Source organism: Jatropha curcas, chromosome 9 (assembly GCF_041381405.1).
Source record: "Jatropha curcas cultivar XTBG-Jc1 chromosome 9, XTBG_Jcur_1.0, whole genome shotgun sequence".
In the NCBI taxonomy this organism is placed as follows: Eukaryota; Viridiplantae; Streptophyta; class Magnoliopsida; order Malpighiales; family Euphorbiaceae; genus Jatropha; species Jatropha curcas.
The window spans coordinates 23,484,646-23,554,410 of NC_143159.1; the positions used below are offsets into that span (position 1 = coordinate 23,484,646).

Consider the following 69,765-nt stretch of genomic DNA (forward strand, 5'->3'; position numbering starts at 1 on the left):
ATTTATCTTTACTTGGTGTGGACCTATATTGCCTTTTATAATCTTTTTTAGGTTGAGGTGTTCTAGAACACTGTCCATCGCACCTTTGAGAAGATGTTATACTATAATCAAATTGTTTACAAAATGATCCTAGTTTTTGTTTAGTTTTATGCATTTCATATTTTAATGTTCTTTGAAGTTTTAAATCTTGACAGATTTGCAAACCTTCCTTTTGGATTATACTAATTAACTGTCCATATGTTAATTTACTATAAGGTATAGGTTGACCATATTGTTGCTTTATATAATTTCTAACTTTTTCACCCAAAAAATAAGGTAATCCAACCAAGAACTTTTCTTTCCAAAAGCTTTGATTAGAATCTTCCCTTAACATTAATCGAGTGAGAAAAGTGGTTTTATAATTTTGAAAATCACTTAATTTTTTACATTTAAGATTACTTAATAATTCTGCATTTTTATCTTTTAAGTGAGACGGATCTCCTATAAAATGTAAGGAAATAGTGAGAATTAAAGATGACACAGCATCCTGAATTACTTCACCATTCTCATCATATATAGGTTCACCTTCATCATTTACTTGAATTGAATTTAAGATTTCTAAATGTTGTTGGTCAGTTAGGTGATAATCCCACTAACCTTTTAATTGTCCTGTAAAGCCAGCTATAATTATTTCTGCGATAGCTCGATCTGAAATAATCGATTGAGTTTTATATGCATTAGCAGCCATAGTCATCTGCTGCAAAATACTCAATATATTATACTCAGGAAGTCCATCTATATTCCATTCATATATAGTTGTTGCATTATATTTGAATTGAGATATAGTATTAGGTTTATCAATGATTCCTAAGTCTGGTGCCTTATTTACTATTTCTCTATGGGTTATAGGATTTACTTGGAATTTTTTAACATCTTTTGAGTCAGGTTCACTAAGCTCAGAATTAGTGTTTTCTTCTATAGTATTTATATTTGTTGATGCTTAAGGAGTATCAGGAGCTACATGTTGAGTAGTCTCAGAACGAACCTCAAGTTGACTCAATTGATTTTTTAATTTGTTTACAAATTCAGTTTTACTTGTTTGAGAAATTTGAAAAGGTTTAAAAATATGAGATTTAATTTTCTCTTTACCTTTTACAGTTTCATTTACTGGTTTATCTGCTAACAAGGTTTCAATTCTTTTTAGCTGTGTATTTAAACAAATTAAACCAGCATTACTAAAATTATTTTGTTCAATTAACTTTTTATTTGCATCATTTTCTTGAGCAATTTTATACGGTGCACATACAACTTCATTATCTTGGTATTTTAATTTACTAATTATTTTAGGAGGAAAATCGCTTTTTATGGTTTGTTCATTTACTATCCATTCTGGCCTTTTATCTCGAACAGTTATTGGATTTAAACTTTTATCAGATTGTTTTTCTTTAACTAATTTAAACCAGTCAAAGAATTTAGTTTCAGTTTGGTTATTTAATTTATAATCTAAATATTCATATTTTAATTCGCCAAAAGTATATGTTTTTAATATCTTTTTCATTTTTATTAAATTTTTTGTTTTAGATATTTCTTTTATTAAACTCTTTTCAACATCTTCTTTAGTCAGAACATTTAATTCTCTGTTTATATCACTAACATTTTCAGTTATAGCTGAAGCTGTTGGTGATTCTGAAGATGTATTTACTAAATTAGATTGTTGGTTTAAGTAATTATCAACACGATTATAAACTGCTTGTGGAATAGAATTACTATAATCAACACCTTTCATTTTAAGAGATTGATTTGGTATATCTGAAGTAGAATACCTAGGTTTTACTAATGTTTGAATAATTGGTTTAGGCTTAGTATCTTTATATTTAGCATAAATAACAGAAGGTATAGATGAAGTAGGTTTATCATTTTCATCTGTAGTAACAGAAGAAGATGACCCTGTATACCTCATACTTTGACTTCTATTAAATTTTAGTGTCACTTTACCATCTTCAAATTGTTCAATTTTTTGTAAATTTATGTTGGGTTTTATTTTTTCTATTACTGGAGGAGGAACAACTCCTTCTAAAATCCATTCGTCTGGAAGTGTTATATCTTTCCATTGAATAGTTTTAGGAATTACTGTATTTGTTTTAGTCAAATCAGTTTGGAGAAATCTGGTTTCCCCAATTTTAGGTTGTAATTTATATTTAGTACCAAAAGCTGAATTCATGGCTTTATAATGAATTTTATAGATTAAAGCTACAGGAATCGATTCTTGTTTCATTTTATAGTTATGGGTTTTAATTTCCAAAACTATACTTTCTAAAATATTTAAATCATTTAGGGAAACTGTCATATTTGGGTATATTTCGAACGAAATAGGCCCTTCACTGAGACTAGTTTCAACATATCCTAATAAAGAATCTTGAAAATTTAAGAATCTAGCATCTCTTACAACTGCAAGAATACAAGTGTTTAATCCTTCTCTAGTTAAAGGTTTTATTCCTACTTGAATTAATCCTATATGAATATATTTATATTTTTTATTTTTATGATGTTGTAAAGTTTTAGAAGAAAGAAGAGTTATACGTTCAAAAGGTTTACTCAATTGAAAATCTCTTTCTTCTGTTTTAATTACATAATCAGTTTTAAATAAATTGAATTTAGAAACTTTATAAATTTGTTCTTTATCAACTTTAGGAATTTCCCATTCATCAATTGCTTTACTAAAATCTTGTAAAATTAATTCATTCCTGTTTATGACCCTTTTAATTTCTGAAGATTCAGAATCATCCGATTTAATACTACTATTAGATCTATGTAAGTTATTAGGTATATATATATATAACCTTTGTATTGAATAAATGAACTTAGTTATTTTACATTTATACATAGTTCCCCTTATTATAGAAATAACCTTAGTTAGTTATAAGTGTAAAATGAACATTACATTAGTGGCATGTTTTAAGGCTAGATCAGACTAATGCAATTACATATAATTTACCCTTGATAAACACATTGTTAATTAGGTAAAAAAAATGCGAAATAATCGAGATTGGATGTACTGGAGGTTCGAGGTCAATGGGATATTAAGACAAGAGTTCCTGCATGGATTGGAGGCGTTTATACAGTTTGCAGTTGGTAATCCCAGTTTTATGGATGGGAATAAGTTGAGGTGTCCATGTAATCACAAGAAGTGTCGAAATCGAGCCTTCTTAGACATCGATACAGTGAAACTTCATTTGTGCAAAAATGGGTTCGTGGAAAATTATTACGAATGGATACATCATGGTGAAGCTCGAGTTGCCAGTGGGTCAGGCCACTCCATTCCGGTAAGTTTAGAAGTTCAGCCTTATCAATTTCTGTATGGTAATCAATGCAATGATATGGTAATCGATGCGAGTAGAGTACAATGTGATTGGGATAATATGGAGGAATCGCCAAATGTAGTAGCACAACAATTGTTTGACATGCTAAGTGCAGCTAACAGTGAACTGTGGCCTGGATGCATGAATCATTCAGTTCTGTCTGTTGTTGCACGATTACTACACATGAAAGTAGAGCACCATTTTTCAGAAAGGCGTTACGATGATTTTGTTCAGTTAGCAAAAGAAATGTTGCCTGAAGGCCATTCAATGGTTTATAATTTTTATCGGACAAAAAAATTAGTTCGGGGATTGGGACTACCGGTAGAAAAGATTGATTGCTGTCGTAATAATTGTATGATATTCTGGGGTGTTGACTCGGAATTCAGAGAATGCAAGTTTTGTAATCTTCCAAGATATCAACGGCGCGGTCAAGGGACTAGTAGAGTACAAAAGGAGAAGGCTTTCAAGAAGATGTATTATTTCCCTCTTGTTCCTCGCCTTCAAAGGTTATATGCATCAAAGGCGACAGCTGAACACATGACATGGCATGCTTTGCATGAATATGAGGATGGTATAATGACTCATCCGTCAGACTCTGAAGCGTGGAAACATTTTGATAACATTCATCCTCTGTTTGCTGCTGAAATGAGAAACGTGAGATTGGGGCTTTGTACTGATGGGTTTCAGTCGTTTGGCCAATCAGGACAACAATATTCATCATGGCCTATCATTGTGACACCATATAATCTACCACCGACAATGTGTATGAAAGATGAATATATGTTTTTGTGTGTTATTATTCCTGGGCCTACTAATCCAAAACATAAAATTGATGTGTTTCTGCAGCCTTTGATGGCCGAACTTAATTATTTATGGGAATATGGGGTTGAAACATTCGATATTTCGACCAATCAGAATTTCATAACGCGAGCTGCTTTGCTTTGGACCATCAGTGATTTTTCAGCTTTTGGAATGTTATCTGGGTGGAGTACGACTGGCAAATTGGCTTGTCCTCACTGCATGGAAAACACTAATGCATTTACACTAAAGAATGGAGGTAAACAATGTTGGTTTGATTGTCATCGCAAATTCTTACCGGAATCTCACCCTTGGAGGAGAAATCGACAATGCTTTAGAAAGAACACGACTATTGTTGAACCCCCTCCACCTGTGAAGTCTGGAGCACAAATATTATAAGAAATTGAAGATCTGGGGCTTATGAAAGTTACAGAGGTAGGTGCAGATGAGGTAAATACAAGAATTGGCAGGAATAGCGGGTGGAAAAAGCGAAGCATCTTCTGGGATTTGCCATACTGGAGTTCACTTCTTATCCGTCATAACCTTGATGTCATGCACATAGAAAAAAATGTGTTTGAAAATCTGTTCAACACTGTCATGAACATTGAAGGGAAAACCAAGGATAACGCAAAAGCGAGAGCAGACATGAAGGAAATTTTTCGTCGACCAGAACTCGAGCAATCTGTACTTACTGGTAAGTTTCCGAAGGCATGTTATTGTTTAGATAAACCCCAAAGGCAATTATTGTGTGAATGGTTACGATCATTAAGGTTTCCAGATGGCTACTGTTCAAATATGGGTAGATGTGTGGACATGAGGAAGTACAGACTGTTTGGCATGAAAAGCCATGACTGCCATGTTTTCATGCAAAGATTGATCCCTGTGGCATTCCGGGAATTATTACCCGGAAAAATTTGGGAAGCAATGACAGAATTGAGTCTCTTTTTCAAGGAATTGACGATGACTGTTATCCGATGCGATGATATGGACCAATTAGCGCGAGAAATCCTAGTAGTGATTTGCAAGTTGGAGTGAATTTTTCCACCCGGCTTCTTTGATTCTATGGAACATCTGCCGGTTCATTTGCCCTATGAATGTCGTTTAGCAGGACCGGTACAATATCGATGGATGTATCCATTTGAGAGGTGATTCACTAACATCTCATTCTAATGATTACATCATTTTTTTGAACTTATACTTACATATTGGCATTGTACAATCACAGACACCTACAGAAAATTAAAAAGAATGTGCGCAATAAGGCAAAGGTCGAGGGATCCATTTGCAATGCATATTTGGTGGAAGAAGCTTCCACATTCTGTTCACACTACTTTGACCAACATATTTTCACCAAGCATCGGAGAGTGCCACGTAACGATGACGGAGGAGATCGCGTTCAATCTGAGTTTGAAGGAAATCTAAAAATTTTCACCTACCCTGGGCGTACGATTGGTAAATCAAAAAAAAGACAATTGACTGATGCAGAGATACAAGTGGCTCAAACCTATATTTTATTGAATTGCGAAGAGATCACACCATATGTACAGTAAGTATAAATAATGTAAACATTCTAAACTTGACGTGGGCCGTTGTTAAATCATACTTATGCTAATATGGTTCGTTGATAAATAGGAAATATATCAATCTTCTGCGGCTTCAAAATCTCAATTTGACTGATACTGCAGTTGATGCAAAGCTGGACACGGAATTTGCAGAATGGTTCAAATATTATGTAAGTTACTTTCAATGTACACAACACGGAATATACATTTATTAAATCTGACTCATGTCATTACTATTTCCCATAGGCTCGAAGCTCGGAAAGCGATATTCGTAATAGATTTATTACGGATCTGGCAAAGGGGCCATTACCGGTTGCTAATGCCTACTTTGGCTACTTTGTAAACGGTTACAAGTTTCACACTGAGGGTTATGGGAGAAGCAGAAAGACAATGAACAGCGGTGTGTGCATAAAGGGATCAAACTACAGTGACGTGTCAAATGATTTTTATGGGAAATTGGTTGAGGTTTTGGAGTTAGAATATCCAAGCCTACCAATGAAGTGCACAATCTTATTCAAATGTGAATGGTTTGATCCTACGCCAATCATTGGCACGAAGGTTCATCCTAAGTATAATCTGGTTGATATTAATCAAAGAAGAAGATATACAAAGTATGAACCTTTTGTTTTGGCAATGCAAGCTGCACAAGTGTACTATGTCCCATATCCATCGTTTAAATGAGATAGATGCGATTGGATGGCAGTGTGTAAAATCAAGGCTAGATCAGTTGTTCATGCACTTGAAACGAAACAATCTTCTTCACTCGCAGTATCGGAGGCATTTCCAGAAGTTAGGGTTGAAACGCAACTGATGCAAGTTGTTGAAGATTTAACAGATAGATTAGATGATGAAAGCCGATCTTATGTTTAAATAGGACCATCAGATGATGAAGAGGAAGAAGATCAATAGATCATGGGTACCTCAGAAGATGAATATGAAGAAGAGGAAGCTGATGAAGACGAGGAGGAAGCAGATGATATTCAAGACACTTAAAACTTAGAGCAATTTTACTGTTACAAATTGATAAATGTATATGTAATTAATATTATTAATGAAGAATTTCAATGGTATTCACTTTGTTTACTCATATTTACCACATGTTCTACAATTCATATAATTGTATAAATTCATTTTATCTAGGTTCTGATATCTGCAGTACAGATGGCTAGAGGCAGACCGTTTGATTCTGACGCGTCCGGCAGTGGTTCGCGTGGAGGTCATGGCCCTGGACGCAGTGCCCGTGGACGAGGAGGGTCGATCCCTCGTCCTTCGTCAGGTACGTCTAGGGCTTCGTCATCTGCTCAGCGACCAATACTGCCGCCATCACATCCTTCTTCAGGTACGTCTGGGGCTTCATCCTCTGCTCAGCGTCCAGTACTGCCGCCATCACAGCCTTCTGCTCCTTCCTCTTCTGGACCAGTACAGACTCCACCAGCTGCACAGTCACCTACTGTGCAAGGTAATCATAAATGTCATAACTGTCATTTTAATTATATATTAATTATCTAAAAATTTATAACAAATTGTCATTTCTTTTGCAGCTTCATCAGATCCACGTATCACCCTCAGTTTGGTAGCGGGACAGTAAGTACTTATTCAAATTTTCTGCAGGCATATTTTGTAATTATATTTTGTAATTATATTTTGTACTTATTCATAACTATGATGCTTTCGTGTAATTATATTTCACTTCTGTTTTTTTTTCAGCATATATCCATCTTCTCGAGCAGCGAGGCAAATTTTGAAGATAATCAAGCTACAGCTGCATAAAGAAGGATACACATGGATGCCGTACCACAAGAGGCGAGAGACTTTTATTGGGAGGAGTTCTAGGTACTCTTTGGTTTAAGTTATATCATCATTCAATGTTTACAATTCAAGATACATCCTTAGTGTTTAAACGCTATATTTCATTTTTTTTGCAGAAACATTTCATATGGGACGAGGCCATTACGGCTATGCTGAAAGTAGCCTGGGAGAAGATATGTGCCGATCGATACGCTGACTTCACCTATAGGATGAGAAGAAGCGGTAAGAATCAGCAGTGCGTGTCTCAGGAGATATGGGAGAGCTGGCAAAAGGCTTGGGAGGATCCTGCATTCAAGAGAAAGCGGGAGATATTTGCACAAAACAGGCACTGTGAGACTGGCGGTGATGGAGCAGGACCTTCGCGACACACAGGCGGATCTATATCTGCTATAGAGACAGCTCGATTATTAGTAAGTGAACTAGTCCCTTTACAAGAAACTGATGTTTAATGAAAGGACACTATATATATTAATATATCATGCATAAAAATTCATTACAGGCTAAAGAATTAGGTCGTGAGCCCACACCGATGGAGGTGTTTACATACACTCACACGAAGGACCACGATCGTAATACCTTTGTCGACAGATGTGCGCTGAGCGTCAATGTAAGTAACAATGAATAATATTTACATTTACCCTCTAATCATTGCGAAGATGTACAAAGTTGAATATAATAAAGCTTGCAATTGCATTGATTAATTAATTTTTTGTTTTCAGGAGAATTATACTACAGCTCGGGAGCATATTGTTACTTCTCAGACTGATGAATCCGAAGCTGAGTCAAGAATTGACGAGGTAGCGCTTTATCTCGAGGCTGTAGGGGGCGAGAAGAAGAGGACGGTATACGGCATCGGTTCTCAGGCATCACAGTTTTACACTGGCTCAGCAGCTCACGCTTCTACAGCCAGCGCAGCACGACAGCCGGAGCACACTGACTCGCAGTATGATGATGATATACGGGCTCAACTTGCTGATCAGCAGAGACAGATTGCAGAGCTTAGAGCGCATGTGATGCAGCTGTCCGGTGAGCCCGGTGCTGGTACTTCTTCCTCTGATCCTGCGCCTGCTACAGACCGACATGTTTCGACGTCTCAGCAGCAGCCACTTCCGGCTCCTGATCCCGATGCTGCAGACGATACCTTGGTCACCCCTCTTGGCGCTACATCACATCCAGCAGGTACTCCTCCCGGCGATCCGACATCGGATCCTGCAGATGAGCAGCAGCATAGATTTGATTTTGGACCTTTTTAGTTTTTTATTTGTATTTTGATATTTTAATTTGTTCAGTACAATAAAAATTACATTTTTACATTGTTCTTGAATTGCGTGTGTGATATATATGTATATATGTAAATTTTCACAGGTGCGGAAAAATTTTGGTTTTATAATAATATTTAATTTTTTTTTATTTTTTTTTTAATTTTGCGACCGATTTGATACCGAAAATTACAATTTTAAATTAACATTTTGCGACCGATTAAAAAATTTGCGACCGTTTTTCCTGCGACCAAATTAGCGACTGAATTTCAAATTAAATCATGACCAAAAATTGCGACCGATTATTCGATTTTGCGACCGATATTTGCGACCAATGGAATAATCGGTCGCAAATATTTTTTGCGACCAGGTGTTTTGCGATCGACGTATGTCGGTAGCAGATAGGTCGCAAAGGACAATTTGCGACCGATATTAGCCATTTTGCGACCGATTTGTCGGTCGCAAAATGGCGTTTTTTTTTGTAGTGGTCGGCGTTGGAACGAAGAAGGAGAAGAAAAGAAAAAGAAAAAGAAAGGAAAAAAAATCTGGGCTTCTAGACCATTCCAGTTCGATTCGAACCGGTTTGATCTTATTTGATAATTTGGCTCGATTTTTGCTTGATTCTCGAATTTTTCACTGGTTCTCAAGTTATTCGTGTGGTTTTCGAAAAATCAATTTGATTTTCGGGTCTGGTTCGATTTATTTGATTATTTTAATTAGGTTCCGTAACATTTTCTCCATTAACTCAATAAAAATATAAATATATAAATAGTAATGATATTTGATTTTTTGGGTAATATATATATATATATATATATATATATATATATATATATATATTCATAATAAATTGATTGCTGGAGTTTCATATTATTTCTCAAAAATTTTAACTATTCTCAAAGCAAAAATTCCGACATTATATTTGGGCTTGGGCCCAACTCGCAAAATTTTGAGCTCAAATTACAATTATTTGGTGTTTACAGCCCATATAGTCGAAAATCGAGATTTTTGATTTAATAAAAAAATTGAAAAGTTTCGAAAATAAAAATTCAGGGTATTTCAATCTCCCCCCTTAAGACAATTCGTCCTCGAATTGAAATCTAACAGGGGGTAATAAGAACAGAGATATAGATGATTCTAAAGTCATAAGAGATACTCAGATACTCCAAATACTAAAAAAAAAAAAAAATCGTCTCAAGAGCGAATAAGATAGACCGAGTAAGGGAATAAATAGGGTGTTCTGCTTGTACTTCTACCGCCAATCATTCTACTTCGTGCCACCTAGCTGAAACTTACAAGAACCTTATGTTTATTACCCAAATCTTCAATTACTAGCTTCAGACAGCTACTGAAATTTTTAGAAAATCTTTCTTTGAATTAAGACTTACGATAAAACCGAGTTTATCAAGAAAGTACAAAATATATATTTCTCAAGATTACATGATTTCATTTGAAAATTTTAAATTTAATTAGGCTTTTCTTCATAAAAACCAAACATGTATTTTACAAAAAAGCAAAACAATTAAAATTTGATTTATTTATCCTACATACTCTCTTATTAATTATTTCGTCCACTTGGTTTCTTTTGTACCACTAATCATCATTACTCATGATTTATCTAATCACCAACAGTTTAACCTAACCTTTATTGCTTGCCTTAAATATTCACCTTTTACCTCATTGTCATCAATACTAATAAAATTCCTTAAGTCCTAAAGTAATGTTAGTTTACCATCCAAATATCATATCAAATCGATCTCGTTAACTCCTTAGAGTCTAATTTACATATACTATTAACTTCTTTACTCTTTTGTCCATATCCTCTTGGTTTACAATTTCAAATCATAGTGCTAACATTTTAACCAGTCTTATTTAACTAAGTGTTAGGTACCATATGCGGAACGATTAACTTAAAATTAGCATCTATCTATTACTAACTTATATCAAGTTCAGATTCAACTCACCTGTCTCACCTATCTTTAACTTCATATTTGAATTTAGAATTTTTTTTTAACCAATCTTTTCCTTATCTAAGTCTAGTAAGATATTTATAAATTCCTTCAATTTTATCTTACCACTTACTCCTAATATATATATTACAATTTGTCACCTATTATGTCTTACCCTTAAATTATCCAAGTTCATTTCTATTGTTATCTTTCTTACTTATACGTTAAACAATCTCATACTCCAAATTTAGTAGCAACTCAACTTCTGTACCCAAAATTGCCTACTCGACCTTTCCAACATTCGTGTTTCTATCTTGACTGCAAACTACCTACTTACCTTTATCATTGTTATCATCATCATTACCACCCTTTTATCTTATTCCACCGGCTCTATGATATAAATAGACAATTTTCAAAAATAATAATTTTTTTTATTATTTATCACGACATAATTTAATTTAAAATCAAAATGGGGTGTCAAATTTAAATATCAAGTAAATAAAAGATAAAAATATAATAATAAAAAGGTTTATATTTTTGAATAAACTCTAAAGAAATTCAGTAGCTGTGTTGAAAACTAGGCACAAATTTATATTTACCTCAAAGTTATTATTTATGTTCATGAATCTACCATACCAATAAAATCCTATTTATTCTCTACACTATCCTACTCACTGACAGGAATAGAGTTCACATGAAAAGTAGTGTACTGGGTGATCAGGCCAATCCACTACCACCAGGTATTACTCTATTCCCTAGCTTAAGGGTTGATACCAACTCTAGCCCTTATAGGTACTGCGATGGATTTATCTTATTGTCTACTGCTTTCACTTCAAACCTTGAATTACTTCTTCTATAGTCTATGGACCATTGGTTTACACAACAGGTATGGATTTTCCCTTCATAGGGTTCAGTGCGTCCACCCTCCCTAAGAAGGAAATTCCCAAGCTTCTTTCCTTATGTTGGTTACGGCCGATCCCAACATAAAGAAATTTCCTATACTCCGCAGTTGTGTCCTAGAACCCTAACCTAAGCTCTGATACCAACTTTGTCACGACCCGTTTCCATGGGCCGGACCGACACTAGGGCCCAGGTAAGCTTAAGGCCCCCGAGGCCCGTAGTAAGCCTAAATTACTAAAATCTATTATCTCAATATATATTTCAAACATTCAGCCTATATTAATATGAAAAATACACCTCAAAATTTTATTATATCTCGGCCCAATTTATCATCTTCAATATTTCACAGTTCGAGCCCCATTTACAATACAACACATTTTTAATATGGGCTAACAGAATTACTTCATCTATATTACTACACGACTAGATGTATGTAAATTCTACAACTGCGGAGTCACTAACTGTTTGTTATACATAGCTTCTTATACATATAATTACATAGCAAAACAATTATGGAACTAGGAAAACTTCTTAATAACCTTGCGGCAAAGAAACATAGCTTAATCGAAAATGTGTGGGAAGGTGGCCGGAGGCATGCTGGAAGCGAGAAGAGAGCGTAGTCCAGTCGGTCCTTGGCTGGGCGCGCCGGAAAATCGAGGAGGAGCGCAGGTAATGCGACTGTACCTATTGCGAGTCGCGATCACAGCTCTTGGGTTTGCTGCGCCAACTGGAACGGAGGGAGAGAGGGAAGGAGATGTCACCGTTGAGACAGCCTGGCATCGTCGGAGAGCCGAAGAGGAGATTGTGACGCAGTCCCGATCGAGGCAAGATCGCAGCTCTTCCTGCGACTGTTGCTCTCACTGAAATGGAACGGAGAGAGGGAAGGAGACGCCGGAGCTGCTGCGGCGAGGAGGCGCGGCACGAGTCTCTGGTCGTCAGAAAAAAACGAGAGGAGGAGAGGGGGAGGGTGAGGTCGGCGTTGGAACGAAGAAGGAGAAGAAAAGAAAAAGAAAAGAAAGGAAAAAAAATCTGGGCTTCTAGACCATTTCGATTCGATTCGAACCGGTTTGATCTTATTTGATAATTTGGCTCGATTTTTGCTTGATTCTCGGATTTTTCACTGGTTCTCAAGTTTTTCGTGTGGTTTTCGAAAAATCAATTTGATTTTCGGGTCCGGTTCGATTTATTTGATTATTTTAATTAGGTTTCGTAATATTTTCTCCATTAACTCAATAAAAATATAAATATATAAATAGTAATGATATTTGATTTTTTGGGTAATTAATATATATATATATATATATATTCATAATAAATTGATTACTGGAGTCTCATTTTATTTCTCAAAAATTTTAACTATTTTCAAAGCAAAAATTCCAACATTATATTTGGGCTTGGGCCCAACTCGCAAAATTTTGAGCTCAAATTACAATTATTTGGTGTTTATAGCTCATATAGTCGAAAATCGAGATTTTTGATTTAATAAAAAAATTGGAAAGTTTCGAAAATAAAAATTCAGGGTATTTCACTTTCGCTCGGCATTTAGTCGATAATTTCATTTACTGATAGATTTTCAATCGGTATATCTATCAGTATTATTTATCGATAATTCTGTCGGCTTTCTATCGGAGTTTAGTCCCATCAAATATCTTCTATTTTCCGATCCGAAATGAAGAAGAAAGGAGTGAAAAAAATAGAAGTTGCTAACTCAAAATCAAATTATGAAAGATTTCATTGCAACTAATATATTAATGTAATAATAAGTAATACAAAGATTTTCGAAGAAAAGAGTTCTTTACTATTTAATATCCATATATTCTTTACTATTTATTATCCATATAATTTAGCCTGTAAATTATCTTCTTTTCATAATTTCATAAAAAGAGGCCTATTCACTTATTATTCTTTTTTTTTTTTTAGGAAATTAGAAAAAAAAATAAGTATTTTTTCACTAGTATTTTTATTTGAATTTGACCAATTCTAAATATTAGTGTAATAGTTACAATGCCTACTTATCTTTTAACATTTTCATTACCCATTTGTAAAATTTAACAACTAAATTCAAAAATCTAAAAAGGCAAAATATATATCATTAATAAAATTAAATCTTTAGCATATGTCTTCTCACCTTGAATTTCAGTTCCATACAAAGACAAGTATAACAATTAAGCAAATAAACTATAAAAAAATTAATAACAAGATATAGTATTTACCTTGAAATTAACTAATATTTTCTTTTATAAATACCCATTCTTTTCTTCATTTTAGATAGCTCCATTGGAAGACAATCAAATATAATTATTTTCACAAAATACTTTCATTAGAAGAAATAAACCAACCCACCCTTATTTGGTAATTTAGCTGGATCAAAACTTACCTAGAATTTTGGACTGTGTAATAGCAATTTTGGATTATGTGTAATAACAATAATACTAAGAATAAATAGTAATTGAAATTAAAATTTAAACTTTGACTATTATGAAAACTACAAAAAAAAAATAATTGAGACGAACCTTGTAATGTGATTTTAAGGAGCATAAATAGTATAGAAACCTTTTCGTTTTGTTGCATTTTAGTTTCTTATGTAGTAAACAAACCCAATTAACAATTTTTATAATAATTCAATATTTATTTCATATAAAAAAAGACTTGCAAGATACACTCTTTTATTTAATAACTAGTCTTTTTTATGACTTTCCTTGCACATTGACTATGCTCTTTATATGCTTGTACTCTTTTAATTGTTTTTATCTATATAGTACTAAAACATAAGTTTCTACTTAGATTATAATAAATACAAAATTATTTAATTTATATTAGACTTTGTCGTACAAGTTGCTTATAATAGTACTTCCTATATACTTAATTCTATTTTTTTGTATAATGAAGTGGTTTCAAAATAAATTCAATCCGATTTCGAGGCCTAATCCTTCAGTCCCTAATTCATAAATGCAGATTCTTAAAACTTTAATAATTAAGTGCCAAAAAGAAAATCAAGTCATACTCAATCTCTGACCTCCTGCCCCCAAATCAATATATATATACAACTATAATGAAAAATAATAATAAATTATTTTTTACTGTTAAATAAAAAAAATAAATGAGAAGATGATCTAAATTGATAACGGTAATTACTTTGGATATAGTAACAGTATTACTTATTCAGTGCATTAGAGAAATGAATATATGAACATACAAACAAATTCTTGAAACCTCAAAAGGTGACCCACAACATAAATATATAATTCTAGTTTTTTTTTTAAGTTTCAAAAATCTTATTTTCTTACAAATCAAACAGATTTAGAATATAATAGAAACAATTTCAAGAAAATTAAAAATATTTAATCATCAAGATGTCATCTATTTATTGCAAGAGATATATAATACTCTTACCAAATTAAAGTGATAGTAGTTACAAATTAATTCAGTAACGAAAAAAAATAAAAATAAAAAATTTATTAATAATATAATTCTTTTCAAAAATCAACATATAATAAGAAATAAATTATATTAGAAAAATTACCAATTTAAATTTAAAAATCAACCCCATTTTTAAATGGAAAGGTCGCAATTTAATGAAATTTGATGTTATGGACCAAAAAAAAAAAAAAAAAAAAAGGACTATAACCAAGTCAATAAATGAAAATTACAAAAAAAAATCATGTTAGGATCGAATTTTTTTTCTCTATTTTTATGAGTTGCAAATTTAAAATAAATTATTTATTAATAATTAATAAAAAAAGATTACATTAAAGGAATGTTCTATCCTCTCTAAATAAATCATCAATGTTCCCTACAACCATATAGAAGAACAACCATATAGAAGAAGAAGAGTATACTTTTTCTTTTTTTATCTCTCTCTTTAATAAAATATTATGTATATTCTATTTGAAAATTTATTTTAAAAAAAATATATCCAATCAAAACATACAAACATATACAAAAAAAATATTAATAAAAATAATATATTTTTTCTTTTTTATCTCGCTCCTAAATAAAGATATTTTAAATTATAATCAAAATAGAATCAAATATTTAATAATAAAATATTAAATATTCAAATGTCTCATTATAATGTATACTTATTAAAAAATAAATTTTAAAAAATAAACCTAAAATTTTAAAATTCTAATTATCTATATGTATTTATTTAAAAAATTATTTTTATAAATTATATCCAATCAAATAATAAAATGTAATTTTTTAATTAGCTTTGACTAAGATTATTTTAGGATATTCTAAATTCCAAACTAAAAAAGATAAAACTTAAAATTTTGAAATTATAATTATATATATATATATATATATATATATATATATATATATATATATATATTTATTTATTTATTTATTTTAAAAAATAATATTTATAAACTATATCCAATCAAATAATAAATGTAATTTTTTAATTTTTTGTGACTAAGGTTTCATGATATTTGAAACTTCATCAAGGGTGCTATTAATTGTTTTCCACATTTATATATAGTATAAATAACGAATGTATTGATTTGCATTGCATACTTTCTTTTTTTAATACAAAAAAACCAAAAGAAAAAAAGAAAACTCAGCCTTCATGAGGCCAAAGAGCACCAATAAGAACAACATTCAACCATTCTCGAAACTTAAAAGAGGGAAACTCTATTATCCTTATATGGTAAAAAATATAATTTTTTATTTTATCCAATAGAATTTAAGTTTAAATAAGAAATTATATAACAAATCAAAATAAAATTACTTTTATTTTTTCAAATAAATAAAATTAAACTCAAATAAATAAAATATAACAACTTCAAAATTTTTTATGAAGAATCTTTTATTTCTTGTATACAAGTTTCAAAATGTATAGGTCAACTTGGAACACTTATTAAATTAATTCAATATATTTTTTATTTTAGGTTTTTTCAATAATTAATATTATACAAGAATGAGACTGTATAAAAAGTTTTAATTAATATAATATCTCTTTACTTATGGTAAGTGTTCTTGAATAAATCCAAATTATGAAAAAAAAGATAATAAATTAGGTTACAAATATTTCTTTAGTCTTTAAAATTTTTCCTTTTTTAGTTTTAATGGAAAATGAAAGTAAAAAATCACAATCTAGAAAATTTTGTTAATATCACCTCACTTTATTTCTTTATGAGTTACAAAGACTGGTATTAAACGAAAATTGTGAATTTCTGTAATGAAAGTAAAAAATTGATGATTTTTGATAATTTTGTGAATACGTCATCACTTTATTTCCTTGTGAGGTATAAAGCTAGTGCATGTATTAACACGAAAATTATGAATTTCTATAATGGAAGTAAAAAATTACAATTTTAGAAAATTTTGTGAATATTTCCTCATTTACTTCCTTGTGAGATACAAGGATTAGTGCATGCATTAATACTGAATTTCTGTAATAAAACTAAAATATCATAATTTTTGAAAATTTTTTAAATATTTCCTCACTTTATTTCTTTGTGTAAGTACAATTACTGGTGGATTTCTGTAATGAATGCATATTAAATAAAGATATAATAATTAGATTATAGATTCTTTTTATCACTGGTGGATTTTTGAGATTTTGTGCCTTAAATTTTTCTATTACTTTTTTTGGCTTTTAATTTTTGTCACTAACGAAAATAAAAGAGTTACAAAAATATATAATGAATTGGATTAAAAATATTTTTTATTGGTGCCTGTGGATATTTGGATTTGTGCATTAAATGTTTATTTTCTTTTTTTTTTTTAAATTTTGGTGAGAAATGAAAACAAAGAATCACGATTTCAAAAGTTATATATATATAGTTTTTTAATTTATTTCTTTAAATATGCATGAGTCAGATATCATGGATTAGAACGAGAAATTTATAAAAATTTATTAGTATCTTTTTTTTTTTTTCTTGAATAATTAATATTTATATAAGAAAAACTATAAAAAAATTCAATTAGTATAATTTCTCTTCAATTATGGCAAATATGACTGCATAAATTCAAATTATACAGCAAAAAGTTTTATGGGAAATCTCTTAAATTATTTCTGTTTCAGCAATGGTCAAAAGTCATGTATGTACGTGGGACATATGTCAAAGTAATAAACATCTTTTTCTTCTTTTAGATTTTATCAATAATTAATATTTATAAAAGAATAAAAATATAAAAAAGAGAATTAACCTCAGTTAACATAATTTCACTTCACTTATGGTAAGTGTTCTAGCATAGATTCAAATTTTACAGAGCAATAAATAATTCTCTTCTAAAATAGTTATCTTTTGTTCAAAACCATCAAAAATTGTAATTGAACTTATTTTCTTATCTTTCAATTTCTCTCTCACCCTCCCTCACTCTCAATTCTCTTTGTTCTTGAATATGGATTTTCTTTGTTATGAAATGGGTGAAGCAGAAAAGGCAGTGTTGGACATGCAAATCTTTGTGCCGTCTTCATCATCAAATCGAGAACAAGATTATGGTTTATACATAAACCGTAGTCATCTTCTATCTGCCACATATATGGCTGAAATTCGAGGGGTAATTAATTATTTTTTTTTATTTTGTAGATCATGTTGATTTATTGATATAATCTAACCCTTGATCAGTAAAATGCAGTTTTGATTTATCTTTATTTCTAGTTTCATTTTTGGACAATTATTTTTACACGATTTGATGAATTAATTATATTTTATTACTCAAAAAAAATCCTCATCAATATTTTTTATCTTAATTTTAATTACATTTTTCTTAGTAACTCACTTCGATCAGTAAATCATTGACAAAGCCATCAATTTTAATTTATAGTAGACTCGGTCGTCAGTTTGGATCAAATCAGAATAGATCTAAGAAATCTACTATTGGATTAGAAGAAAGCTGTCCAAATTTTTATCCTTCCCCAAATTCAACCAAATAAACAGATTTAGGTTCTAGTTCAATTGATAATGTGAGCAAGGGAAAATCTAGGACAAATATTTTAGGCGAGCCAAACAAGATTTTTTTAAGCTTTTAGAGAGCTAAATATAATTTTTTTCTATATTTTTAAAGATCAAAATGTTATTTTCACTAGAAATAAATAAAAAAAATCTCGGGGTGGTCTGATTAAGCTCTACCTTGAATGTTAGGATATTTATGGTCTGATTTTTTACAAAAAAAGAAAAAAAAATCTAGCAAATCCTTTGCCAAGATAAAAATTAGTCTGAAATTAACTATATTGAGACCAAACTACAATTTTATAAGTTGATTAAGATCTCGATTTTACATTATACAGGCCTTAGACCCCTGATTTGATCAACTAGCCACCGGTTAGTGACAGATTTGAAACCACAGATGTTGCATAATAATATTGTTGGAATTAAAAAATTTTAATTTCCATTTCAAATATTTTCTTTTTATATATAATAGTTTTATATATATATTTTGAATGATTTACAGGAGCTACTGCCAATTTACAAATTTGTCCAGCAAATGGAAATGGGTCCAAATTTGAGGCCATTAACATCAAATTTCAAGCAGGAAATGTGTTTGGCAAAAGGCAATGGGTACTATATCGATATTGATGATATGGTACATTTTTTTCTTAATTTCCAATTTCTCTATATCTTAATTTAATTTCTTGAATATATTATTGCATATATACACACACATTATTCACATCCATAGATTTTCTTTTTAAGCTTATAATTTGAAGCATAATATAAATTTAGTATATATGCTAAAAAAAAAAAGTTTAAATAATATATACAAATTAAATTATTAACAATTCATGCCAAGCATGCATCAGCAAACAACTAGTGTTTTGATGTTTTATGTACCAAACTTACAAATCTAACATCGAGAGATTGAATTCATTAGTGATGAGTAGGAATTCTTTTAGGTCGTGCAATCAGTCAGTTGGATTGAATGAAATTGGACTCGATTACATTTTTCTAAACTGAAACGAAATTTATGCACAAAATTAAATCAAACCTGTATTGGTTCAATTTGATTGATTTGGTTTGCTTTTTGTGCAAATTTGTCATACTTTCTATAACTAAACTAAAATTTGAAATCCAAAATAACCAAAAGCCATAAATCGCACTAAATTGACCAATTCGAACAATCGAATCAGTTTGATTCGATTTTAATCAATTATGCTCACCCCTAGTTTTTGTCACCCCCAGCCCTTGTAGCTTTAAATTTAAACAAAACATTAATTTAGACTCTCTATTGGAAAGATTAAATCTTGAAAAATTTTGAATCTACATATATCAAATTATTCGACTATTAGATCTTGAATATAAAACATAATTGACGTAATATGATAGAAAATTCTTGGAAACTATAATTGTGAATATAAGATGAAATTATAAACAGCAGTTTATGTATTCCTTTTAGTTGCCTAAAATTCCAACAAAAACATAAAATTTTTCTAACATAGAATATAACATGAGTTTTTGGAATAGACCGAGCATTAGAAGTCCAAACATACTACCTCCTTCCAAGTTGCCCAAGTAAGAAACCTAATGTAACAAACGCCAAGGTTCAAGGTTAGTAAGGAGTATTGAAAGAAGCCCAAATGTTTTCACAGACTCGTTTCCATGGCCAGATCGGCAATAGGGCCCAGGTAAGCTTAAGGCTCCCAAGGCCCGTAGTAAGCCTAAACTACAAAATTCAACTATATCAATATGTATTTCAAATTATTGTCCCATATTGTCATACATAATAATTATATTATGTAGCTTACCAGGGCATAGTGTCGGTCCAGCCCATGGAAACGGGTCGTGACAAAGTTGATATCAAAGCCGGACCCCTCCAGTAGATGTATGGTCCGAGGACGAACCACGCAAAAGCTGGTGGGCCTGTGATATCCCGACTATGGGACACATGAATGAATCAGATCATATATCGAAAAGGGGAAAACTAATCACCAAAGGCGTCTTTTGGTGAAATGGCTTGGAGAGTTGGAAGAACTCCAAGGTTCAGCGTGCTTGCCTAATGGAAATCCTAGGATGGGTGACCGCCTAGGACGTTTCCTATTTCACCTGCAAGACAAAATCTTGCGGATCCTCCCAATCTAGTATGGAATGGATTCGGCTTAATCCAAAGTGGACAATTCCTCTAGTGGTTGGAGTCAGGCGTGGAAAGCCCTTCAAGAGATCTGGTGTTCCCAACTCAAATATGTTTGATTAGGGATCCCTTCTTAAGTTGGTGATAAAGATCAGAGAAGAACCGCCGTTCATTATTAGAAGTAATTTTCAAGATTTGGAAGATGTCTCTGTTTGTTGCAAATCATTTTTGACTTGATTTGAGTCCAAATCACTAGTTTGTTTATCTATTTTTCATTTTTCTTTTCCTTGCCAATTTTATGGCTATTGTTAGGATGTCAACCACCACCCTATATATGTTATATTGGAAGCTTTGTTTCTGATTCAATGATATTATTACTTTTTCTCTCATTTTAAATTTATAATTTTTGAAATCAAACTTGTTTGTCCTAGTAAGACTTATTCATGTGCTAGCCTTTTCTAATCAAGCTAAAGTCATTATGTCATTGTCATTTGCTTAATTGAATAGATTCTCCCAATATTAAGGGCTCTTTCACTACACGATACTTGGTTCAATGGAGATTTGGCACTAATTGCCAAAACCTGTCAATAAATACAATTATTGATAAGGTATCGACATTAAAAAGCTTGTCAATAAAATAAAATAATGAATGGTTTTTTCAATTGTTATACGTGTTGCACTATGAGCTCTCATAATTTGCACAGCCTCATAACATCTCATGAATCGTGGTACAACTCTCATAATCTCCTTATTCTCATGACAACTCAATTGAAAAGTTAGCTCACACTAAGATTTGGTGTGGGCTTTGACAATCATTCTTGATGCAACACATATATCATAATTAGACACGCTGTCTCGGTGTAAGTTCTCATGCCATCAACAACGAGACACGTCTACTATGGAAGGATTCTTGTCATTCTTTACTTTGATGACAACTTAATTGAATAGCTCTCATAATCGTTCTTAATGCAACGTGGATCTATCACAACTAGACACACTATCGCGGTACAAGTTCTCATGCTGTTGACAGCGAGACACGTATACTATGGAATGAGTTCTCGTTATCTCTTTACTATGATGACAACTTAATTGAATAGCTCTCACAATCATTCTTGATTCAAAATAGATCTATCACAACTAGACAAGCTATCATGGTACAAGTTCATGCATCGATAACAAGACACATTTACTGTGGAATAGGTTCTCGTCATCTCTTTACTCTAATGACAACTCAATTGAATTCATTCATACTTGACGCGCACCATCATTTGTAAGCTAATATATATTCTGATAATCTCTTCATACTCACCACAATTCCAGTGAGTCCATTTATAACCTAATTTATACCAAAATTTGGTCTGGACTTCTAAAATTTCATTACTCTTAATTCAATTTGATTAATTCCTTCCATCGACAATGAGACACATTTATTATGGATTAAGTTCTTGTGATCTCTTCATTCTAATGACAACTCAATTGAATCCACTCATATATGACTTATGCAATCATTTATTATGGGATCTTATAATATCAACTAGGCAAATTATCATGGTGCAGATTCTTATAATCTTTTCATGCTCAAAACAACTCCATCGAATCTATCCATAACCTAAATCATATCTAGATTTTATGTGGGCTTTCACGATCTCATTGCTCCTAATGCAATTTGATTAATCAATTCCATCGGCAACAAAACACATCTATTGTGGATTGGGTTCCAGTGATCTTCTTATTTTGACGACAACTTGATTGAATCCATGCATACTTGAATCATGCCATCATTTTTCGTGATCTCTCATAATCTCATCTAGGCAATTTATCAGGGCATAGGTTTTCTTATTCCTTTCATGTTCATTATAAATCAAATTGAATCCATTTATAACTTAACTCATGCCAATATATGGTGTGGGCTTTTATAATCTCACGACTCTATGCAACTCAATTAATTAATGCTATTGATAATAAGACACAGCTTCTTATTATCGGTTGTAATGTCATTACTCTAATTATAACTCGATTGAATCCATTTATACTTGATTCAAGTCATTATTGAATATGAGCTCTTATACTCTCAACCAGGCATATTATCAATGTGCAGATGCTCATAATCTTTTCATGCTCAAAATAACTCCATTAAAGCCATTTATAACCTAAATCATACCAAGATTTGGTATGAGATTTCACAATCTCGTTGCTCTTAATATAATTTAAGTAATTCCATTGACAGTAAAACACCATCGTATGGAATGGATTCTTGTAATCTCTTTATTTTGATGATAACTCAATTGAATCCATTCATACATGACTCATGCAATCATTAATTGTTGGCTCTCAATCTTAACTAAGCATATTATCATGGTGCAGAGTCTTATAATATTTCATACTCAATGCAGCTTAGTTGAATCTATTTACAATCCAACTCATGCCAAGACTTGGTGTGGGTTTTCTAATCTTAACTCAATCTCATAATCTTTTCATGCTTAATTAATTAGTTACGTCGATAACAAGATACAACTATAGTGGTATGGGATTTATAATCTCTTCATTCTAATAACTACTCAATTGAGTTTATTCACATTTGATTTACGTCATCATTTGTTATTGGCTCTTAGTATCTCAATTAGGCATACTATCATGGTGCAGATTCTCATAAACTCTTCATGCTCTTCATAATTCAATGAAATCCATTTATAAACTAACTCATGCTAAGATTTTTATACATCTTAACAATCTCATCATTCTTAATGCAACTCAAATTAATTGATTCCCTTGATAATTAGACATGGCCTTATTATGGTATGAGTTTTTATCATCTCTTTATTCTGATGATAAGTCAATTGAATTCATTCATACTTAACTCGAGCTATCATTTCGTATGGGCTCCCATAATCTCATAATTCTTAATAAAACTCAAATGGATCTATCATAAATAAGCACACCAGCATGGTGTAAATTGTTAGTCTCTTCATGCTCATAACTACTCAATCGAATTCATTTATAACCTAACTCATGCCAGGATTTGGTATGGGCTTTCATAATGTCATCAATCTTAATTTTACTTGATTAATTAATTCCAATATCAACTAAAGTTAGTTGTTATGGTATAGGTTCTCATGATATCTTTGTTATAATGAAAACTAATTATATAGTTCATACTTGATTCATACCATGATTTGTCATAGGCTCTTAAAGTCTAATCATTATTTATGCAACTCAATTGGTACAAATATAACTAAACATGTTATCATGGTGTGAATTCTTATGATCTCTTCATGCTTAAGACTACTCAATTGAATCCATTTACAACCTATCTCATCCCAAGATATAGTGTGGGCTTTAAAATGCTCATCATTTTGGATGTAACTCGATTAATTAGTTCGATTAACAATTAAACACGACTATCATGGGGTGGATTCTCGTAATCTCTTTATCTAAACGACTACTTAATTAGATCAATTTGTACTTGGCTCACGCCATCATTTGGTCTAGGATCTCATAATTCATCATTAATATTACACCTTACTAGTTCCATTTACAACTCGGCTTATGTCATGATTTTGCCATATATGTTTTGTTTCGTTGCAACTCGACTGTAATAAACAATTAGGATTAGACTCATGTTAGAATCACATGGGCTCTCAAAATCTTTTCATGATCACATGCTCATCTTCATGTTAGTTTTTTCTTATGTTGCTATATGGATATTACATTTATTTATTGTTTTAACAATTGTGTTTATATTTATTAATGATTTTTTTTTCCAAAGGAATCTCAAGAAATTGAAAAAATAACAAATGAAGCATCAGACTATGCCATTGAGGCCATGCCAATATCATACAAGCTACCAGAAGATCATGGCAATAGTAGCTTAACGAAAGACCAGGTATTAATTTCCTCCAAAAACATAAAAAATTAATTATTATCAATTGAATGGATTTGCAATTTACTATGCAACAAAATTCTCTTAAGTTCTTAAGAAAATAGCCTCTCTTTTATTGTTTTGATTTCCTTATTCTCTTCTCATGTTTTCTGTGCTTTTAGCCTAGGAAATTAATTAAGAGATTTTGTTTAGATGTGTCTTATTATAATTCTAATCGTATGACACAGAACGCATACGTGAATGGGAAAACGATTATATTCCGTCAGGAGTTTTGATCAATAACATATGATCGGACGAAATAAAATAGAGAAATAGATTCTTAAAGAAGTTTATTGATATGAATAATGATCAAAATAATGAATGAGTTTGTAATACAAAATAACCTATTTATAGGTTTGGGCTTAATCATTAAAAACCTAAAAATAACACAAAGAAAACATAATTAGACAGAACCCTAGTGAGGGCGGCAGCACAGGCGTGCTAGAGGTGGTACGGCCATGCTGAGACTTCTAGAGGGTAACACGGGGCGGGCTTGGCATGACACGGGCGTGCCGAAACTCGAATAGTAACTGGACCCTTCGGCACGGGTGTGCTTGTCACGGCACGGGCATGCTAGGACTTCCAAAGGCTAGCACGGTCAAGCTATCTGTGGCACGGGCATGCCTGAACTTCATGGTCTTGGGCGTATCTCACGTCCTGGACTTCCAGAGTCTGGCACAGGCGTGCTAGAGGTGGCACAGCCGTGCGTCTATTTCCTTGGTTTGCATCGATCCAAGTCTTCCAAATATTGAAGTGCAAGTTGCTCCGCATCATCGTAAAAGAAATATATTTAGAATATGAAAGAAACATAACTAAACATATTGGCCATATAAAATTATTAAGTATTTGAAATTTTGTATTGGAGAAGTTTCTTTAATAATTTTATGCTTAAATAACTTTTATGCTCGTTTGGCCAACATGTAAAATTCATTTATAAATATGAAAATTAATTTGCTTTAGTTTCCTAAAGTACCCTTAACAAATGAAGATTTTAAACCAAACAAACAAATATAAATCAAATTCATTTCGAATGATTGTCCATTAGGAAATAAATGTACTATCTCTATTAAAAATTAATTACCATATCCAATCCCTCAAATAGTTCTTTTGTGACCTAAGAAATTAGGGATACAGTTTTGAATGTTAGTTTTTTATTGTGAAGTTTTACATGTATGTAAATCTACAGGTAGGTGATGGAGTGGAAAATTTGGCTTTGAGAATTGGAACTGTGAGGCAGCCAAATAGGCCTAATTGGGAAAACAATTGGGTGCTTCGACCAAGACAGCGCAAAGATGGAAGGATTGATAAGGTTTTTTGATTTTTTTTACTCCCTTCCTTATAAATTATTTACAATAAAATATATCAATAAAAAATATTATGATAAAACCATTATTAGTTTACAAATATAATAAAATGAACTACATGATTTGATCTAATGAGCTATAATGGTTCCCAGCAATGCATTTTTTGAGTAAATATTATACCGAAGACCATTTGATTGTATTATATTACATTGCTTTTTTATTCATTGGAAGGCTTAATGGCCGAAGTAACACTGTCGGCTACACAATAAGGATAGCCCTCTCTGAATTCACCAAATTGGTTAAAATATTTGTGGTTGAGAGGACTCGAACTCGAGACATCTCATTCCTCACATAAGTGAAAAGACTAACCAGATCACACCTGATTGGCAAATTAAATTCCTTTAGTGTTACAAAAAAATTCATTCAATATAGTCATCATTATATTCTAGTTCATTTACCAAACATATTCTAGTGTAAATGCAATTTAGACAGCTTCTTTCTCTACAGTCATTGATGAACCAGTCATATTTTTCGTTATTAAACAACTTAAAAACTTGCTAGCTTTTTTTTAAAAAAATATTTGCATTATTTTGAAATAATAAATTACGTTTATTTAGATTTATGTTATCATGTTGCTTGCGTGTTTTCTTTTTTTTTTTTTTTTTTTCTTTCTTTCCAAGAAGTTTGCTTTGTGTTATCTCTTTCTTTTCCTATTCAAATCATTCCATTTTTGAAATATTAAAATATTACCCCATAAAATATTAAAATTTTCTATTTTATCTTTTAAAATAGTAATTTTTTTCAATTTTGGCCTCTTAACTCTCGAATTTTTCTTAACCCTCTATAACTTTAATTCATGGCTCCATCACCAGTAATGACTCATGGATACTGATAAAATATTAATTTTTGTCAATTTTTAATTAATTGATGTTTGGTTGCAGTACTATTATCACAAGGAAACGGACATCATGTGCAGATCAATGGTGGAGGTTAATGAATATGAATTGTATGGACTTCTGCCAAAGCATATGAGAAAAGTGAAGAAAGAGATTGCAAGTGAAAATGCATCTGTAAGTTTGATATTGACATGCATTATTATTCAAGATCAAGCTTGCTTAATATGAAATGAATTGCATATTTTCGTCTTTTATATATAAATTATTATTTTGTTGTGTGGTTACAGCAGCTTTTAGAATAATGATTTTTACCATTTTCATCTATTTAATGAATATTTAATCAATCTAATTTTGTTAGTTTGAGCATTCGATACAATAATTTTCCAAGTTAGAGTGCTTAATGTGTACAATTTTATAGGTTGAAATATTCAATGAGTCAAAATAAAATTTGATGGTACCATTAGACATTTTTTCATAAAGTTCAGGTGCCTACTTATGCATTTGGCTCCTTTTCTTTATTAATTACTTACAATGATATAGGATTGCATTCATGATGTCATTTATCAATGGTTTACAACCATATAATTATGATCAAATTTACAGTCTTCAGAAGAGGGAAGAAAGGGCTCGTTGAAGAGAAAACGAATTCATGAAGAGGATGTTGATAATATTGATAATGATGATTACAACGAAGAAAATGCCAATTGGGCTACAGCAGATCACGCTGCCAAAGAAATAATGAAAAGAAGAGTTGAAGAATTTTTTAGAGAATCATACGAACATCTGCACAACTTTTTTAATCGTGCTCCTCAAGAGTCAACAGGTATATTTTACCCACCATAGTAAAATAATATTATATAATGCATATAATTGTATGATTAATCATTATTTTATTTTATTAGAAAGTTTGGTATGACTTTGAAAAGATCAAATCAGACAACAAAGTTGTTAAGGTTAAAAGATTACAATTTCTTATACTCCCTTTGTCCCATTTTATTTGCATGGTTTGACAAAACACGCATATTAAAAATTTAGTAAACAAAAATTATTTTATGCTTTTTTACCCTTAACTCATTAAGCTATTAATAAAAGTAATTCATTTAATAAACAATTATAAAAGCTATTACGGAAAAAATAATTATTTAAATATAAAAATTTAGAAACCTTGCACATATTTTGGGACATCCAAAAAAGAAATAATAAGCAAGCAAAATGGGATGGAGGGAGTATATTTTTCCATCTAAATATTAATTTTATGTTTGGTATAATAACAGAAAAGGGACAGAGAGAAGTACAAGAAGATTGGCAAGAAGAGGGAGATGAAATTATAATAATGATGGAAGAGATAAAAGCAGAAGAAGATGAAGATGGATTGATGACAATATTGGAATACACTGAAAAGGAAGGATATCCACGGGAAAAGAAAAACAAAAGTGCAAAAGGGAAAGAAAAGATGGAAGTAGCAGAAAATCTACTAAAAATAGGAGGTAAAAGCATGTTAATGGAAGCAAATCCCCAAGAAGAGGAAGGTGAAAGTGTGAGAAGAATGGAACATATGAAAGTGGAAGGACATCCACAAGAAAAGAGAGGTACAAACAAACAAGATACACAAACAGAGACGACAATGGCAGAAAATCCACAAGAAGAGGAAAGCAAGATCATTGCCGTTGATGATACTGCAGAGTGTGAATCTACCGTTTCAATGTCAAATAATCTTGACGATGACATTATGCTTATAGATAACATGGTCTACTATAATTTTCACCGTTTTTAATTAACTCTTACTTAGAAATTTTAATTTCAAAGTACAAAGATTAAACTGATATTATTGTGCTTGTTGGCTCCTATTAGGGGTGTAATTCGGACAGTATGGGATGAAATCACCCTCATTCCGATTCCATTCCGAAATATTTTGGAATTTAAAATTTCATTCCATACTATTTTACGAAAATTCGGTTTGAATTCAGTAATTTCAAAATTCTCAACTGTAAACACAAATATAGTCTATTATAATACATTTTAATCTATAAATTAGATTTAACAAAAATAATCAATATAATTATTTAAAATTAGATATAAATATTAAAAAACAAAATTAAATTGCAATAAAAAAAAATTCAAGCTTATTGATGAGAAATGAGGATATACCTTCACTTGATAACTTTCCATTTAATTAGTAATGAAGTAATAGCAAAAACAAAAAACATAAAGTTAGTGCAACCATGAAATAGATATAATAAAATTCAAAAAAAATAAATTAGAAAAAAAAAATAAGAATTAAAAGCAAAAATAGGTCAAGAGAGAAATTCATATAAAAAATTTCAGAAATTTTCCAAAGTTGATCATCAAAAAAAGAAATTTCCTTATCAAGCACAACAACAAAAAAAAAAATTAGATATTGAATCTTGGTTCCCTCTCTTGTTGTACTGCATATTTGTTCTTTATAGTATTATTGAAATATTGGTGAAGGAAAATAGTATGAACGTAGGAGAACAATCTTTGAACTTTTATACATTAGATAATTTTTTTTATTTTATTAATTGAGAAGCCAATTAAACCAATGACCCATATGCCCAGTTCTTTAACCTGGTCAGTACTTAGACCGGGTTTAATAACACTGAGATTTACCCTTTTCGGAATGTTACCTAAATGGATTATAATTAAGTAAAATTATCATGATTTTATATTATATCAATTCAAATTTCGCAATAACAACATCATCAATAGTGAAATTAATTTAGGCTTTTACAAAAAAAAAAAAAAAAAATGTTCAAAGTTTTGTTTAGTGGAAGATCCACTTAATGAATGACTAAGTACATAGAAAGTTCACTTAGTAGATGTGATGAGTGGGAGGTCTTGAATTCGAGTTCTGTAGATCACAAGAGTTTTTACCAATTTGTTAACTCAAGAAAATGACTACCTTCTATTGTGTAGCCCATCGGGTTATTTTAATCCATTGAATCTTCTTATGAATAAAAATAAATAAATTCTAGGCAGGAGATGAGTGGATGCTACAATTGTTAAAAAAAAAAGTTCATAATATCAATTGAAAAAAATTAAAAGAATTAGTCAAAACTATAAAAATATCAAAGTTTAGATTTTTAGTCATTTGGCCTATTTTTAATTTATTAGAATGTTAAATAAGCCAAAATAACACAGGCTACACTCTCCAAAATTTATTAAGTTAGTGAAAAATCTTATGATAAAGTAAGAATATATATATATATGTATGTGTGTATATACTATGGCCTGAATATTGTCAGCATAATCTACTTTCTTTGTCTTGCTTAAGGTTCTGTCTCCCTAGTATTTAAAAAAAATTTAATTTGATTAATTATATTAGTTTTTTATTTAAATTCTATTGGTTAAAAAATAAAATAAAAAATTATCCGTCGTATTTATATCAAGAATTTTATATTGTATATTACCGAGATATATATATATATATATATACTTTAAAAGTTTTATTTAATTCTATTATTAAGACTTCTTATTTTTCACATTTTAAGGAAAGTATTGACTTTAAAAATTGAATTCTAGGACAACACAGTAAAAATACAAAGTTTCTTGAAATTGTTTTATAAAACGTGTAACATAAACAAAAGGGGAAATTTATAGGCTTTAAAGAGCTACCAATTCTAAGATTGAATATTGTAGGTTTCAAATTTTAGATAATGTTAAATGAATCAGCATTAGAAAAGACAAATGGCACATTAGATTGTCTTAGATTTTGCTTTAAAGTTTGATGCCAATCATTTCAAACTAAATCATTAGTTTTTGTCCATGTACTATTCCCTCCGTTCCACTTTAATAACGAATGAGTATTCTATTTTATTTCACTTTAAAATATTTATTTAGAATTTTAAGAGTATAATAATTATTTTTTTTTAATTTTATTCATATTTAGTAAGTATTTTAGAGCAAAATTAATGAAGAGTTTTTAATTTTAAGGACAATTTAGACATTTAACCTTATATTTTAAAAAATCAATGTGTTCCAATCACTTTCTTAATCTTTGTGAAAAGATAAATGTTGCTGTTAGAGTGGAATGGATGGAGTAACTTTTATTAAAATTTTGCAATTTAGAAACAAGATTATTAAATTTTTGACATAATGAAAAGATTATGAAGTTTTATTTCCCTTCTTTTGATAAACCTAATACAGAATTCTAACATCACTGCCCTGCAATGCTAGCTTTACTAGTAGTCTACATTTCAGACTCAACAAAACTAAAATATAGACAAAGTAGATGACTTCCTCGAGTCAGTTCTTTCGTTTAAGCAGCAGCCAAACAAACTCCTGAAACAAAGAAATCAGATGCAGCATCAGATATATGGAGTGATGGAAATTTCACCATTTCTTCATTAATAGATGCACCAAGGCTTGATATGCACAGTGAACATACATAAAATTTCATCAATCTTCTTAAACCAAACCATCATTTAGCCAATTTCTCAGAATTGCAAAAGCCTGCTCTGCATCTTCATCTTCTTCGGGCGAGTTAGGACGATGTGCAAAGCTGTGACCTCTTCCCTCGAAAGTAATTACCTTTGATCCCTGACCAATGCGCTTCTCGAGATCTTTCAAGACATCAACTGAGCAAAGAGGATCGTCGTCCCCTGAAATAAATAGTACTGGCACCTTTACATTGGAAGCTATAGATGGATCAATCCTTGTGCCATAAAAAGAGACCCCAGTGCTGAAACAAGATCCCTGGTCTTCGGATAGCACGTCCACCACTCGGCCTCCTCCATAGCAAAACCCAATTATGCCAAGCTTCTTTGATATTCCTGCAGCTAAAAGTTCATCAGCCTTCCATTTTGCTGCTGTGGCAATATCCTTCACAATCCTGTTGGCTTCTTGTTTCTTAATCCACTGTTCAAACATGGACTTTGGCCTGTCTTTTCCCCATGGGTCTCCGCGAAATAAGTCAGGAACCAGAACACTGCAGTTAAAGGACAAAATTATGCAAGGTTTGACAGTCAACAACTAAAAATTACAAGATCATTAATCTACAACAACTTTAAGATATTTAAAGGAGCACAAATAGATTAGAAAACAAACTTCCAAACTAACTGTAGGTTAGAGAACAAATACTAATCCTTCTGCTAGCATATATGATGTAATTAATTCCAGAATTTTATAACCCTGGATAATCAGACTCTGTATCAATAGGAAACGAAGTTAATTGGAATAAGAAGATCATACACACATAAGAAGAAGCCAAAGGTTGAGAATTTAGTGTTACTTTATTGGACATAAGAACCATTAATGGTGTGTATAATTGTAAACAAAGCAAAATATTATACTTATTGACATTCAAAAATTGGTTTATTCACCAAGCCACAGAAAGTTCAAGACGGGTTGATTAGAAGTTTTATCAACTAGCAAAGTCTTAATATCAAAGTAGTTAGAGTCAGCTATATGAATCCACACTAATGTCAAGAAGAAATAAATCTTTTGATTCAAAATTTCTTGAGTTTAAAAATTTTCAAGAATAAATATGGAATTCTAACTATTAATCGATTATAAATATATATGTGTGTGTCTACTATTTAAATTAATTATCATAAAATCAAATATTATTATTATTATTATTTTACTAAATTGAGGAAATATTCTAGAATCTAATTAAACCAATTAAAATAAATAAATAAATAAAATAAAGTAATAAATCAAACAAGTAAACCTAGAAGCTTCTAATAATTGAACCAAACCTTTGGAAATGAACCAAATCAGAAAAAGCAAATCAAGGAGAGAGAAAGCCAAGAAGACAACTTCCATCTCTCCTCTCCATCGCCAACAGCGCCCTTACGCCCTTTCCTTCCCATTTTCCGGCCAAACGGCCATTGTTTCCGACGAGTAAGGACTCTAAGTTCAAGAGCTCGACAAGGCAATCACTCCTGTGGCTACAGTTTTCATGATAAAGGCCTGGATCAAGGGGAATCGCGAGTAATGGGATTTGGTATTGTAGTGGCTCGTCTTTTAGCGATTCTCGCCATTACCGGCAAAGATGGCCTTTAGGGAGACCTTCGCATCACCTCGAGAGCATTTTCCCTCTATAAATTTCGGCTACTAGCTTCGTCCCGCGAATCCGCGATGATTGACGGCAAGGAGGAGGCTATCGATGTGATTTTCAACTTAAGGGCTCCTCCTCTCTGCAAATTAAAGCCGGATATGGACTCCAGGAGAAATTCGAGCCATTTGGTGGTCTTCTTCGACAAAATCAATTTTTCAGCCGCCGTGCACCGACCCTCCGGTGACCGGCCGGCGACGCTCCGGTAAGGACCCAAGAGATAGAATTTTCCACTTTTTGAGGTGATCACAAATCCTCAATCCGATTTTTAATCAGTAAGCCCTAAGTCCCTACACTGTATTTACTTGCAAAAATTCAATTAGAACTAGTTAATTCAAGTTAGTCTAGTTAAAATTTATTTTAGTTGATTTAGTTAATATAAATTAACTCATAAAATAAAAATTGAGATTTAAATGAGTATAATTTATTATTACACAAATGAAGTACCTGTTATGTTAGATTCTATTGCTGAAAAAGTTGAGAAACTTAGTAGGAGAAATTATATAATCATTGACTCAGGATGTTTACCTAACATGCTTATTTGACTTTGGTTAATTTATGTTAAGATTATGGATTAAATTACAATTCTATAGTTGAGCTAAGGTGAAACCAAATTGAATTTGGTATTATGCTAGAATTATAATGTTAATGGATCGACGGATGGGAATTTTATAGTTGATTCGCCCGAAGGATGGCCTGTGAATTGGATGAACAGAAATATTGAATAATTGATATGTTGCTATTGTTTAAGTAGGTAGATAACTCTATTTTTAGGGGATACGCTGCTGGATTTTTAGTAGCACAAACCTAAATGATGAAATTAACTAACCTCATTTTCCGCAATTAGAATTTATGGGAATTGCTTAGTAAAAGACTTAAAATGAACTTAGACTAGCATATTATGGCTCATATGAATTGGGATAGGTGAGTTAGATATAGAAGCAATCATAATGCTTGTGGATTTAAATTGGGAGATGATGAGAAATGTATTTAGGTGTAGTCATTATAATTGTGTTTAGTAAGTAGAGTTGTAAGTAATGGAGGATGGGAATTGACCATTGATTTCTTGCTCGATGGATGGACTGTGTTGATTGTTGATACAAATATATGCTTTTTATTGTTTACATGTGGAAATTGAATGGGATTAATCCGGTTTAGAGGAGATGCAGTCGGATTTCTGGCAAGGTAGTTGGATGGATGATATGGAATAAGAGACTAGACTCGAAGAAAATATAAATTAGAAGAATAATAAAGACAATGAAACTAATCAAACATTTTGGAAAACTAAAACAGTCGAATTGAAACGTAGAACTTAAGTTAGCACATCTAACATACATATAGATTCGAATAGATAACTTAGGGTGTAGGAAACTGAAATAAGGAATTTATCTTAGTCTCGAATATTGTGATTAAACGATGAGGGAAAAGTTGATTTAGAAAGGAAAGATAGATCTCATGAATAGTAAACTTATTCTGGTTCCTTCTTTAGTTATTGTTGCGGGTTCCGAGGAATCAATTATCAGATAACAGGATATCGAGAGAGGAGCACAACTTCCAGCTAAACTATAAAACTGTGAGTAGTGTTAGATAATTCGCATCATCCACTTGCATTTGCATCCATGCATACACGGCTAAATGCTAGACATGCATTACTTATTAAATTGTTATTTATGTTGCATTATTTATTGCTATTGAAAATGGTTTGATTAGTTGTGATGTGCTTCATGTATGCTTTGCATATGTGGAATAAGGATGAAGTGGTCACCGTTGAGTTTGTGAGGGCAATCTATGATGTCGTCGGTCACGTGTGGGGAGATCGGCGTCCCTGTGTGCATCTGATGAAATATGATATGGAAAATCATGGGGTGGCCTCCTGTTGGTATGAATAGAAAAGAGAATATAAAAAAATGAGAGGACTGGTCAAGTGAGGTTGAGACTGGTCGGTCATGTATAAGGGATCGGCTCCCTGGTGCACACATAATGAGAGGGCAGGCCATGTGTGAGGACAGCTCGTCGGGGTTTTGGTGACGCCACTGACCAATTTCCACGTGATGTGATTATGTGAAGGTGTTATTATTTGTGATTGCTGTTGTTTTGTCATTTGTGTGATCGACTACATGATCATAAAACTAGTTGGATGACTAGATTTCTTTATTTGCGCATTTGTGTGATTGTGTGGAATGAGAGAGTTACTAACCTACTCACTGAGTTGAAGCGCTCATCCCTGCCTTAATATTTTTCCAGGTTACAAGTCTTCCATTATCTCGTAATTCTTTGCCACCCGACATCTAGAGGAAATGTTGAAAATGAAACCTTGATTAATTTTGCTCAGTGTATTGAAGTGAAATTTTAAATTCTTAAATTGTTCCGCAATCGCGATAGTCATGTGCAATAAAATTTAGAAATTATTGATGTATTACTTATTAAATTTTCTTTTCTGTAATATATTGATACTAGTCTAGAGTACTATTATTGAAATTAACTTATGATATTTGAAGGTTGATGAAATTGGGCTTGAGGCCATTTTTATTGAACATGAAGTTCCTTTGGTTTATGTTGAAATCTTTGTGATTAAAGTAAATATTATATTTCCTAGTTTAGGTTTATTCCTATTTAGTGTAAAGATTGTGTTTCCTAGTTTAGGTTTATTCCTATTTAGATTACTTCCTATATTGGAACAATTTTTTGTATATATATAGTGGGGTAGAGGTTGAAAAATATAACGCAATTGAAATGAATAAAACATATTCTTTCCTTTAATTTCTACATGGTATCAGAGCCATTGCTGCGAATTTTTCGGCAAAGGTTTCAGTTTACAAAGTGGTCTAAGATACACACAACACCATCGGATGTGGGAGTTGGTCGTCACCGCCCGTCTCAGAAGGAAGAACGACCGCCGATCGACACTCCATCCAAACCGCATCACCGTCCGACCACGCGCGTGTGCACACGCGCCTCCAGAATATTCTTGCTGTTCTTCACGCGCCGGCTCGTGCGAGTATTTGCGTTGAGCTCTATCAATGATTTTTGTTCCGACGACCTCAACTCGGTGTGGCGACTCAGACCTACTGGTTCTTCAGCATCAGTTTTGCCTTTTTTGGAATTTTTTCCCTTTCCATCACTACTGCTGCCTTTTACCACTGCTGCCTTTTTTACCACTGCTACCGTTTAAATTTTTTTTTTTTAAATATGGTTGACAAAAAGAAGGTAGATATGGTTTTGTACTCAAAGAGCCCCTCACTTCAAATTAGTCTGGTGAAGTAGATGGAACAAACTACCTGGCTTGGTCTCGGTCTTGTTTATTACTCATTGAAGCTAGAGGTTTGCAGGGATACCTTGATGGTGGAGCAAGTAAACCAGTTTCGACAGATTCGCCCTTTAACAAGTGGAAATCCGAGAATTTTCTTATTATGTCTTGGTTAATAAATTTCATGCAGCCAACTATTTCTCAAGGATATTTGCTTCTTGATACAGCTAAGAAGATATGGGATGCTGCTTCACAGACGTATTCACAAACTGGAAACTATGCTCAGAAGTATGAATTGCGACAGAAAGTTCATGAAACCAAGTAGGGAAATCTGAATATCGCTCAGTATTTTGTTAAACTTAGTGGGCTATGGCAGGAACTGGATTATTATCAAGACTTTCAAGCAAGATGTACTGATGATGCGACTCAAGTTCAGAAGTTGATTGAAGTAGAATGTGTTTATGATTTTCTGGCTGGCCTAAATAATGAGTATGATCAGATTCGAGTCCAAGTTCTTGGATGAGATCCTTTTCCATTCTTACGACAAGAATCCTCATTTGCACAGTAAGAGGAGACTAGGAGGAACTCTATGGTTCACAGATCTAACATTGACAAAGCAGGGTTGATTGCTAATTCTGCAAGAGAACATATCTAGACTGCAAAGAGCAGTTCTTCAGATAGAGAGCAATTATTTTGTGACTATTGCGGTAAGAACAGGCATACTAAGGAGTTCTGCTGGAAATTACATGGACTCCCAACTAAAGGGCATGGAGGAAAGCGGGTCAGTTCTTCTAGACCATAGGCACACATATCCGATAGTGGAGCTTTATCTGAGGAACCATCTACTGCTGGAAACTTTTCTGATAAGAAGATTCAGTCCTTGAAATGATTGTTGCCACAACTTGATTCATCCTCAACTCAGATTGCAGCATCTAATTTTGTTAATTCAGGCAATGCTTTCCTTACCTTTCTTGCAAAAATTGAAAACCCTCTTGGGTTATAGATTGAGGAGCAAATAAACATACAACAGGCTCTATAAAACATTTCCTCACATATTTTAAGTATCAAGGCACAGACAAAATTCACATTGCGGATGACTCTTTAGTACCAATTGCTGGCACAGGTTCTATTGACTGTACTTCCAATATTAAACTCTCCTCAGTTCTTCATGTTCCTAGATTTCCTATTAATCTGTTATCTGTTGGCTTAATCACAAAAGCACTTAATTGCAAAGTAACTTTTTACCCTACTCATTATATAATTCAGGAACTAAATACGGGGAAAATGATTGGCAGTGGTAACTTGCGCGATGGACTGTATCCATTGGATGACGTTTGTCGTTTTTCAAATTCGGGTACCAGTCAAGCTTTGTTAGGAACTTCTAGAAATCCTTTCCATGAAGTTATTCAATGGCATAGGAGATTAGGACATCCCTCTTTTTCTGGTTTAAGACGTTTATTTCCCACTTTGTTTGCTAAATGTGATTTTAATTCATTAGTACGTGATGCTTGTGAACATGCCAAATACACCAGGCATTCTTATTCTCCAATTAATAATAAGAATTTGATTCCTTTTGCTACTATTCATTCTGATGTTTAGGGTCCTACTAAAACTGTCTCTCTTTCTGGTTATAGATGGTTTGTAACCTTGATTGATTGTTGCACTAGATAGACTTGGGTTTATTTGATGAAAACAAAAAGTGAAGTTTTTTCGTGTTTTCAGAACTTCCATAAAATGATTTGTACTCAGTTTGATGCGCATGTTAAAATCCTAAGAACTGATAATGGTACTGAATACATGAATGCAGTTTTTTGTACCTATTTAGAGTCTAATGGTATTATACATCGGACTAGTTATGTCAATACTAATGCTCAAAATGGAGTAGCGGAAAGGAAAAATAGGCATTAGTGGAAGTAGCTAGGTCTCTTATGTTCACTATGAATCTTCCCAAACCACATTGGGGGGATGTTATTTTGTCTGCTGCTTACCTTATCAATCGTATGCCTCTTCATACTTTAAATTTTAAAACTCCATTAGAGGTTCTTCAAGGAAAAAACTCTTATATTGTACCTCCTAAAGTCTTTGGTTGTGTTTGGTTTGTTCATCAGAATGGTTTAAGCAAATTAGATCCTAGAGCTTTGAAGTGTGTGTTTGTTGGTTGCTCTACTACTCAAAGGATACAAGTGTTATCATCCTTCTTCTAGGAAATACTTTGTGAGTATGAATGTTACCTTTCGGAAGTTTGAATCTTATTTTCCTTCCCAGTCACCTCTTCAGAGGGAGAAACATCAGATGGAAGAGGTGATGGATGGCATTTCTTTCCAGGGGAGATTCCTGTAACATAAATAGTAAGAGAGAGCAACCACCTAAATCTCTAGGAATATTGGATAGACCTGATTTGAAAACCTACACACGGCAGACTAATACAGATACAACCATGGAGCATGAGACCTCTGATCAATCGTCCACTCCAATTTCAGTCCCTGAAGATACAGAAGAACAAGACCTTAGTGAGTCTTCTTTAATTCCTATTGATTATGATTCTAATCTTGATTCCAGTCCTTCTGACAATGACCTTAATATTCCTATTGCTCTTAGAAAAGGAGTTAGAACATGCACTAAACATCCCATCTCCCATTTTATCTCCTATAATGCTTTGTCCCCTTCCTATAGAGCCTTTGTTTTGTCTGTTTCTTCTGTTTCTATACCGCAGGATTGGCAAAAGGCATTACAGGACTCAAAATGGAAGGCTGCAATGGTTCAGGAGATGAGAGCTTTGGCAAAAAACAAGACATAGGATCTTGTAACTCCTCCACCAAGAAAGAAGCCAGTTGGATGCAAATGGGTGTTGAGGGCAGATGGTTCAATTGAGAGGTACAAGAGTAGATTGGTAGCTAGAGAATTCAGTCAGATCTATGGAGTTGATTATCAGGAAACATTTGCCCCTATAGCCAAGATGAACACAATCAGAATTTTGTTGTCTTGTGTAGTCAATCTTGACTGGGAGTTACATCAATTTGATGTTAAAAATGCTTTTCTACATGGTGATTTGAAAGAAGAGGTGTATATGGAGATTCCTCCTTGATTTGATGATGACAAAACCAGAGGAAAAGTTTGCAAGCTGAAGAAATCATTATATGGGCTGAATCAATCACCAAGAGCATGGTTCGAAAGGTTCAGCAAAGCTATACCTTCTTTTGGGTATATTCAGAGCGATGCTGATCATACTTTGTTCATTAAACATTATAAAGGTAAGATCATATTGGTTATTGTTTATGTTGATGATATAGTGATGATTGGAAATAATGAAGAAGAAATGACTCACTTGAGAAATTTGTTAGCTAGGGAGTTTGAGATTAAGGATTTGGGAAAGTTGAGATATTTCCTTGGGATAGAAGTTGCTAGGTCATAAAAAAGAATTTTTATTTCTCAGAGAAAGTACATCCTTGATCTCCTTAAAAAAACTAGTATGTTGGGATGTAAACCTGTAAAATCACCTATTGAAGCCAATTATAAGCTTTAAGCTGGAGGGGGAAGTTCAGTTGATGTTGGCAGGTATCAGAGATTGGTTGGGAGATTGATTTAGCTTGCCCATACTATACCAGATATTGCATATGCTTTAAGTTTAGTGAGTCAGTACATGCATGACCGTCGGGCGTCTCACTTAGAAGCAGTGCATCGGGTTCTAAGATATTTAAAATTAGCTCTAGGTAGAGGACTTTTATTTTCTAAACATGGCCATTTAATAATAATAAGCTATACAGATGTGGATTGGGCTGGTTTCCTTGATGACAGGAGATCAACCTCAGGTTATTGTGTTTTTGTTGGAGGAAACCTGGTGTCACGACCCGTTTCTGTGGGCCGGACCGGCATTAGAACCTGGGTGGGCTTAAGGTCTCCGAGGCCCGTAGTAAGCCTTTGATAGTTAATCCATATTCTATTTATAATTGTGGCTTCAGGCCCAATAACTTTATTCCACAAATGTATCAAATCAAAGAACAATTAATATATTTAATGTATATTCTTACTATTCAATTACAACCCATTTGGAATACAATTACGGAACTCTACCTTTTTACATCGTTATTTCAATCATTAACAATCTGCTATGATTAATGTTTCAACTCCATAGGGCTTTTCTTTCTTTCTATTACCTGAAAAAAAATAGTAGGCTGGGGTGAGCGCTAAACTTAATGAGTAGGGTTAGATAACCCTCACACCCCATACAATCACTCATATGCTAAAATAAATCATTTTAGTCCTCCGACTAGTTATATGCTCATGCAGGTTGTCACACAAATGGCAATACAACAGCAACCACAATTATTATCATCTTCATGTAATCACATCACGTGAAAATTAGTTAGTGGCATTACCAAATCCCCAGATGAGCCGTCCTCCCACATGGCCCATCCTCTCCTGACGTGTGCAGCAGGGGGCCAATCCCCCATACATGGTCGACCAGTCTAATCCTCACTTGACTAGTCCTCTCATTGTTTTTCCATTCTCTCTTTTCTTTTCCATACCAACAGGAGGCCACCATGTGGTTTTCCATATCATTCATATCATATCATAAGATGCACACGGGGGTGCCGATCTCACCATACATGGCCAACTGTATCGTAGACCGTTTTCACAATTCCATGGTGACCCACTTCATCTCAATTCCACACAAACAAGGCACAGTAATATCACATCACAGGTAATCAAGCAATCTTTAATCGGAACAATAATGCAGCACAATATGGTAATTTACCAAGTAATGCATGCTAACATTTAGTCGTGATGCATGACTGCAAAAATGCAGGTGGATAATAGAAGTTATCTAACACTACTCACAGTTCTTTATTGTCCTTTATAGGACTACCCATACTGCTGCATCCTTCCGGCTTTTGTCTCACCGTCCTGGAATTTTATAAGCATCTAGAACGAAAATTCGATGTAAGAATTTTACCGGACTCACCGCCGTGTACGGTGGCCAGAAAATCAAACTTTACTGGACTCATTCGATCTTCATACCGAAACACTTGAAATTCTCTGTAGAGGCCAAATACGGTGCTATCTTAAAGAGACAGTGGGTCATTTGGCTAGATCGGCCGTCATAGCCATCACCACGCCACCACTCGTGGTGGTTTCAGTTCCCTCAACTAGGAGCGTTGATTTCTAGATGGGAAGCGTTCGCACAAGAGAGAAGAGTTTATCAGAACTCACCTCGAGGCCTCAAGTCGCCGGAATTGCTTGAACTCACCGGATTCGCTGTTGCGTCGCTAAGAGGAAGAATCTCGCGTCGTCGCTGCTGAGGGCCTGATCGACGTGAAGAAGGATTGGCAACGTGACCGGCGGCATGAGAGGGATCAATCGCCATCCCTCGCTGTCAGTCTGGTAGCCGGAGATGAAAGGAGAGGGAGGAGGGGGAGTCGCGCGACTGAAGAAAAAGAAGAAGAAGATGAAAAGAGAAGAAAGAAAAAAAAAATCTAGAGCTTCTAGACCATTCCGATTCGATTCGAATCGATTTGGTCTAATTCAATGATTTGGCTCGATTTTTACTCAGTTTGCAGGTTTTCACTTGGTTTTCAGGTTATTCGTGCGGTTTTCAAAAAATAATTTGATTTCTAGGTCCGGTTCGATTTATTTTTGATTATTTTAGCTAGGTTCCGTAACATTTCCTCCATTTACTCAATAATAATAAAAATATTATTAGTAATGATATGTGATTTTAGGATATTTAATTTATATATATTATAATAGATTAATTGTTGGAGTTTCATATTGTTTCTCAAAAATTTTAACTGTCCTCAAATCAAAAATTCTGACAATATATTTGGGCTTGGGCCCAATTGCATCATACATAATCATTACTATATAGAGCTTTGTCTTCAATTATTTATTTTTATTATTTATTTTTTTTCAAGCAACAATTATTATATTATATTATTATTTAATACTCTTATATTTGTTTGAATTGGTATGTGAATGTCCATTTGCACTCTTGCATGATAAGGTTTAATTAATTAATATGCTTGCATTTAATTGCAATGTTTGATTATTTGTGTTGTGACATTGCTATGCCTTGTTTGTGTGGAGTTGGGATGCAGTAGGTCACCATGGGTTTGTAAGGACGGTTTTGGAAATGATGAACATATGGAATTCGACCGTCAGCTATTTATGGGGAGATCGGTGCCCCATGTGCACCTGATGATATGGATTATATGGAAAACTACAGAGTGGCCTCCTGTTGGTATGGAAAAGAAAAGGGAGTATAAAAAAAAAGAGAGAAAGAATGAATGAATGAAATGAAAAGAGAGGACTAGTCAAATGAGGATTAGACCGGTCGGCCAAGTATGGGGGATCGACTCCCTAGTGCACACGTCACGAGAGGATGGGCCACGTGTGAGGATGGCTCATCGGGGGTTTCGGTGATGCCACTAACCAATCTCCACGTGTTTGATTACTTGAAGGTGTGATTATTTGTGGGTGTTGATGATGTGCCCTTTGTTTGATTGGATAAGTGTTCATTTTAGTAATATAGGAAGCATTTTGTGCGAATGCTTGTGTTATGCAATAATCACAATTCATTATTAGACTCACATTTCTTTGTTTAACTTTTCCACGTTGTAGACACTTCTTTGTTCCGGTTAAAGCTCTGTCTCCTTCCCCGCAGAGCTAGAAAAATAACTTTTAGAATCTACAATTATTTAAGTTATGTAGCTATATGTATTAAAATATATTTTTATTTATCTGTTAGTGAACTCCGCAGTTGTAGGATTGTAACCGATAAACTGATGAGGAGATGTATTTATTTATTTTTGTGAATGCATGAATCTATTAGCCACATTAAGTATGCTTTGTATTATAATTGGGCCCAAACAATAAAATGTTTAAGACATTACATTTGGGCCAAAGTATAATATAACTATGAGATTGATCATGCATGGCAATATGGGCTGATTGATTGGAATTCATATTGATATGGTTGAATTTTAGTGGTTCATGCTTATTACGGGCCTCAGGGGTCTTATGCTTACTTGGGCCTTAGTGCCAGTTCGGCCCATGGTTTCTGGTCGTGACAGGCTGTCGAGCATGATTTCGATTAGTTGGCTCGCCAAAGTCATAAACAGATGATAGATTTGAGCTCCTTATAAAATTTCGAGTCAGGTGGTGGAAGTCTTGCAAATTTTTGGGCAGGATCGACTCTCAGGCCACCCTAAAATGCGATGCCGGTGGAGGTTTGGTGATCGACCGGCGAGTCTCCGACGAGGCCCCAAGAGGCAGAATCATCTTCTCGTGCAGATCGTGGAATTGTAGTCCGATTTTCGATTGGTATGCTCTAAGACTTAGTTCCTTATTTTTGGTATAAATTCCAAATTTAAAATTACTGGTTGATTATGTTGATTTAGAATAAATAGTCAATTGAAGGACTTTGAAATGTTAGGTAGAATGTTGGATTTGTCATGTGGATTCTGAATATTCAATTAGAATTGCAACCTGACCTCGATTAATAATTAAATCGTTCATTAGTGCATATTTTGTGTATAGACTTATAAAATTGAAAATGTCCAGAACTCAATTATCCTTGTGTTGCCTAACTGACCTGTTACAAGGTAGCTAATAATCAGAAACTACATAGAATTGTTTAGTTACTTAATTATACATATGTGGAAACATAGTTAATAAACTACGAAGTAATGCAAATTTGGTACATAGGCTTCTAAGCTGAAAAATCGCTGAAATGGATGAAATAGCAGTTAGCATGACCTTAGAAAGACTTAGTCAATTAATTAGATAATTGTTAATTTAGTTTAACTAGAATCGATTACTGTTGTGAGTTAAAGTTGAGGAAGTTTTAGTTCTATATAAATACAACACTGAACCTTAATAACTCCAAGTATAAATTATAAACCTAAGAACAAGCAACTACTATTCTTCATTAAAATACAATTTAATTGTTAGTAAAAGAATGTACTAACATGTAGTTCAAATATGGATGGGTTGAGCTATTCACTGTAAAGGGAGAAAGAACTATTTGTGGTTTGTTTATTTTGATAATGTAATTATATAGCGTTTTGATAAACTAAGAATATGATGTTAGTTGGTATTAATTATGAATTGAATAAATGTTTAGATGAATGAATAATGGTTATGGTAGACGGGATTTGTCGCTATGAATTGCCCAATGGATGGGCTTTGAGAATTTATTATTGAATTGTAGGTTTAAGCAGGTGGTTTAATCCAATATTTAGGGGAGGTTCTGCCAAAATTTTGACATAATCTAAATTAGTTTTACTTGTAAATAGGTTGTAGGATTTATTTAGGATAATCCTTTATTATTATATAGGAGAATGCTTTATTTAATTCTTTCCTTCCAATTTCATTTCATTAGAATCACTCTAGTTGGTTCACTGATTCGACAAGTTAGAATCGAAACTTGAATCTTTTCCCATCTAGTGTAGTAAATAATAATAGATAGTATTTACCATTTGCATCATATATAAATTCATTACTATACAGAGCTTTGTCTTTATTTATTTATTTATTTTCAAGTACCACCTATTATATTAAATTATATTCATTTGAGTTGGTATATGAATGTGTATTTGCGCTCTTGCATGCGTTTAATTGCATCGTTTGATTAGTTGTGTTGTGACATATATTTGCCTTATTTGCGTGGAATTGGGATAAAGTGGGTCACCATGGGTTTGTGAGAGCAATCTTTGATACCGTTGGCCATGTATAGGGAGATCGGCGCCCCCGTGGGCATCTAATGATATGGATTATATGGAAAACCATAGTGTGGCCTCCTGTTGGTATGGAAAAAAAAGAGAGTATAAAAAAAATTAGAGGGCTGATCAAGTGAGAAATAGACCGATAGGCCATGTATGGGGGATCGGCTCCCTGGTGCACATGTCATGAGAGGATGGGCCATGTGTGAGGGTGGGCCACATGTAAGGGTGGCTCATCGGGGGTTTTGGTGACGCCACTGACCAATTTCCACTTGTTTGACTATTTGAAGGTGTAATTACATGTGGTTGCTGATTTTGTGCCATATGCTTGACTGGTCTTATGTTCATTTTAGTACTTTAGGGAGCATTTCGTGTGAATGCTTGTGTTATGCAATAATTACTATTCATTGTTAAACTCACATTTCCTTTGTTTAACTTTTCCAGGAAATAGATTCCTCTTTGTCTCACCCAAAGCTCTGTATCTTTCTCCGCAGAGCTACAAAAGTAAATATCTAGTTTCTTATTTTAATTAATTGTTATGTATAAAAACTTTGCAACTTCTAGTCATTTCTAAACTTCGCAGTTGTAGGACCTATATGCCTCTAATCATGTATTAATAAGGATATATATTATCTTGTGAATGTTTTAATTATTTATTTTAATGCTTGTATGGACCCGTAGCCTATTTCATAGATAAGGTGTATTATAAATAGGCCTGATCCATAAACTGATTTGAGATGTTGAAGTTGGGCCAGAAATATGGACTTACTGTTCCTAGAAATCTGATCGACGAGTATAGATTTTATGGGTTAGGCTTACTACGGGCCTCGGGGACCTTATACTTACCTAGGCCCTAGTGCCGGTCCGGCCCATAGTTTTAAGTTGTGACAAAAATGGATGAAGCAACCGGTCCGGCCCATGGTTTCGGGTCATGACAAAAATGGATGAAGCACAAAAGAAAGTCTTGGATATGCAAATCTTTGTGCCGTCTTCATCATCAAATCAAGAACAAGATTATGGTTTATACATAAACTGTAGTCATCTTCTATCTGCCACATATATGGCTGAAATTCGAGGGGTAATTATTTTTTTTTTTTTTATTTTGTAGATCATGTTGATTTATTGATATAATCTAACCCTTGATTGGTAAAATGCAGCTTTGATTTATCTTTATTTCTAGTTGCTTTTTTGGACAATTATTTTTATATGATTTGATGAATTAATTATATTTTATTAGTCAAAAAAATCCTCATCAATATTTTTTATCTTAATTTTTAATTACATGTGCTATTTTTTTTATAAGCAAGAGGAATCGTGAAATTGAATTTTATGATATCTAACCTCCCTTGTTTTCTCTTCTTTAAAAAAAAAGAAAGATAATCTACCATTTTTCTTAGTAACTCACTTCAATCAGTGAATCATTGACAAAGCCATCAGTTTTAACTTACAATGGACTTGGTCGTCGTTTGGATCAAATCAGAATAGATCTAAGAAATCTACTATTGGATTAGAAGGAAGTTGTCCAAATTTTTATCCTTCTCCAAATTCAACCAAACAAACAGATTTACGTTCTAGTTCAATTGATAATGTTAGCAGGGGCAAATCTAGGAGAAATATTTTAAGCCAGTCAAACAAGATTTTTTTAAGCTTTAGAGAGCTAAATATAATTTTTTTTTCTATAATTTTAAGGATCAAAATGTTATTTTCACTAGAAATAAATAAATAAAAAAATCTCGGGGTGGGCGAGGCCCAAGGCTCTGCCCTGAATATTAGGATATTTATGGTCTGATTTTTTAAAAAAAAGATAAAAAAATCTAGCAAATCCTTTGCCAAGATAAAAATTAGTCTGAAATTAACTATATTGAGACCAAACTACAATTTTATAAGTTGATTAAGATCTCGATTTGAAACCACAGATTTGAAACCACAGATGTTGCATAATAATATTGTTGGAATTAAAAAATTTTAATTTCCATTTCAAATATTTTCTTTTTACATATAATAATAGCTTTTGTTGTATATATATTTTGAATGATTTACAGGAGCTACTGCCAATTTACAAATTTGTCCAGCAAATGGAAATGGGTCCAAATTTGAGGCCATTAACATCAAAATTCAAGCAGGAAATTTGTTTGGCAAAAGGCAATGGGTACTATATCGATATTGATGACATGGTACATTTTTTCTTAATTTCCAATTTCTCTATATCTTAATTTAATTTCTTGAATATATTATTCCATATATACTCACACATTATTCACATGCATAGATTTTCTTTTTAAGCTTATAATTTGAAGCATAATATAAATCTAGTATATATGCTAAAAAATTTAGTATTACTTGTAAACATTGATTTTATATGTCAATGGGTTGAAATAATATGATAAGTTATATAATATAGAATAATGCTATCTTTGACTCATTAAATTAATGAAATTCTTATGATCGAAAGGGCTTGAACTCGAGATTTCCTACTCCAAACATTAGCGAGAAGACGAAACAGATCATACCTAATTTGGTATATCTTACTTGCTTCTACTGTCTCTGTCTTAAGCACAATTATTAAGCAAGCCATAACTTAAGAGACTGGATTTTTTTTTTTTTTTTCTTTATTGGGTTCCAAGACAAGCGAATAGGGTTGTTCTCATGCTTGTTTTGTAGTTTGGTTAGAACATTTTGATAGTCTTTGTCCTCTGCTACGTAAGGATTTAGCCATTTAGGAAGTTAATATTAACAGCTTTCCTTTTGCAAAAATAAATAAATAAAAAACAAACAGAGCTCAAAAGATTTACATTTTTCATCTATTAAATTACGAAAAAAATCTATTAAGAAATGTTAACTATGATATAATTATCATTAAGTTGAGCATGCAAGTATGGTTTAATTCATAGTTATCCAATATTTAAAAATATATATTTTAGAACGAAGAAAATACCAATTGGGCTACAGCACATGTCGCTACCAAAGAAAGAATGAAAGGAAGAGTTGAAGAATTTCTTAGAGAATCATAGAAAATCTGCTCAACTTTTTTAATTGTGCTCCTCAAGAGTCACCAGGTATATTTTACCCACCATAAAAATGTAATGACACGGCGGTTCAAAGACTTAATATTACATAATGCATATAATTGTATGATTAATCATTAATTTATCTTGTTAGAAAGTTTGGTATGACTTTGAAAAGATCAAATCAGACAACAAAGTTTTTAAGGTTAAAAGATTACAACTTCTTATCCCTCGTCCTATTTTGTTTGCATGATTTGACAAAACATGGATATTAAAAATTTAGTCAACAAAAATTATTTTGCGTGTTTTTACCTTAACTCATTAAGCCATTAATAAAAGTCATTCATTTAATGAACAATCATAAAGGTTATTATGGGAAAATAATTATTTAAATATACAAATTTAGAAACCTTGCAAATATTTTGGAACATCCAAAAAAGGAATAACAAGCAAACAAAATGGGATAGAGAGAGCATATTTTTCCATCTAAATATTAATTTTATGTTTTGTACAACAACAGAAAAGGGACAGAGAGAAGTAGAAGAAGACTGGCAAGAAGAGAGAGATGAAATTATGATAATGATGGAAGAGACAAAAGCAGAAGATGAAAAGACAAATTGATGACAATAATGGAACACACAGAAAAGGAAGGATATCCACAGGAAAAGAAAAACAAAAGCGCAAAAGGAAAAGAAAAGATGGAAGTAGAAGAAAAAATACTAAAAATAGGAGGTAAAAGCATGTTAATGGAAGCAAATCCCTAAGAAGAGGAAGGTGAAAGCATGAGAAGAATGAAACATATGAAAGTGGAAGGACATCCACAAGAAAAGGGAGATACAAACAAAGAATATACACAAATAGAGACAAAAATGGCAGAAAATCACAAGAAGAGGAAAGCAAAATCATTGTCGTTGTTCATACTGCAGAGAGGGAATCTACCGTTTCAATATCAAATAATATTAAGGATGACATTATACTTATAGATAACACGGTCTACTATAATTTTTACCTTTTTTTAATTAACTCTTGCTTAGAATTTTTTAATTTCAAAGTATAAAGATTAAACTGATATTATGCGCATAAATACAAACATTATGCGCTTGTTGGTTCCTATTAGGGGTGAATTCGGACGATATGGAACAGAATGACTCTCTTTCCAATTTCTTTCCGAAATATTTTGAAATTTAAAATTTCACTCCATTTCATTCCAAATATTTTTTTTTTTTTGGAATTTAAAATTTCATTCCATACTATTTTATGAAAATTCGATTTAAAATTCGGTAATTCCAAATTTCTCAACTGTAAACACAAATGTAGTCTATTATAATATATTATAATATATAAATTTTTAAATTTAACAAAAAATAATCAATATAATTATTTAAAATTAGATATAAATATTAAAAAAAACACAATTAAATTGCAATAAAACAATAAATTCAAGCTTATTGATGAGGAATGAGGATTACCCTCACTTGATAACTTTCCATTTAATTAGTAATGAAGTAACAGCAAAAACAAAAAAACACAAAGTTAGTGCAACCGTGAAATAGATATAATAAAATTCAAAAACAATAAATTAGAAAAAAAAAAATAAGAATTAAAAGCAAAAATAGGTCAAGAGGGCAAATCACATAAAAAATTTCAGAAATTTTCCAAAGTTGATAATCAAAAAAAGAAATTTCCTTATCGAGCACAACAACAAAAAAAAAAATAGATATTTCTTGGTTCCCTCTCTGGTTGTACTGCATATTTGTTCTTTACAGTATTATGGAAATATTGGGGAGGGAAAATAGGAGAACAATCTTTGAACTTTTATACAATTAGATAATTTTTTATTTTCTTAATTTAGAAACCAATTAAACCAACAACCCATGTACCCAGTTTTTTAACCTGGTCAATATCCGGACCGAGTTTAATAACACTGATATTTAACTTAGCTGGAATGTTACCTAAATGGATTATAATTAAGTAAAATTATTATGATTTTATATTATACCAATTCAAATTTCTCAATAACAACAACATCATCAACAATCAAATTAATTTAGGCTTTCAAAAAACAAAATGTTCGAAGTTTGTTTTAGTGGAAGATCCACTTAATGAATGACTAAGTACATAGAAAGTCCACTTAGTAGGTGCGATGAGTGAGAGGTCTCGAGTTCGAGTTCTCAAGACCACAAGAGTTTTCACCAATTTGGTGAGTCAAGAGAATGACTACATTCTATTGTGTAGTCCATAGGGTTATTTCAATCCATTGAGTCTCCTTATGAATAAAAATAAATAAATTCTAGACAAGAGATGGGTGGATGCTACAATTGTTAAAAAAAAAATAGTTCATAATATCAATTGAAAAAATTAAAAGAATTAGTCAAAACTATAAAAATATCAAAGTTTAAATTTTTAGTCATTTGGCCTATTTTTAATTCATTAGAATGTTAAATAAGTCAAAATAACACAGGCTACTCTCTCCAAAATTCATTAAATTAGTGAAAACTCATAATAAAAAGAACTTTACAGTACTGCTTATAAAAAGTGAGAATATATATATATATGTATGTGTGTGTATACGATGGCTTGAATATTGTCAGCACAGTCTATTTTCTTTGTCTTTCTTGAGGATTTGTCTCCCTTGGTATTTAAAAAAATTTAATTTCATTAGTTACATTAGTTTTTTTAGTTAAATTCTATTGGTTAAAAAATAAAATAAAAAACTATCCGTCGTATTTATATCAAGAATTTTATATTGTATATTACCGAGATATATATATATATATATAGGCATGGCCACGGTTCCGGAACCGGCGGTTCCGGTTCCAGAAAAGCTGGAACCGGAACCGAACCGAAATTGGCCGGTTCCGGTTCCGGTTTGGAACCGTCCGGTTCCGGTTCCGGTTCCGGTTCCGATCCGATTACAAAACCGACGGTTCCGATTGGTTTTCCGGCGAATCGCATAATTTGAAATTTTAAATTTTGAATACCGGTTTAAAAAAAAAAATTATATTAACATAAAAAATTTAAAAATACTGTTAAAAAATTTTAAAATATCAAGACCAACTAAAAAAAAAATTATTTGAACATAAAAAATTTAAAAATACACCTAAAAAATTTCAAATTTTTAAGACCGGTTTAAAAAAAAATTTGAACTGATTTTTTTTTTTTTAAGTTTGAACATAATGATTTTTTTAAAAAAAAAATTTGAATTGATTTTTTTTTTTTAAGTTTGAACATAATGATTTGTTGTTAAGACATTTAACAACAAATTTAAAAAAAAAAAAAAAAAAAAAAAAAAAAAAAAAAAACAAAAATCTGACAGTTACAACGGCTAGAACCGCCGGTTCGAACCGGTTCGAACCGGCGGTTCTAACCGGCCGGAGAACCGGCGGTTCCATTCCGGTTCCGACCGGTTCTATGGAACCGCCGGTTCTGGTTCCACATTTGCTGGAACCGGAACCGAACCGGAATTTTCCGGTTCCGGTTCTCACCGGTTCCGGTTGCGGTTCCGGGCCGGTTCGAACCGACGGTTCCGGTTCCCGGAACCGCAATATGGCCATGCCTATATATATATATATATATATATATATATATATATAAAGTTTATTTTTATTTAATTCTATTATTAAGACTTCTTATTTTTCACATTTTAAGGAAAGTATTGACTTTAAAAATTGAATTCTAGGACGAAACAGTAAAAATACAAAGATTCTTAAAATTGTTTTATACAACGTGTAACATAAACAAAAGGGAAAATACATAGGCTTTAAAGAGCTACCAATTCTAAGATTGAATATTATAGGTTTCATATTTTATATAATGTTAAATGAATCAGCATTGGAAAAGACAAATGGCACATTAGATTTTCTTAGATTTTGCTTTAAAATTTGATGCCAATCATTTCAAACTAATTTAGTTTTTGTTTATATACTACTCCCCCGTTCCACTTTAATAACGAAAGGGTATTCTATTTTATTTCAATTTAAATGTTTATTTAGAATTTTAAAAGTATATTAATTTTTTTTTAATTTTATTCATATTTATTAAGTATTTTACAACAAAATTAATGAAGAGTTTTTAATTTTAAGAAGGGTAATTTAGACATTCAACCTTATATTTTAAAAAATCAATGTGTTCCGATCATTTTCTTAATTTTTGTAAAAAGATCAAATGTTACTATTAAAATGGAATGGATGGAGTAACTTTTATTCAAGTACAAAATTTGAAGGGTACCTATAAGTTCAAAATTTAGAAATTAGAGTATAATATCTTAGGGACCCAAGTATAAAATCATTAATAAAATTTAGCAACCAAAATTTAGCAATTTAGAAACAAGATCATCAAATTTTTTGATATAATGAAAAAGATCATGAAGTTTTATTACCCTTCTTTTGACAAACCTAATACAGAATTCTAACATTACTACCCTGCAATGCTAGCTTTACTAGTAGTCTACATTACAGACTCAATACACCTAAAATATAGACAAAGTAGATGACTTCCTCAAGTCAGTTCTTTCATTTAAGCAGCAGCCAAACAAACTCCTGAAACAAAGAAATCAGATGCAGCATCAGATATATGGAGTGATGGAAATTTCACCATTTCTTCATTAATAGATGCAGCAAGGCTTGATATGCACAGTGAACATACATAAAATTTCATCAATCTTCTTAAACCAAACCATCATTTAGCCAATTTCTCATAATTGCAAAAGCCTGCTCTGCATCTTCATCTTCTTCGGGCGAGTTAGGACGATGTGCAAAGCTGTGACCTCTTCCCTCGAAAGTAACTACCTTTGATCCCTGACCAATGCGCTTCTCGAGATCTTTCAAGACATCAACTGAGCAAAGAGGATCGTCGTCCCCTGAAATAAATAGTACTGGCACCTTTACATTGGAAGCTATTGATGGATCAATCCTTGTGCCGTAAAAAGAGACCCCAGTGCTAAAACAAGATCCCTGGTCTTCAGATAGCACGTCCACCACTCGGCCTCCTCCATAGCAAAACCCAATTATGCCAAGCTTCTTTGATATTCCTGCAGCTAAAAGTTCATCAGCCATCCATTTTGCTGCTGTGGCAATATCCTTCACAATCCTGTTGGCTTCTTGTTTCTTAATCCACTGTTCAAATATGGACTTTGGCCTGTCTTTTCCCCATGGGTCTCCGCGAAATAAGTCAGGAACCAGAACACTGCAGTTAAAGGACAAAATTATGCAAGGTTTGAGAGTCAACTAGACCAATCTAAAATGAACTACTAAAAATTACAAGATCATCAATCTACAACAACTTTGAGATATTTAAAGGAGCACAAATAGATTAGAAAACAAACTTCCAAACTAACTGCATGTTAGAGAACAAAATTAAAAATAACTAAATACACAAGTACTCAATCTTTCTGCTAGCATATAGGATGTAATTAATTCCAGAATTGTATAACCCCGGATAATTAGACTCAATATCAATAGGAAATGAAGCTAATTGGAATAAGAAGATCATACACACATAAGAAGAAGCCAAAGGTTGAGAATTTAGTGTTACTTTATTGGACATAAGAGCCATTAAGGGTGTGTAATATTAAACAAAGCAAAAATATTATTCTTAACTGACATTCAAAAATTAGTTTATTCACCAAGCCACAGAAAGTTCAAGACGGGTTGATTCGGAATTTTATCAACTACAACAGCAAAGCCTTAATCTCAAACTAGTTGGAGTCGACTATATGAATCCACACTAATGTCAAGAAGCAATAAATCTTTTGATTTCGAATTTCTTGAATCTGCATCGAGTTCCTCAGTGATTCGGAAATATTTCACATTCTTTGAAGCAGATGAATATATTTAGTATTTAAAATTTCTAAGTTGAAGCTGCCCTAAACGGGACACCGAGAAGTATCTACACCATTCAGAGGAAAAACTTAAATGTGTTAGGAAAATGGCAGAAGGATAGACATCATCATCTTTCACTTTTTGTTTCAAGGTTTAAGCAAACATACTTGTAGCCATTACAGGCAACACGGTACGCAAAGTCTCTTGTAGATGAATCTTCAAACCCAAAAATATCAGACAAGAGCAGTATGCCAATTCCATTGTTATTTTTCACTGCCTTGAAGAGGTAAGCACGGATTGTATCAACACCATCACCAATTGACAGTTCCATTCCATTGACTAACTCGCATGCCTCATCATTTATGTCATCTTCAACTTTGAACAAATTACAAGAAACTTTATGGGAACATTCTCTGTAATTGATCTCTGAGGATAAAAACTGCATTTTTTTTCTGAAAAGAAACTGAAGCTTCACAGTCAGAATTTGCATACTTCCAACAAGACTAAGAAAATGCTAGAATTAGTAAAATTGCTATTCATATATCGATGGAGGAATTATTTCCTAGATCCTTACAGGAATAACAATAATTGTTGATGATGTTTTTTTTTTTTTTTTTTTTTTCTATTTTCAGTATAACAAAGAAAGAAAGGAATCGACCCATTTCCATCAAGAATATGCATTTTGGGAATTTTAGCTAGAAAAATTGAATATTAAAGAAAGGGAAATGGACGTACAGGAGAACGAAGCAGAGGAGAAGAAGGCGACCCTGGAAGAAAGTGAAGGTGGCGGCGGAGAGATGACCGTGGCCTTGTGGTGATAGCCGCAGCGGCGGCGCTAATTAAGGGTGAGAAATTTGCGGCGGTGGCTGAGGCCAGCCCCATGTCACTGTCTTTGAAGTTTGAGCGACAGAACACTGGTTAAAAGTTAGCAACTGTCGGAAAAAGTTAAAAACGGAAACAGAGCGGCAAACCTGAAAATATCTAGTTTTGGAAAATCGATATTATTTCCTCCCATGGGAAATCCTAGCCTTGCAAATTTTTAGTAGTACATAGAAGCTTGACATTCCCTTTATATTTTAAAAGGGTGGACAAAAATAGGTCGTACCGATCGAATCCAACAGAATTAATCAGTTTGATTCAATTTAATTTTAAAAGTTTTCAGTCTGATTTTTACTTGTATAAAAAATTCAAATGTAAACTGTTTAATTCTTAAAAATTCTCAAAAATCAATTTCACCCAAAAATTAAATTCAAGCAGAAACATTGAATCGAAACGCATTGATTCGGTTCAATTAAATTATCTCAACTCCACTCCACCTGAACTATCCACATATGATTTATATATCCGTTCAGAGATCTATAATAAAAACACCCATAGTTTTCATCACTTATAGAAAATAGTTTCAGATATGAATTATTAACACGTGATTAACGGTAAAAAGAAATTGATATTCTAATAATCACAATACCTAAACACAACAGAAGGCACATGTTCAATTTTGTAATAATCTTCTCCTCCATCTTCAAGCCTAATCTTGAATGCTTTAAGCATTGATCTGATCTCTATTTCCTGGAGTGAGATGATAAACTTTAGTCCATCAGGAACCATCTTCATAGATGTGCAATTTGAAATCTCTACTTGGCAAAGATTAGCCATGGCTCCTTCTTCCACCTTCCAGTCTTCAAGGTTAGGCAAGTCAAAAAGAAACAAAGACTTCAACTGAGGAAAACCTTTATCAGCGCAAACCATTGTTGTCCCAAGGAACGAATCCATTTGTAAACGGAGGATTCTTAAGTTGGGTAATCTCTCCAGTTTCATCATTGGATCTTCAGAAAGTCTTGATCCTTGTAGGTTTAATTTGGCCAAATTTGAAGAAAATTGATGCCACTCTGGTAATTTCTCTATCCGCCCCTCGATGTTCAGCTTATAAAGATAAGGACATCCTGTTATAACTTCATTTACAGTAGAATCTTCATTACTTACAAAAGATAAAGACTTCAAATTATTAAATGTAGCACCAGATTTGAAGAGCAGTCCAAATTTTGGATCATCTATCACTAGTTTCTTTAGATTAGTCAAACTCAACAGATCTTTTATCTTGCATTTTTCTGCAGGAAAGTTGACTAGTGTTTGCAGGTTGCACAAATAAGCCAATTGCCATCTTTCAGAATCTTCACCACAAGACTCGGGAAGATATAAATGCCTTAGTCTTTGCATCTTCCATATCACATTTGGTATTGCTATAGTTGAATTCCAAGTCAAAAGGTCTAGAGTTTGCAAGTACCTCAAATTCCCTATTGTAACTGGCAATTCATCTATATCAGTATCTCTCAAGCTGAAGAATCTCAAGTGAATAAGCTTGCCGATTTCTTTAGGTAACTTGCCATTTTGACCTTGCATTCCTTCAAGATCTAAGACTCTGAGGAACTTAAAATTTTTGAACACAGATTTTATAGATCCCCATTTCTCCACATGACATGCCTTTTCATGGAAATACAAAAGAGACCTGAGATGGGAATTCCTTTTGTATCGAGAGGGGATAAATTTTTTAAGGACTCCATTAGAATATACAGCTAGCCTACGAAGTCTACCAAATGACCTTGCATCACTTACGATGGCTTGAGGAAAAGAATAGATTGTTTGATCATTTACATGTAATTGACTGAAACTTTCAACAAAATTTTCTTGCTTTGCCTTTGACAAACACAAGTCTCGCATAAGATCATGCATACGACAAGTTCTAATACTTCCAGTTGAACCCCTTTCTACTACTTGAACCATACACCTCTCAACCAACTCATCTAAGTAACGTTGAGCCACATCTTCCATAATTTCCTCTTCCATTTCATCATTGTGCATAGATGATATGAATCCTTCGGCAATCCACATTTGGATTAACTTTTTCGTAGGTATTTCATAGTCTTGCGGAAAATGAGCCAAGTGAAGAAAGCAAGGTTTCAACTGATATGGCAATTCATGATAGCTTAAAGCTAAAACCTCTGATACTCCAAAGCCTTTGCCTCTCCTCAAGTGGGAAATAATATTTTGACTAACTTTATCCCACTCATAGATACTTGTTTTAGTTGCCAGTAGTCCTCCAAGCACAATGATTGCCAATGGTAGGCCTGTACATTTTCCAACCATTTCCGTTCCTAATTTCTCCATTTCTGCTCTAGCTCTATAGTCTGCAACAAGTATACGTAACTTTTAAACTGAAATTATAACAATCATGATGACGGGAACACTTGATGCATGACACTTAAAATTAAGTGATTCATAGCAATGCAGTGGGACAAGTACTGTAGAAAATCTTATATTCCAAGTTCATGCAGAATTTCAGATTAGTATACTAGATAATTTAAAGAAAGTCCCAAGATTAAGAATGCAATAAAAGAAAAAAGTGACCAGTCGTGTGTTTTCTATTTCCTAGATTTACTAATAGGAGAGTTCAGAGTCTTCTATATCAAGTACAAATAATTTTCTTTTTTCCCTTTCCACTTTCTGAAAATTGAACTGTAATTTCATTTCACAAAGAGTGAGCTCTGTTTTCTAAGAAATGATAAATCAATTTTGAACCATAAGCCAAATTGGTAACAGCAAAATTTCAAGAATCAAATTCAAATCGCCAATCTCCTAACCACCAAAATTAAAAAATTGCCATCAAGATGTTTAATTTTGCAGTTAACTTGAGCAGGCATACACACATTATTTTCTTTCATGGCTTGGCTACTTGGTGAACGCCAAATAAGCTATGTGACTACTGTCTACTTGTTTCTTAAATCTTGAAATTACTCAAGTAATGCTTCTAAGTCCTTGGCTACTTATTATCACATATATGGCAGTGTTCTATTTCTTCAAAATTTTCCTCTTTCTTATGCAAAATTAGAATTGATGCTAATAATTAAACATACAGAACAGTAATAAATTTATCTAAAAATAGCAAATTGGAGAAAAATTTACCTGGATAATTTTTATCAAGAAATGCTTTCCTTTTAAACAATTCCCAGCTCTCTTCATCATTCAAACATCGAGGTTGATGTAGAAAAGACATTGGATCTGGAAACAAAGCAACATCTCTAACCCGAGTTGTGAGCATTATTTTACTACCCGAATTTCTTCTTCCATAAGGAAAAGCAGGACACAAATTATTCCAAGTCTCAACAGTCCAAATATCATCAAGAATGACCAGACATTTCTTCTCTTGTTGAACTTTATAAAGCCTTTTAGCCACTTCATCATCTCTTAGACTAGAAATTTCCTCTCTTTGCTCCTTAGAAGGATTTATTAACTCAAACAAAATTCCTTCCCAAACATCCCTTACTTGAAATTGTTGAGATATACAAGCCCAAGCAAAGGCATCAAAACAATGCCTAACATCACTATTATGATAAACCTTCCTAGCAAGAGTTGTCTTTCCAAGTCCGCCCATTCCATAAATAGAAACAAAAGTTCTTTCACTTTTCAACAATATGCCCACCAAAATTTTCACATCTTCTTCTAAACCAACAATATCTTCTTCAACAAAATGTGAATAGGACCGCCTCACGAGTTGTTGCCTTGAAGAAGAAACTGATGGATTTTCTCTTTCTCTAGGTTGTATACCAATAGTTTGCAAATTGGAATAAAGAGCAGCAATTCTTGATTTTACAGTTCCAATTTCAGATCCAACCTTGTAAAGCTCTACAGATTCTTTAGCAATGGAAGCATACCTTTTGATAACATTGACCACGCCTGATCCTCGCTTTAAAGCAACTTTAAGAGCGAATTCTTCAATAATATCTTCAATATCATAAGCAGTTTCTCTTATCTCAGAAACCCAATTGCGAAGAGTTTCTTTATTATCTTCTTCTTCTTTTCTTGAATCTGCATCTTTTAAAAAAGACTGCATTCGCCTTAGTTCAAATTGCATACTAATAACTTCATCTTTTACTCCTTCTAAGTAAATTGCTTCTTGAATGAGCAAGTCCGTCAGTCTTTGTACTACTATTGCTACTGCAGATTCTGCAGCCATTTTTGTTCTGTTCGGTGGCTGAGAAAGCCTCTCCTTCCTTATTCTCTTTTGCCAGAAAATTAACAATTTGTCAAAAGGAGACAGCCACGTATTAGAAAGTCGTAGCTTATGCAGGAGGGAGGCCCGCAATACGCGTACTATTCACCGGTCGGCCAGAATTTGTGAGGGTCTCTTTCTTTTATTTTTTATTAAAAATTATTATTTTGTCCTCAAGTTATGACGAAAAACAGTCTCACCTTCTGATATCCGACGTCTCAAAATAATAATTCTGTTTTTCTTTTTGAAAATAGTCTTTTATTATTATTATTATTATTATTATACCCTTGTAACACAATTTGTGCGAATAATTTGTCTATATAAAATTATTACATTTTTAATCAAATATAAAGTAATTAGATATTAATTTTTCATTAAAAACTCTATAAATAATTTTAAAATTTAATTAAAAATTATTAATGTATGGGTCTATATGGAAAAAGAAGGATAAATCTTATAGTTGTGAACAAAAACCAAGAATCTTGATTGAAAATGTTTGTAGCAGTAAAAAAAAAAAGAATAGCTAGAAGAAGATGGAAAAAATATCTATGCATTCCGCTGTGTTGTAATTGTTGCCCACTGTCTCTTTTATATACAAAGAAATAAAGAATAGCCATCTAATTAATTTGGATGCTTCCAGACATCCGCCTCAGCAAATTAAAAAATAAATTAACAATTGAACATGACTTTTCTATATATAATCTTTCACCCCTCCCTCAAGTTGGAAGCGGTGAAAAGGTCACCAATCCCAACTTGGACAATAAGAAAGAAAAAGCAAGAGAGTGAAGAGATTTGGTGAAGATATCTGCGAGCTGTTATTTTGTGGAAACATGAGCTGGTATAATGAACCTTTCAAGGAGCTTATATGCAAGAAAGTGACAGTTAATAGCAATATGTTTTGTCCTCTCCTGAAATACAGGATTTTTGTAATGTGAATTGTAGCTTTTTGTCACAGTATAGAGTTATGGGAGATTTAAAAGGAATTTTTAAATCTTACAAGATATAAGTTATCCATTGGAGTTCGCAAACTATGAGTGTGATGCTCTTGTACTCAGCTTCAGCAGAGAATCTACTAACAATAGTCTATTTTTTTGTTTTCCAAGAAATGAGAGATGGACCAAGAAAAATGCAGAAACCCGTAACAGACCTTCTAGTAGTATCTGAGCATGTAGTCCAATCTGCATCACACTAGCAAATAAATGGAAAATTATTATGGCTGGAAAAAAAAAAAAAAGCCGTGAGTGGTGCACCCTTTGAGATATCTGAAAATGTAAAGAGCAGCTTTGTAATGGTCTTGACATGGCTGCTACATATACTAGCTCAGTTGTTGCACTGCATAGGTTATACTGGCTCAGTTGCTGCACTGCATAGGTGATATCTGGTCTTGTAAGACCGAGTTATAGTAATTTTCCTATGAGTCTCCTGAACTAATCTGGATTAGATAATAAGGGATCCATGGTGGATGACTGCTTAATGCCTTGCACTAGAGGAGTTAATGCTGATTTAGAGTCTTCAAGTCCAGTACTCACCAAAAGATCTTGAATATATTTTCTTTGTGAAAGGAATAAACCGGACTCTAATCTTGCTATTTCAAGTCCCAAAAAAAATTTTGCATCGCCCAAATCCTTGACGGTAAATTGCTGGTGAACGAAATTTTTAGTTTCTTTGATTAGGGACTCATCAACTCCCGTTATCAGTACATCATCAACATAAACAAGAAGTATTAGGAGATTAGAACCTAAACCTTTTCTGAACAAACAGTGGTCATGATGAGATTGTTTAAAACCAAAAATTTTCAATTTGGAAGTCAGCTCTTTATTCCATTGTCTCCCAGCTTGCTTCAACCCATAGAGGTATCTTTTTAATTTAAAAACTTGTCCGGGCTTCGCCTAGTCATACCCATCCGGTGGTTGCATGTAAATCTCCTCATCTAGAAATCCAAGGAGATATGCATTGTTAATGTCTAATTGGTGGGCTGGCCAAGAGTAAGTTGTTGTCATGGCTAATAAGATTCTCACTGCTACTAATTTTGCAACGGGTGAAAATGTGGCTGTATAATCAAGGCCAAGGAGCTAGTTGTACCCTTTAGCTATAAGTCTGGCTTTGTATCTATTTATGTATCCATTTGGTTGATACTTCACTCTAAAAACCCATTTATTGCCAATGGCCTTTTTTCCAAGCGGTAAATCTATTAGTGACCAAGTATCATTTGCTTCAAGTGCTGCAAGTTCCTTTTCCATGGCAATAACCCAGTTGTTGTCATGCTTAGCTTGATTATAGGTGTTGGGTTCAAGGACTTTGGACACTTTGGAGTGAAAAGCTAAGTAGGAAGTGCTAAAGGACAGATTTGAAGAGGAAATAACATCAAAAATTTGTGTATTACCTTAAAATGCATGAGAAGTAAGAATGCTAGTATCATTGGACTGTACAGTTGACACGAAGTCTTGTAACCGAGCTGGTTTGTGTTTGATTCTGGTACTTTTTCTAAGTGGTGAAGGTTCTGGTAATGGTTGTGGTTGTATGATGGGATGTGTTAGGATAGATGGTGAAGTGTCCTGTGCGTAAAAGGTAGGATTAGTGTTGATATCTGTGCTGGGATTGTGTAGGGAAGACAAATTTTAGGAAGCGGTTATGTTTTGTGCGGGTGTTACATGCTGGATAATAGGAGATGGTTTGTTATTGGGGAATGGTGTTGTATGTTGGGTAGTAGGGTCTAAAGTAGCTTCTATGTCTGCATCTGAAATTATGTCACTGCATTTTGGCAAACTAAACTGAAATACTGACATACGAACAGAATTTTAAAAAGAAAAGATGGTTTCATGAAAAAAGACATCTCTGGCGTGAAAAATAATTTTGGAATTTAAATCATAGATCTTGTAAGCTTTGTGATGTTGAGAATATCCTAACAAGACGGAAGGAATGGCTATTGGGTTGAATTTTCACTTGGTAGGACTGACATTAGTTGCATAAGTTAGACATCCTATGGTTTTGAGATGACTTATGTTTGGTGCCTTTTGAAAGAGGGCTTCATATGGGGATTTCCAATCAAGAATAACAGAAGGTATCCTATTTATTATGTGGACAGCTGCTAATAGGGTCTCTAACCAAAAAGATTTTGGGAATTGTGCTTGAAACATTAAAGCCCTACTGACTTGGTGGATGGACTGGTTCATTCTTTCAACAGTGCCATTCTGTTGAGATGTGTGTGGACATGATCTTTGGTGTATGGTAACATGAGAGGCAAATAATTTTTCACAATTTTGATTAACAAACTAAGTCCCGTTATCACTTCTAATTTTTATAATAATTTTGTGAAACTGAGTGTTAATCAAATTGTATAAATGAGTCAAAGCAATATGTACTTGAGTTTTAGAAGACAACATGTAAATCCAAGTATATTTTGTATATTCATCAACAATGGTCAACATGAATACAGCACCTGAGATAGAAGTTACCTGATAAGGGCCCTATAGATCAATATGTACAAGTTCAAAGGATTCATGTGTGACTGAAACACTAACAGGAAACGGAAGCCTATGTTGTTTAGCTAATGGACATATAGGGCAGACATAACCTGACATGTCATACTTTGATACATTTGGTATATGTTTGATTCTCTATGGGGATAATGGCCTAGTCTAGAATGCCATAATGCTACGAGATGTTTATTATGACAATCAGAGATGCTGATATTATTACAGGAAATGGTATCAAATTGAAAGGATTGGGAGTTGAGGATGTATAAGCCATACTGTACTTTGCCAACCGCAATAGCGTTCTTACTCTGCATATCCTGTAAAACACAATAATCTGGTAAAGAGTTTACTGAAATGAGGCAGGTTTTGGTTAACTAAGTAAATGAAATCAAGCTACACTTAAAACTAGGCACATATAGGACATCTATAAGGGTGATTCTTGGGTGTAATTTTATGGTTTCAACGAGTATTACTAATCTTATAGTGTCATCTGGTAATTTGACTGTCTTAGGGTGTTTGAATTTAATGTTATGGTCAAAGTGGTTAAGTGAAAAGGTCATATGGTATGTGGCTCCAGTGTCCACAATCCAATCACCACACACCTTAATGCAAGCATCAGAAATTAAAGAACTGGTATTAGTAACTGCAATGCTGGTCACGCTTGCTGTTGCATTTGAAGTTTCTAGAGGAGTATACAAAGACTTTCCTTTCATCACTTTGATCACTTCTTGTTGAATCAATTTAGTTAGGTCTGTGTTCCAGTTACTGTAGGATTCACTTGTGTCAGAATTATGCAGCTCCAAAGGTGTATCTTTCATTTGTGCTGCTGAGTTAACATCGGTGACTGAGTTTCTCTGTTTTTGCTTATACTCCTGGTACCATTCAGGATAACCGTGGAGTTTGAAGCAACTATCTCTTGAGTGGCCACCAATTTTATAATAGTCACAGTAACGATCATCTTTCTTCCAATTACTCTTCTTCTTATTATATCCGGATCGAATATCCCTGACAATGTTCTTCCCCTGTACATGCATTTCAGTAGGACTTTCACTAACTTCCAGAAGTGAATGGTTCACCTCTCTCTGTTTCTCCACACCTAGTATCATAGAGTAGGCCTTATTTATATTCGGGAGTGGATCCATTAATAAAATCTGTCCTTTAACATGTTCATAGGAACTGTTAAGGTCCATAAGAAACTGCATAAGTTTGTCCTCATTACCAAATTCAGCTATAATTCTTGATGCACCACAGTTGCAAGCCGGTAAAGTCCTGAAGCACGCTAACTCATCCCATAGTTTCTTAATTTTTGTGAAATATGCAGCAATCGAGAAATTTCCTTGACTAGAGTTACTTATCTCTCTTTTAATTTGAAACAAAAGAGGACCATTACTCTCCCCATACCTCTGGTTTATCTCATCCCACAGTTCTTTAGCAATACTGACATACAGAAAAGCTTCAGCTAACTCCTTAGAAATGGAGTTCAAAATCCAGGAAATTAACATCGCATCAACTCGTTGCCATTTCTCAAAATTTGGTGACTGAGGATCTGGTTTTTCATATTTCCGGTTTATAAACCCTAACTTGTCTTTTGCCTTTAGCACAATCATCATAGAACGATGCAAAGAAAGGTAGTTAGGGCCAGACAAAGGAGCACACCAATTGTAAACTTGGATGATCTAAATTTTGTAATTTCAAGAAATCATCAGCGTTCTCAGCTTCTGTTCTGCTCGTCATGATCGGGATTTCGGGTTTCATCTCGAATCTTTGCAAAAAGCGAGTTTTCAGCAGAAGAATGAGGTAGTTCATAGATCGATGAACACAGAACTAAGGATACAAAAGAGATTGTCGATGAACCTTCAATGGAGGCTCTGATACCATGAACAGAAACCAAGAATCTTGATTGAAAGTGTTTATAGCAGTAAAGAAAAGAATAGCTAGAAGAAGATGAAAAAATATCAGTTCATTCCAGTGTGTTGTAATTATCGCCCACTGTCTCTTTTATATCCAAAGAACTAAAGAATAGCCGTCTAACTAATTTGGATGCTTCTAGACATCCAGCTCAGCAAACTAAAAAATAAATTAACAATTGAACTTTAACTTTTCTATATACAATCTCTCAATTTGAACTAATTTAATATCCATTCTTAACGTGTGAAAAAAAAAAAAAAAAAAACTATTTTTTATAGGACAGAGGAAGTAGCTTATAATGCCTTAAATGAGTTAAGGGATGGTTTTGTACAACTCTTAATACTCATAAATAACTGCAAGCTAATACAAAAGTATATATTGAAAAGCGGAAAAATTTTTGCTCCATCTTCATCCCATAAAAATTGTTCACTGTTCCGTTTTGGGATGTCTTGTCCAGTTTTATATGTAGTATGCATTTAAAATTTCTTTTCCTGCTTTATCCTTCAATAAATTCACTTTTACATGTAATTGCATATAATTATATCAATAAATTTGTAAATAAGGATAGAATGGCTGAAAGAAAAAACATAAATTATCACTGCATTAGTTGCATCTTCTTTTAAGGTTCCTCCCTTTCTAAGATCCTTGTCCTCAAGGGTTAAAGTTGAAAAAGCTTAGTCCTATGGCTTTTCATTTCAACCAATATAAGAATTGTGCCATTGATTGAACCAATCCTTTCACACAAAGTTTCGGATTTTATAATATTGTATAGCAACAAGACATGACAGCCTCCTCCATTTATTTAATTCTCTCTCTGTATGCAATCTTAAAAACTTCATATCTACTGCCTATGGTATTTCTAGCGACTGGATAGCAAGCTTGGCTGCAACAATGGAAATATTTCCATTAATTAGTTCTAAGGAATTGTTTAGCCTTTCTTGTGTGTCTTTCACACCCATTGCTGTTAGCTTCATTTGCTGCAACTTAAGCATTTCGGATTGAGTAGATCCTGTAAAAAGCAACACATCCAAATTAGTCCGGTGTTATTTTCTTCCCAAAGCAAAATTACATGAATGATTAGGGAAAAAGAATCAACAAAACAAAGCTTTTCAAAAAGGTAATTTACAAATGTTCCTCTAAGGTGTCGATTGCCATTTCTCTAGCTAGCTTGTGCACAGGAACTTTACAAGTATTTCTATAAATTTAACCCAGAAATTGCATAGCATACGAAAAAAGGTTTTGCATGCTCAGACAGAAGAACAAGGTCAAAGTTATCAATCCCATTGTTCTCAATAATCATATTAAATGAATTTATTCAATTATGTGATTACCTTAGATGTATCACAAAGAAAGAAAAAGAGTATAAAAGAGAGAAAAATTTGCCTGAAATAGGTTGGAGTGCAGTGAAGGATATACGCTCTGCCAGAGATGGAATGAAAGCTTTATCACATTCCAAAGACGGTTCCTTTTCAGCCCATGTTAAAGAGTCCAAAATACGGGTCTGTAACAATGCCTCTTTGGGAGCCTATTAACATGAGATAAAAAGAAAGCTGAATCCTATACTCAAATGTTATATATAATGGTAAACCATATACAGTAATTAAAGAATTATTTCACTGGACAATATGAATCAGCGAACGCATAACAGGTTCCATTCTTTCAAATAATTTAAACTAATAATATCCAAAATAACTAATTTAAATCATTTAAAACCCTTCAATCCATGAATAGCATTATTTTTTTCTAAAGAAAAAAAATCATCACATGCACAACAATATTTTGCTGTCATATATGGATACATTACAATCCGCTGTGCTCTCATGGACACATTTCAGAAACAGTGATTACCTTTAATTTAATTTCCAAGCTATTCAAACTGTAAAGAGCCTCCTTTACTGTAGTTATTTTTGAGTTTATAATGCTTTCACCTTCAAGGATAATCCAGTCCTTTATTGGTATAACTTCACCTATCACGTAAGGCTCTGACTGCAAATTGGAATTGCAAACAAATAATTAGTTGCCTTGGAGAAGCTGAGTCATAACAAGATACACATTTGAAGTATTCCAAATAGAAAGAGGAAGAGGAGCTTCAAAATGGAAACCTATATATATATATATATATAGGGAAAAAGGAAATGAAAAGCAGAATTCAAGTTCATTACTTCAAAGACGAATAAGTACTTCAATAACATGATCATGAAAATTCAATAATTGCAATATAAATCTCAAGGTCTTTGCCCCTGAGAGTTGTAACATTCAATATTATGGCCAGCACACTGCACATATGCATAGGCTGCATAATTCACAACTGCAGGCTAACTTTTCTCAAAGAGAAAGGAGAATATATTCTAGCCTGGTAAACAAGAAAAAGAGTAGTCTGTAAGAATGTACAGCTTGTCTGTAGTAGCATACAATTCTCTCTACAAAAACTGAAATCATCTTCTTTTATAGTTGTGAAAAGGCATCGAATTAGTTGGCACTTTAGTCTTTTGAAATTCACCTGCAAAAATTTCACAATCTTGACACGACCAATTCCCCTTATAGAGACTAATGCTCCAACAGCTAGACGCTCAACCTGCAGAGCACTAAAACCAAATTTAGTTTGAAGAAGCATATAACTTTAAGTTCTGATCTAAAAATTTCAAAGAGCCTTACATTTTCTATGATAACCAAACAGCCATATCTGGCTGCAAAAGATGCTTCAGTTCCTGAGCTGCTAATAAGGTCCAACACAAAATGCACAAAAAGGTTCTTCTTTCTCAACAAAGACTGCAACAATGAAGGCAAGACATGGACCGCAAAGCAGTTAGTTTTTGCTTCTTACTATTGCCTAAGCAATTAAAACAAATTCTTATAACAAGCAGTGAGACTCAAACATACAATGCAACTCAATTAAGAAAGAAAACCCAAAAAGAAAAGAAGAAGAAACCAGTTTACATGAGACACATAATTAAACTTCAAATCTACCAAATTTGAGTTTTAAACATCTACGACTTCAGTATTTAAGCATATAAAAAACAAAAAGAATTAGGATTCACAAACGTGCATGCACTAACATAGATAAGGATAAGACATGAGAATGTTTCTCCCCTCTTAATTCCATGTTTTATTATACGCAGAAAAACAGAATATTAAGATGCTATAGGGAGTACATAATTATTTTCCTCTGCAGTCCGATTTTAGATAATTCCTATCAAGCTATCAGCAGAGGAAAGACCAAAAACTACAGATAAAAAATCTCCACATCCCTCAAAAACAAAACATATTTCAACAATTATTAATTTTATTGAATAACTCTACAGCTATCATTTCAGTATAGTGTGACAATAATTTAACAGAATATCCTGCAATGCCGTTCAAAACTAATTCTGTGAAAAAAACTTTATGGAGAAACACAATGCAAGGCTACAAATATCCAATTATAGAAAACACAACCAGCTAAAGTAGCCCAAGCCTAACATGAGGAACCTAACAATATAATGAGCAATTTCCCTTCTTCATCCTTCCCGTCCTCAATAATTTTTGCTTCCCAATACACAATATTTAAACAACTACTACGGGTTGTTTGTTTCAACTTGATGACAGTTTATTGGACCTTCAACTTATTCATTCCCATCTTCTGTGAATTAAACCAATAAGTGGAAGCAAACAAAAAGTCTGTCCTCTCTTTTCCTCTCACAGTCCTATTCATAGGAATTGAGAGGATAGCAGAGATAACATCTCCACTATCTGGTAATAGTTACACCAAATATTCTCAACTTTTCTATTTTATATTTAAACCCCATATTTAAATATTTTGCTATCAGTTTCTAATACCTCTTCCAGCAGAGCTAGATATCTAGCTTCATATAAATGCAGAGTCTTGCTCTCTGATGGAACCAGAACCTGCCAAAATTGAAAAATTATCAGCAAAAGAAGCCATAAGAAGGGAAATTTATGAAATGAAAAGCAGACTAGACCTCGCCCATGTTAAAAGGAAGAAGAGGCAGCTCAAGGGAGGTAGCATTTGGAGAAAAACGACGCTGTCTGGTTGTGCTAAGCTGATGATTCCCAGCAAACAGGGAGAAGCGAGAAAATGGGCATAGTACTCGAGTACAGAATTTGAAGTTAGGAAGTCGGGTAGTAGCAATACTTGAGAGACCGAGGATTGTTCCACTTCCACAACTCATCGAAGAGAAGGACAAATTATAGGAATAATTTTTTTAAAAAAAATAATTAACTCTTTTCTTCTGCAAAAGAAAAGGGAAAGAGAGTAGAGATAGCAGTTAATATGGAAATACAGGTCTTTTAACGGTCCCTTCTGTTTGGATATCTGGATAATGTTTGGCGGTAGGCGGGGATGTTCAATTGGTGGTTTGGACCGTTTCAGTCCGGGTACCCATTAGTCCGTTAAAAGACGAAGATGGATATCGGGTCCTTATCAAATTCAATCGAGTGAGATTTAGATTCAGGATGTCAAAATGGATCATAACATGGAAATACGATACGTTTAACACACGAAATAAAGAGTTAGGATTAAAGTTAAATGGATTCGTATCATAAGCAGATCACCTAACTTGAATATAAATATGTCGTGTAAACACCCGAATTAGATAAGTGATCTGTTTATTTAAAGTAAAGAGATAAATTTAGCGTCAAATATAAATACTCAACTAAAGCCCTATTTAAACTTTATGGTTGTATTAATTTTTTGTTATTTAGTTATGAATCTTAGAGAATCTGTATAATTTATGTATAAAAATTTATTTTAAAATGTGATTTGAGTTAAATAGGCTAAAATTTAAATAAAAATATTATAAGCAGGTTAAGTGGAGGGTTTACAGATCAAAAACAACTCACTTAACCTACTTATGATATTAGATGGTTTACATGGATCGTATACAGGTCAAGACCACCCACTTAACATATTTATGATATTAGGCGGGTTACTCATATTGTGTTCGTGTCATTTGTCTAATTTTCATGTCATATTCGTATTGACAAATTTGACACGATTATTAAATGGATCATGTTCATGTTGACCTAATCATGTTGCGTATTAGGCAAATTTGTGTCGAACCCGACACGGCAACTCATTTCAAAGCTAAGCTCTAACGAGGGGTAAATTATACTAATGGTCACCTAACTTCACATTTAACTTTATAAGGTCACATAACTTTCATTTGTCATTTTTTAGTCACTAAATTTTGATGTTTGTTTTAACGGGAGGTCACTTACAAAATGTCGTCATTGAAAATACTAACAAGACAATAGAAATAAAATATTTCATTAAAAAATTCATATTTTCTCCAAATACATTAATTGGAAATCTAAACATTAATTTATTTAACAAATAATGTCATTTACATGAAACAAGTTTTAAATAAAATAAAAGAGAAAAAATTTTCACTCATTTATATTTTGTAGCATTTTTTTTCCTTTTCTTTTATATTCTTTTGTAATCATGATTTTTTTTTTTGTGATATATGTAATTTTTAGTATCATATTATTGTTTTAATTATGAGAATATGTAAAATTAAGTGACTACTGATGTAATTTACCCCTCTAACGAACTCCAACTTGACTCAATAAGAGTATGTTTGAATTAAAACTCCCCTTTAGCTTAAGTCCGGAAATGTGAATTTGGAGTAGAGATAGGCTTCGGTTCACAAAGACGGGATTTCAGCTACATGCCCACATGAGATCCACGTGGCCAGCTGACATGGAGCTGTT

The 69,765-nt window shown here is 32.9% G+C and overlaps 5 protein-coding genes across 6 annotated transcripts; 1 reads left to right on the top strand and 4 right to left on the bottom strand.

Moving 5' to 3' along the window:
• Window positions 1-17,912: 17,912 nt before the first annotated feature.
• Window positions 17,913-28,578, top strand: LOC149493849 (uncharacterized). Its single transcript, XM_089726407.1, has 7 exons — window positions 17,913-18,128; window positions 19,023-19,154; window positions 24,403-24,519; window positions 25,742-25,864; window positions 26,801-26,929; window positions 27,359-27,578; window positions 28,030-28,578. Exons 1-7 carry the CDS (start codon window positions 17,970-17,972, stop codon window positions 28,527-28,529), a joined length of 1,380 nt encoding a protein of 459 aa, XP_089582533.1. The 5' UTR covers window positions 17,913-17,969; the 3' UTR covers window positions 28,530-28,578.
• A 2,319-nt stretch (window positions 28,579-30,897) lies between these two features.
• On the bottom strand, window positions 30,898-41,443 carry LOC149493850 (alpha/beta-Hydrolases superfamily protein). Its single transcript, XM_089726367.1, has 3 exons — window positions 41,290-41,443; window positions 38,348-38,412; window positions 30,898-31,744 (listed from the first exon to the last, which is right to left on the bottom strand). Exons 1-3 carry the CDS (start codon window positions 41,441-41,443, stop codon window positions 31,181-31,183), a joined length of 783 nt encoding a protein of 260 aa, XP_089582493.1. The 3' UTR covers window positions 30,898-31,180.
• Window positions 41,444-52,121: 10,678 nt separating this feature from the next.
• Window positions 52,122-58,782, bottom strand: LOC105644305 (putative disease resistance protein At1g50180). Of its 2 annotated transcripts, XM_089726053.1 has the most exons (5): window positions 57,583-58,782; window positions 55,091-56,807; window positions 53,790-54,074; window positions 52,448-52,987; window positions 52,122-52,341 (listed from the first exon to the last, which is right to left on the bottom strand). In XM_089726053.1, the coding sequence occupies exons 1-4, from the start codon at window positions 58,631-58,633 to the stop codon at window positions 52,468-52,470; spliced, it is 3,573 nt and encodes a 1,190-aa protein (XP_089582179.1). In that variant the 5' UTR covers window positions 58,634-58,782; the 3' UTR covers window positions 52,122-52,341; window positions 52,448-52,467. The 2 variants fall into 2 exon arrangements, with proteins under 2 accessions (XP_089582179.1, XP_089582178.1); XM_089726052.1 differs by having other exon boundaries at window positions 52,122-52,987.
• Window positions 58,783-62,053: 3,271 nt separating this feature from the next.
• On the bottom strand, window positions 62,054-64,127 carry LOC149493851 (uncharacterized). The gene has a single exon (XM_089725594.1). The coding sequence runs from the start codon at window positions 63,753-63,755 to the stop codon at window positions 62,520-62,522; it is 1,236 nt and encodes a 411-aa protein (XP_089581720.1). The 5' UTR covers window positions 63,756-64,127; the 3' UTR covers window positions 62,054-62,519.
• Window positions 64,128-64,627: 500 nt separating this feature from the next.
• Window positions 64,628-68,357, bottom strand: LOC105644307 (ATP-dependent protease La (LON) domain protein). Its single transcript, XM_089725673.1, has 7 exons — window positions 68,013-68,357; window positions 67,870-67,938; window positions 66,709-66,822; window positions 66,554-66,628; window positions 65,902-66,039; window positions 65,437-65,578; window positions 64,628-65,062 (listed from the first exon to the last, which is right to left on the bottom strand). The coding sequence occupies exons 1-7, from the start codon at window positions 68,220-68,222 to the stop codon at window positions 64,902-64,904; spliced, it is 909 nt and encodes a 302-aa protein (XP_089581799.1). The 5' UTR covers window positions 68,223-68,357; the 3' UTR covers window positions 64,628-64,901.
• Between the last annotated feature and the right edge of the window lie 1,408 nt (window positions 68,358-69,765).

Bases quoted from the DNA above. Each gene is read 5' to 3' on its own strand.
- LOC149493849 (XM_089726407.1), top strand. From the start codon at position 17,970: ATGGATTTTCTTTGTTATGAAATGGGTGAAGCAGAAAAGGCAGTGTTG. The intron at 19,155-24,402 runs GTACATTTTTTT...TTTTTTCCAAAG, and splicing joins ATATCGATATTGATGATATG to GAATCTCAAGAAATTGAAAA. The intron at 26,930-27,358 runs GTAAGTTTGATA...TCAAATTTACAG, and splicing joins TTGCAAGTGAAAATGCATCT to TCTTCAGAAGAGGGAAGAAA.
- LOC149493850 (XM_089726367.1), bottom strand. From the start codon at position 41,443: ATGGCGATTGATCCCTCTCATGCCGCCGGTCACGTTGCCAATCCTTCT. The intron at 38,413-41,289 runs GTGAGTTCTGAT...TTTATGTTACAG, and splicing joins CGGCGACTTGAGGCCTCGAG to GAATCTCCCCTGGAAAGAAA. The intron at 31,745-38,347 runs GTGACTGGGAAG...TGTAATTTTTAG, and splicing joins ATGTTTCTCCCTCTGAAGAG to TTGTTGACTGTCAAACCTTG.
- LOC105644305 (XM_089726053.1), bottom strand. From the start codon at position 58,633: ATGGCTGCAGAATCTGCAGTAGCAATAGTAGTACAAAGACTGACGGAC. The intron at 56,808-57,582 runs GTAAATTTTTCT...TACTTGTTGCAG, and splicing joins TCTTGATAAAAATTATCCAG to ACTATAGAGCTAGAGCAGAA. The intron at 52,988-53,789 runs GTATGTTTGCTT...CTTTAACTGCAG, and splicing joins GTTGCCTGTAATGGCTACAA to TGTTCTGGTTCCTGACTTAT.
- LOC149493851 (XM_089725594.1), bottom strand. From the start codon at position 63,755: ATGATGATTGTGCTAAAGGCAAAAGACAAGTTAGGGTTTATAAACCGG.
- LOC105644307 (XM_089725673.1), bottom strand. From the start codon at position 68,222: ATGAGTTGTGGAAGTGGAACAATCCTCGGTCTCTCAAGTATTGCTACT. The intron at 67,939-68,012 runs GTCTAGTCTGCT...CAATTTTGGCAG, and splicing joins TTCCTTTTAACATGGGCGAG to GTTCTGGTTCCATCAGAGAG. The intron at 65,063-65,436 runs GCAAATTTTTCT...TGCTTTTTACAG, and splicing joins TGCACTCCAACCTATTTCAG to GATCTACTCAATCCGAAATG.